Source organism: Pristiophorus japonicus, chromosome 11, assembly GCF_044704955.1.
Source record: "Pristiophorus japonicus isolate sPriJap1 chromosome 11, sPriJap1.hap1, whole genome shotgun sequence".
In the NCBI taxonomy this organism is placed as follows: domain Eukaryota; kingdom Metazoa; phylum Chordata; class Chondrichthyes; family Pristiophoridae; genus Pristiophorus; species Pristiophorus japonicus.
Window position 1 is genome coordinate 213582379 of NC_091987.1, and position 65000 is coordinate 213647378.

Consider the following 65000-nt stretch of genomic DNA (forward strand, 5'->3'; position numbering starts at 1 on the left):
CTCCTTCTCCTCCCACCCCAGCCGCCTCCCATCACACCTCTCTCCCCCCTCCCCCCCAGCTCCCTCTCCTCCCTCCCCTCCCACCCATCTCCCTCTCCTCCCTCCCCCCCCCATCTCCCTCTCCTCCCTCCCCTCCCCCCATCTCCCTCTCCTCCCTCCCCCCCCCCATCTCCCTCTCCTCCCTCCCCCTCTCCTCCATCTCCTCCTCCCCCCCCATCTCCCCTCTCCTCCCTTCCCCCCATCTCCCTCTCCTCCCCTCCCCCCCCCAATCTCCCTCTCCTCCCTCCCCCCCATCTCCCTCTCCTCCCCTCCCCCCCCCCATCTCCCTCTCCTCCCTCCCCCCCCCCATCTCCCTCTCCTCCCCTCCCCCCCCATCTCCCTCTCCTCCCTCCCTCCCCCATCTCCCTCTCCTCCCTCCCCATCTCCCTCTCCTCCCTCCCCCTCCATCTCCCTCTCCTCCCTCCCCCCCCATCTCCCTCTCCTCCCTCCCCCCCCATCTCCCTCTCCTCCCTCCCCCCCCATCTCCCTCTCCTCCCTCCCCCCCCATCTCCCTCTCCTCCCTCCCCCCCTATCTCCCTCTCCTCCCTCCCCCCCCCATCTCCCTCTCCTCCCTCCCCCCCATCTCCCTCTCCTCCCTCCCCCCACATCTCCCTCTCCTCCCTCCCCCCCATCTCCCTCTCCTCCCTCCCCCCCATCTCCCTCTCCTCCCTCCCCCCCCATCTCCCTCTCCTCCCTCCCCCCCATCTCCCTCTCCTCCCTCCCCCCCCATCTCCCTCTCCTCCCTCCCCCCCCATCTCCCTCTCCTCCCTCCCCCCCCATCTCCCTCTCCTCCCTCCCCCCCCCATCTCCCTCTCCTCCCTCCCCCCCCATCTCCCTCTCCTCCCTACCCCCATCTCCCTCTCCTCCCTCCCCCGCATCTCCCTCTCCTCCCTCCCCCCCCATCTCCCTCTCCTCCCTCCCCCCCCCATCTCCCTCTCCTCCCTCCCTCCCCCCCCCCCATCTCCCTCTCCTCCCTCCCCATCTCCCTCTCCTCCCTCCCTCCCCCCCATCTCCCTCTCCTCCCTCCCCCCCATCTCCCTCTCCTCCTCCCCCCCATCTCCCTCTCCTCCCTCCCCCCCATCTCCCTCTCCTCCCCCCCCCCCATCTCCCTCTCCTCCCTCCCCCCCCCATCTCCCTCTCCTCCCTCCCCCCCATCTCCCTCTCCTCCCTCCCCCCCCATCTCCCTCTCCTCCCTCCCCCCATCTCCCTCTCCTCCCTCCCCCCCATCTCCCTCTCCTCCCTCCCCCCCCCCCCATCTTCCTCTCCTCCCTCCCCCCCCATCTCCCTCTCCTCCCTCCCCCCCCATCTCCCTCGCCTCCCTCCCCCCAAATCCCCCTCTCCGCCCCTCCCCCCCCACCGCCATCCCCTCTCCTCTCCTAATCCCATTGAAGTCAAATAGATAAGTATAGAGCTCACTCTACACTGCCCCACAAAACATTCCCGGGGCGCGTACAGCACAGGTTCGATACAGATGTCTGGATGAGTGCAGCTCCAACAACACTCAAGAAGCTCGACACCATCCAGGACAAAGCAGCCGCTTGATCAGCACCCCATCCACCACCTTCAACACTCACTCCCTCCACCACCGGCGCACCGTGGCTGCAGTGTGTACCATCTACAAGATGCACTGCAGCAACTCGCCAAGGCTTCTTCGGCAGCAACTTGCAAACGCACGACCTCTACCACCTAGAAGGACAAGGGCAGCAGGCGCATAGGAACACCACCACCTCCACATTCCCCTCCATCCTGACATAGAAGTATATCGGGCGTTCCTTCCTCGTTGCTGGGTCAAAAACCTGGAACTCCCTCCCTAACAGCACTGTGGGAGCACCATCACCTCACAGACTGCAGAGGTTCAAGAAGACAGCTCACCACCACCTTCTCCAGGGCAATGAGGGATGGGCAATAAATGCTGGCCTTGCCAGCGACGCCCACACCCTGTCAACGAATATAAATAAATAAATAAAGCTCCCTCTAAATTGTCCCATCAAACACTTCCAGGGCAGGTACAGAGTGAAAGACCTTTTTATTCTGTCTGACAATTTACATTAAGCTGAAAGTCGGAGACACCAGTACAGGAGGGGTACAGATGTGAATTGTGAAGGGTAAGTCAGATGCCAGGAAGTATGGTTGCCAGGCAGGGTGGTGATGTTGGGACACTCGACTCTGACACAGCTGGATGCTGTAGTGGGAAGAAGGCTGGTCTGGAATGGGAGGCTTCACCCCATTGGCATTTCCATTTGCATTATCGACCAATCCTGAGTGTCAATTAGGGTAGGTGTTTGACAGAACCAGGACTGAGCCGAAACCCACCAAGAGCTGGCCTGCGATTGGCTAAACCCGTTCAGTTGAGGAGCAAGAAAAATTTGGTTCTCATTCTAAATCTCTGCAAATCACTGGTTCTGGTCCATAGAATCCAAAACTTTTTGTCATCTCAGTCATCTATTTGGTTCAAAATTAAGTTCTAGTGTCGAATGGAAAATGAACCATCCCTCGCCATCACATTTGATTTAAAAATATCACGTGTGCTGCATATTCTATTTTTGTCAGGATCGAGTTCTGGACTTGGGGTTTCTGTTACCAGTTTAAGTGACAGCATCTCCAAACTCCATACTGACACTTCTCCAAATATCACAGGAAAATCATTTTCTGTAACCTGCTGGTGAGGCGATAGAGGCACTGATCGCTGACATATTTCACCGAGTCTCCCTCCTCTGTCTCAACGTGGAACACGCAATCCCCAACTGGGAGGATAAGCAGGCACACCCTGTACTGCTGGACATGCCAAGGTGGCTCTTCCTGTTCTTTCCCTTCCTGCCCCTCCCCTTCTCTCTGCGCCCCCCCCCCCCCCCCGCAATACAACTGAGATAGGGAACTCAGAAGTGCAGAGGATTGCAGGAAAGAGTCTTTGGGGACAGAATTGCCTTGTTCTGCACCTCCTGTTAACACCTCCAGGGGGGGCAAAGCTGTTTTTTGGCTGCAGGGGAATAACCATGATCAAGAAGGTGGTTTTGGCTAAGATCATGCGTAACTGACCTGACCCCAAAGTGGTTCTCCCTGGATCAGGAAGGTGGTTCTCCTATGCTTTTTGGAAATAGGAGGTGTGTGGGGTGGCCTGACCCATCCACCTCCATGGCACGAACCTGGTATTGCAGTACTTCCAGGAACGGTGCAGTGGCTCTAGGCCTTTTGGCTAAGAGCATTGGCGCAGTGATCCTTGATGTGTGCAAGGTGACCTCTGGCGTTTGTGATTTGACAAAGAATTGGAACGATTGGCTACGAATTTTTTTCAAAAACTGTTTTTTGGTGGGTGGGGGGCGGGTGCGGTGTGACTGGCTCTGCTAGTAGCACCCCGCGTCTCCGCCAATGACATCATCGCCATGCACGGTGACCCCTTCCCTCTGCATGGCGGAAATTACCTAGTACCCCGCGAGGCTGCCACATGCGATGCCCATGTCAGCCTCGTGGGTGGCGAACCTGGGCTGACCTCCACTCCCGGGGTCGAAGGTAAAGGGGGGCGCTGCGCCGCGCGCCTCCATGTTTTTTTTCTCTTCGGCCGACTCACCGGTCGGCCCGCGCTCCATCGCTGTCGTGTGGTCCAGGCCGCCGCCGGGCTGAGACCGCGGTGTCACGCAGCCCCGGAGGCCCAGTGGTGACCATCAAAGGGCCTGCAGAGTTCGCAGCAGCCCCTCCCCTTTAACAGAAGGGGAGGGGCATGGAAACGCATCAACGCTATCCGGAGAGCCGCGTAGCGCTGCCGATCCCTCCCGCGGAGCGCCCCAGACACCACCCCAACAGGAAGCGGAGCGCGCGGCATTGCACCCTGCTTCCTGTGAGGCGCGGTAATCCGAATTTCCTGGCCGGGGCAGAACTTCCGCGGCGGACACAGGAAGTCCTGCCCCGACTCGGTTACCACCCCAAAGGGGCGCAGCCCAATTTAGCTCCCTCTGCCTTTGGTTTTCAGTGCAATGCAGCACAGTGTGAGCGTACCTCCACCTTTACAGCACCAGCAATCTCTATGGTGTACTTTTAGTTAGTAAATTAAGGGTCAATTCATAATCTTTGTTAATTTGAGAAAATATGTCATCTTAAAAGAGCCACATTGGTCAATGGCATTCTTTTAAATTTGTTTTTCAATTGACTGGGCACCCTTATCCCACTGGAGTGTATTCTATGAGAAAAATGGTAACTATTATATATAAAGTTCTGCAGTTCCTTATATGGTGAAGGTTGTGTGTAACGGAGCGATACAGATTGACAAATTGCAACGATACTCGGCCGCCGTGAGTAAAGCGAATCAACTGATGGGATGTATGAAAAGGTCACTATTGAGCCGACGTGTGCAATACTCCTGTCCCTTTATAAATCATTGGTGTGACTGCACCTGGAATAGTGTGCACAGGTCTGGCCGCCCCAGCACTGAAAGGATATTGCATCTATTGAATGGATACAGAAGAGAGCAGCCAGAATGATTGAAGGCATGGAGGGACTGGATTCTGAGGAGAGAATCGCATCCACCTTGTATAATTCCAGCACAGGGATCCGGGATAGTGATCCGGTTCAGATAACTTTCTCTCTCCCAAACCAAGAGTGGCATCCCTACCACAACAGCAACTTGCATTTATATAGCACCTTTAACATAGTGAAACGTCCCAAGGTGCTTCATGGGAGTGCTGTCAACTTGACACCTAGCCACAGAAGGCAATATCAGGACAGGTGAACAAACACTTGGTCAAAGAGGTAGGTTTTAAGGGCTATCTAAAAGGAGAGAGGACTAGAAATGCAGAGAGGTTTAGGGAGGGAATTACAGAGTTTGAGGCCTAGACAGCTGAAGGCACGGCCAACAATAGAGGAGTGATGGGATCACCAAGAGAGCAGAATTGGAAGGTCGCAGATATCTCGGCGGGTTGTGGGGCTGGAGGAGGTTACAGAGATAGGGAGGAGGAAGAGACCATTGGGGGGGGATTTGAAAACAAGGATGGGAATTTAAAAATTGAGGTGTTGCCGGACTGGGAGCCATCGTGGGTCAGCGAGCACAGGGGTGATGGGTGAACGGGACTTGGTGCGAGTTAGGATAAGGGAAGAGTTTTGGATGTGCTGGGGTCTGTGGAGGGTGCAAGTTGGGAGGCCAGTCCTCCCTCCGTCCCAGCTGGAATGAGAAATACCCGAGATGTTCCTACTAGTCCTTGCTGCTCAGTATACAGTATCTGTACCAGTTAAGCACATTTTGAAGAAAGCTCCCACTACATCATCATCATCGTAGGCAGTCCCTCGAAATCAAGGAAGACTTTGCTTCCACTCTATAAAAATGAGTTCTTCGGTGACTGAACAGTCCAATACGGGAATTACAGTCCCTGTCACAGGTGGGACAGACAGTGGTTGAAGGAAAGGGTGGGTGGGACTGGTTTGCTGCACACTCCTTCTGCTTGCGCTTGTTTTCTGCATGCTCTCGGCGACGAGACTCGAGGTGCTCAGCACCCTCCTGGACGCACTTCCTCCACTTAGGGCGGTCTTGGGCCAGGGACTCCCAGGTGTCGGTGGGGATGTTGCATTTTATCGGGGTGGCTTTGAGGGTGTCCTTGAAACGTTTCCTCTGCCCACCTGGGGCTCGCCTGCCGTGCCGGAGTTCCCACTACATTACTTTGTCAACAGCTAAACTCCGATTGCATCTCAGTGCAGCATCATGGCTGTGTCCAATTGGACGAGCGTGGTGGTAAATAAATGCATTACGGGGCTGGCTATCAGCAATAGTGAAAACCCAATGGAAGTATGTTTCTGCGAGCTAGTAGAAAGATCCGAGACTTTTTAACAAGCTATCTCCTTTCCTCTTCACAACCCTGCTCATTAGACCAGAGTCCAGCAGCCAGAGTCTGCAGCGAGATAGATACAAAGCAAGGTGACTACAATGACACTGAAATGCACTCTCACAGATGCACTACAGTGACATGATCCAGTCATTCAAACAGTAATTCCTTTTTTCGTTTTGATCCTAATGTTTGTGAAGAGCAGTAATAATTAATACACGGTTCAGTGATGTCGCAAATTGTCTGGACAGTCCTGTTAAACCATGCAGACTCAACATAATATTTTATATCTGTGTAACCTCTTCCAGCCCTACAACCCTCTGAGATCTCTGCGCTCCTCCAATTCTGGCCTCTTACACTTTCCCGATTTTAATTGCTCAACCATCGGCGGCCGTGCCTTCAGCTGCCGAGGCCCCAAGCTCTGGAATTCCCTCCCTAAACCTCTCCGTCTCTCTACCACTTTCTCCTCCTTTAAGACGCTGCTTAAAACCTACCTCTTTGACTAAGCTTTTGATCACCTGTTCTAATATCTCCTTCAGTGGCTCGGTGTCAAATTGTATTAGATCCTGTGAAGCGCCTTGGGATGTTTTACTATGTTAAAGGCGCTATATAAGTGCAAGTTGTTGTTGAATCTTCTCTCCAATATCTCCCTCCTGCTCCTAAAAGCATTGGCTCTTTGGGTAGCACTCTCCCCTCCTGAGTCAGAAGACTATGGGTTCAAGTCCCACTCCAGAGATCTGAACACGAAATAAAAAGATCTATGCAATGTAATAAGATTATTTCCATTTTCATAATCAGATTAAAACATTCAGCTTATACCTTTGTTTAAAGATCAGGATCATGGACCCTTGTCAATGACTGAGAGTGTACAATCACCCAGCATCAGAGAATCATAGAAGCATAAAAACTTACAGCACGGAAGGAGGCCATTCGGCCCATCGTGTCTGCGCCGGCCGACAAAGAGCTACCCAGCCTAATCCCATTTTCCAGCTCTTGGTCCGTAGCCCTGTAGGTTACGGCACTTCAAGTGCATATCCAAGTACTTTTTAAAATGTGGTGAGGGTTTCTGCCTCTACCACCCTTTCAGGCAGTGAGTTCCAGACCCCCACCACCCTCTGGGTGAAGAAATTTCCCCTCAAATCCCTTCTAAACCACCCAATTACTTTAAATCTATAGCCCCTGGCTGTGATCCCTCTGCCAAGGAAAACAGGTCCTTCCTATCCACTCTATCCAAGCCCCTTATAATTTTATACACCTCAATAAGGTCTCCCCTCAGCCTCCTCTGTTCCAAAGAAAACAACCCCAGTCTATCCAATCTTTCCTCATCGCTAAAATTCTCCAATCCAGGCAACATCCTCCTAAATCTCCTCTGCACCCTCTCTAATGCAACCACATTTTTCCTGTAATGTGGTGACCAGAACTGCACGCAGTACTCTAGCTGTGGCCTAACTAGTGTTTAATACAGTTTAAGCATAACCTCCCCTGCTCTTGTATTCTATGCCTCGGCAAATAAAGGCAAGTATCCTGTATGCCTTCTTAACCACCTTCTCTACCTGGCCTGCTACCTTCAAGGATCTGTGGACATAAGATCATAAGAAGCAGGAGCAGAACTAGGCCATCTGGCCCCTCGAGCCTGCTCCATCCGCCATTCAATAAGATCATGGCTGATCTGATCCTGGCATCAACTCCAGTTCCCTGCCCTCTTCCCATAACTCTTGACTCCCTTATCCTCTCAAAAATCCGTCTATCTCCACCTTAAATATATTCAGTGACCCAGCTTCCAAGACATGCACTCCAAGATCCCTCTGTTCCTCTACACTTCAGTGTCCTACCATTTAATGTGCATTCCCTTACCCTGTTAGCCCTCCTCAAATGCATTACCTCACATTTCTCAGGCTTGAATTCCATTTGCCACTGTTCTGCCCACCTGACCAGTCTTATGCCCACAGCTTTCTTCTTCATTATCAGCCACAGAAACCCAAGATAATTAATAAATTCATCTTTACTTTTGTACATTCATTTCTTTCTCTCCTCTATCCCCCACACAACCTGAAAATGCACAACAGATACTGAAAGAGAAAGGCCAGTTGAATATTTTGGGCTGGACTCTTCGTCACTCCTCCTCAGGGTGGTCTGTTCCTCCTCTAGATCAGCCCGGGTGTTGCTAATTTTAATCTGCACTTGTTGATACACGAGACGAAAGGGCATCAGACCTAGCATGCGTGTGGAACAGCCAGTGTCTGGGCGTGCGGCACCATTTTCATTCTATTCATGTGTGAGTGTTTTTTAACTTCAAGACCTTTAGTGCAGACCAAGAAAGAATCTGTAATGGGATCGTCTGAAATAAGACAGCGTCATCGATCAGCCAGCTGTCAGGGCTGTCGGGGATTGTTGGACATATTCTAGCCGACTGCCCATTAAGCCGAGCGATATTGCAGAACTAATCAATAGCTTGCTCGAGGACTACTCTTGGGAATCCTACCAAACAGTGCACTGGGTGGGAGGGGGTGGGGTGCATAGGGGGACTCCATGACAAGCAATTCATCTTGTCCAAAACAGTAGAACAATAATGGCCAGCATTTATTAGAACATAATAAGAACATAAGAATTAGGAACAGGAGTAGGCCATCTAGCCCCTCGAGCCTGCTCCGCCATTCAACAAGATCATGGCTGATCTGGCCGTGGACTCAGCTCCACTTACCCGCCCGCTCCCCATAACCCTTAATTCCCTTATTGGTTAAAAATCTATCTATCTGTGACTTGAACACATTCAATGAGCTAGCCTCAACTGCTTCCTTGGGCAGAGAATTCCACATATTCTGGGAGAAGAAATTCCTTCTCAACTCGGTTTTAAATTGGCTCCCCCGTATTTTGAGGCTGTGCCCCCTAGTTCTAGTCTCCCCTACCAGTGGAAACAACCTCTCTGCCTCTATCTTGTCTATCCCTTTCATGATTTTAAATGTTTCTATAAGATCACCCCTCATCCTTCTGAACTCCAACTAGTAAAGACCCAGTCTACTCAATCTATCATCATAAGGTAACCCCCTCATTTCCGGAATCAGTCTAGTGAATCGTCTCTGTATCCCTTCCAAAGCTAGTATATCCTTCCTTAAGTAAGGTGACCAAAACTGCACGCAGTACTCCAGGTGCGGCCTTACCAATACCCTATACAGTTGCAGCAGGACCTCCCTGCTTTTGTACTCCATCCCTCTCGCAATGAAGGCCAACATTCCATTTGCCTTCCTGATTACCTGCTGCACCTGCAAACTAACCTTTTGGGATTCATGCACAAGGACCCCCAGGTCCCTCTGCACCTCAGCATGTTGTAATTTCTCCCCATTCAAATAATATTCCCTTTTACTGTTTTTTTTTCCCAAGGTGGATGACCTCACACTTTCCGACATTGTATTCCATCTGCCAAACCTTAGCCCATTTGCTTAACCTATCCAAATCTCCTTGCAGCCTCTCTCAGTCCTCTACACAACCCGCTTTCCCACTAATCTTTGTGTCATCTGCAAATTTTGTTGCACTACACTCTGTCCCCTCTTCCAGGTCATCTATGTATATTGTAAACAGTTGTGGTCCCAGCACCGATCCCTGTGGCACACCACTAACCACCGATTTCCAACCGGAAAAGGACCCATTTATCCCGACTCTCTGCTTTCTGTTCGCCAGCCAATTCTCTATCCATGCTAATACATTTCCTCTGACTCCGCGTACCTCTATCTTCTGCAGTAACCTTTTGTGTGGCACCTTATCGAATGCCTTTTGGAAATCTAAATACACCACATCCATCGGTACACCTCTATCCACCATGCTCGTTATATCCTCAAAGAATTCCAGTAAATTAGTTAAACATGATTTCCCCTTCATGAATCCATGTTGCATCTGCTTGATTGCACTATTCCTATCTAGATGTCCCGCTAATTTCTTCCTTAATGATAGCTTCAAGCATTTTCCCCACTACAGATGTTAAACTAACTGGCCTATAGTTACCTGCCTTTTGCCTGCCCTCTTTTTTAAACAGAGGCGTTACATTAGCTGCTTTCCAATCCGCTGGTACCTCCCCAGAGTCCAGACACTTTTGGTAGATTATAACGAATGCATCTGCTATAACTTCTGCCATCTCTTTTAATACCCTGGGATGCATTTCATCAGGACCAGGGGACTTGTCTACCTTGAGTCCCATTAGCCTGTCCAGCACTACCCCACTAGTGATAGTGATTGTCTCAAGGTCCTCCCTTCCCACATTCCTGTGGCCTGCAATTTTTGGCATGGTTTTTGTGTCTTCCACTGTGAAGACCGAAGCAAAATAGTTGTTTAAGGTCTCAGCCATTTCCGCATTTCCCATTATTAAATCCCCCTTCTCATCTTCTAAGGGACCAACATTTACTTTAGTCACTCTTTTCCGTTTTATATATCTGTAAAAGCTTTTACTATCCGTTTTTATGTTTTGCGCAAGTTTACCTTCGTAATCTATCTTCCCTTTCTTTATTGCTTTTTTAGTCATTCTTTGCTGTTGCTTAAAATTTTCCCAATCCTCTAGTTTCCCACTAAACTTGGCCACCTTATACGCATTGGTCTTTGATTTGATACTCTCCTTTATTTCCTTGGTTATCCACGGCTGGTTATCCCTTCTCTTGCCACCCTTCTTTTTCACTGGAATATATTTTTGTTGCGCACTATGAAAGAGCTCCTTAAAAGTCCTCCACTGTTCCTCAATTGTGCCACCGTTTAGTCTTTGTTTCCAGTCTACTTTAGCCAACTCTGCCCTCATCCCACTGTAGTCCCCTTTGTTTAAGCATAGTATGCTCGTTTCTGACACAACTTCCTCACCCTCAATCTGTATTACAAATTCAACCATACTGTGATCACTCATTCCGAGAGGATCTTTTACTAGGAGATCGTTTATCTTTCCTGTCTCATTACGCAGAACCAGATCTAAGATGGCTTGCTCCCTTGTAGGTTCTGTTACATATTGTTCTAAGAAACAATCCCGTATGCATTCTATGAATTCCTCCTCCAGGCTACCCCGTGCGATTTGATTTGACCAATCGATATGTAGGTTAAAATCCCCCATGACTACTGCCGTTTCTTTGTCACATGCCTCCATTATTCCCTTGATTATTGCCCGCCCCACCGTGAAGTTATTATTTGGGGGCCTATAAACTACGCCGACCAGTGACTTTTTCCCCTTACTATCTCTAATCTCCACCCACAATGATTCAACATTTTGTTCATTAGAGCCAATATCATCCCTCACAACTGCCCTGATATCATCCTTCACTAACAGAGCTACCCCACCTCCTTTCCCCTCTCGTCTATCCTTCTGAATCATCAGATACCCCTGTATGTTTAATTCCCAGTCTTGGCCACCCTGCAACCATGTTTCTGTAATGGCCACCAAATCATACCCATTTGTAATGATTTGTGCCGACAACTCATTTACTTTATTTCGAATGCTGCATGCATTTAGGTAGAGTGTTTTAATACTAGTTTTTAAACCATGATTTTTAGTTTTGACCCCTCCTGTAGCCCCTTTATATTCAGTGGCCCTTTTTGTTTCTTGCCTTGGGTTTCTCTGCCCTCCACTTTTACTCATCTCCTTTCTGTCTTTAGCTTTGCCTCCTTTTTGTTTCCCTCTGTCTCCCTGCATTGGTTCCCATCCCCCTGCCATATTAGTTTAACTCCTCCCCAACAGCACTAGCAAACACTCCCCCTAGGACATTGGTTCCAGTCCTGCCCAGGTGCAGACCGTCCGGTTTGTACTGGTCCCACCTCCCCCAGCACCGGTTCCAATGCCCCAGGAATTTGAATCCCTCCCTGTTGCACCACTGCTCAAGCCATGTATTCATCTGAGCTATCCTGCGATTCCTACTCTGACGAGCACGTGGCACTGGTAGCAATCCCGAGATTACTACTTTTGAGGTCCTACTTTTTAATTTAGCTCCTAGCTCCTTAAAATCGTCCGTAGGACATCATCCCTTTTTTTACCTATGTCGTTGGTACCAATGTGCACCACGACAACTGGCTGTTCTCCCTCCATTTTTAGAATGTCCTGCACCCGCTCCGAGACATCCTTGACCCTTGCACCAGGGAGGCAACATACCATCCTGGAGTCTCGGTTGCGGCCGCAGAAATGCCTATCTATTCCCCTTACGATTGAATCCCCTATCACTATTGCTCTCCCACTCTTTTTCCTGCCCTCCTGTGCAACAGAGCCAGCCACAATGCCATGAACTTGGCTGCTGCTGCCCTCCCCTGATGAGTCATCCCCCTCAACAGTACCCAAAGCAGTGTATCTGTTTTGCAGCGGAATGACCGCAGGGGACCCCTGCCCTACCTTCCTTGCACTGCTCTTCCTGCTGGTCTTCCATTCCCTAGCTGGCTGTGGACCCTTCTCCTGTGGTAAGACCAACTCTCTACACGTCATTCTCAGCATCGTGGATGCTCCAGAGTGAATCCACCCTCAGCTCCAATTCCGCAACACGGTCCATCAGGAGCTGGAGGCGGATGCACTTCCCACACACGTAGTCGTCAGGGACACCGGAAGTGTCCCTGAGTTCCCACATGGTACAGGAGGAGCATAACACGTGACCGAGCTCTCCTGCCATGACTTAACCCTTAGATACACTTAAATTGGCAATAACAATGTTACAGTTTACTTACTGATATAAAAAAGAAAAAGAAAAGCTACTTAACAATCACCAGCCAATCACTTACCCCCTTGGCTGTGACGTCACCTTTTGATTCCTTTCTACTTCTTTTTTGCCTTCTCTCCCCGCTGTAGCTGCACCGGTACGCCTATTATAGGCCGCTCCGACACTGCTCCCGCCTCTCGCCAACTGCCGCTTATTGCCCATCCCAAATTGCCCCGTGAGAAGGTGGTGGTGAGCCGCCTTCTTGAACCGCTGCAGTCCGTGTGGTGAAGGTGCTCCCACAGTGCTGTAGGGGAGGGAGTTCCAGGATTTTGATCCAACGACGATGAAGGAACGGCCGATATACTTGCAAGTCAGGATGGTGTGTGACTTGGAGGGGAACGTGGAGGTGGTGGTGTTCCCATGTGCCTGCTGCCCTTGTCCTTCTCGGTGGCAGAGGGCTTGGGAGGATTTGCATACCTCCATTATATCTATATATGTGAACTGGATTGTGACTGTCACAAACGCTCACCGTTTATAACCCTCGCCACTGGCACACAGGAGACTCTTGTGGCTGGATTCAGACACCAGATCTGGAAATGCAAAAAAAAACCAAACAAAAAACGAAAGACTTGCATTTATATAGCACCTTTCACGACCACCGGACGTCCCAAAGCGTTTTATAGCCAATGAAGTACTTCTGGAGTGTAGTCACTATTGTAATGCAGCAAGCTTCCACAAACAGAAATGTGATAATGAACCAGATAGAAACAAGGTGCAGCAGTAGGCCATTCGGCCCTTCGAGCCTGCACCACCATTCAATAAGATTATGGCTGATCATTCACCTCAGTACCCCTTTCCTGCTTTCTCTCCATACCCCTTGATCCCTTTAGCCATAAGGGCCATATCTAACTCCCTCTTGAATATATCTAACAAACTGGTATCAACAACTCTCTGCGGTAGAGAATTCCACAGGTTCACAACTCTCTGAGTGAAGAAGTTTCTCCTCATCTCGGTCCTAAATGGCTTACCCCTTATCCTTAGACTATGTCTCCTGGTTCTGGACTTCCCCAACATTGGGAACATTCTTCCTGCATCTAACCTGTCCAGTCCCGTCAGAATTTTATATGTTTCTATGAGATCCCCCCTCATTCTTCTAAACTCCAGGGAATACAGGCCCAATTGATCCAGTCTCTCCTCGTATGTCAGTCCTGCCATCCCGGGAATCAGTCTGGTGAACCTTCGCTGCACTCCCTCAGTAGCAAGAATGTCCTTCCTCAGATTAGGAGACCAAAACTGAACACAATATTCCAGGTGAGGCCTCACCAAGGCCCTGTACAACTGCAGTAAGGCCTCCCTGCTCTTATATTCAAATCCCCTAGCTATGAAGGCCAACATACCATTTGCCTTCTTCACCGCCTGCTGTACCTGCATGCCAACTTTCAATGATTGATGAACCATGACACCCAGGTCTCGTTGCACCTCCCCTTTTCCTAATCTGCCGCCATTCAGATAATATTCTGCCTTCATGTTTTTGCCACCAAAGTGGATAACCTCACATTTATCCACATTATACCGCATCTGCCATGCATTTGCCCACTCACCTAACCTGTCCAAGTCATCCTGCAGCCTCTTAGCGTCTTCCTCATAGCTCACACTGCCACCCAGTTTAGTGTCATCTGCAAACTTGGAGATATTGCATTCAATTCCTTTGTCTAAATCATTAATGTATATTGTAAATAGCTGGGGTCCCAGCACTGAGCCCTGCGGCACCCCACTAGTCACTGCCTGCCATTCTGAAAAGGACCACTTTATCCCGACTCTCTGCTTCCTGTCTGCCAACCAGTTCTCTATCCACGTCAGTACATTACCCCCAATACCATGTGCTTTAATTTTGCACACCAATCTCTTGTGTGAGACCTTGTCAAAAGCCTTTTGAAAGTCCAAATACACCACATCCACTGGTTCTCCCTTGTCCACTCTACTAATTACACTAGATAAACTGTTTTTTTCTTATGTTGATTGAGGGTTAAATATTGGCCCCAGGACACCCTTGTAACTCCCATGCTCTTCAAAATAGTGCCTTTGGATCTTTTACATCCACCTGAGAGAGCAGACGGGGCCTCGGTTCAACGCCTCATCCCAAAGACAGCACCTCCGACAATGCAGCGATCCCTCAGTACTGCACTGAGTGCCAGCCTAGATTTATGTGCTGAGGTTCCTAGAGTGGGACTTGGACCCACGACCTTCTGACTCCGAGGCGAGTGTGCCACCCACTGAGCCACGGCTGACCGTGTATGTTAGCACCATTGGCCAGTTTCCAATGGAGGTTTGCTCGCTGCTCACGAACAGCAACAATTAAGATTTGCGACAGGGATCTGCAGGTGATTGACACCGTGTGGAAATTGGCAATGCAACAGCGGGAAATACCATATTCTGCTGACCATTGCTTTACATTGTATCTGAAAGTTAAGCTGTTGGTGTTTTGAAATCCGCTTCTAATTATTCAGAGTTGAATCTGGTGGATATCACATTGCCACAGAATTCTTCCAAAGGCAGATATAATCCAACCCCTGTCAGTGCTCTCAAAAATTCACATAAAACATGTGCACAGAATATAAATTTATACTTCAAAATCTGGAGTATTTTTAAAAATTAACTTGTTCTTGGGATGTGGCTGGTACGTCCCAAGAACATTTATTGTCTCGTCTCTGGTTGCCCTGAGAAATGAGCTTTCGACCACATATCTGCAGCATAACTAAGACTGTCTATTTCCACCTCCGTACATCACCTGTCTCCGCCCTTGCCTCAGCTCATCCGCTGCTGAAGCCCTCATCCATGCCTTCGTTATTGCTAGACTTGATTATTCCAACGCATTCCTGGCCTCCCACATTCTACCCTACATGAACTAGAGGTGATCCAAAACTCGGCTGCCCATGTCCTAACTCGCACCAAGTCCTGCTCGCCCTTCACCCCTGTGCTCGCTGACCTACATTGGCTCCTGGTGAAACAACGCCTCGATTTTCAAAATTCTCATCCTTGTTTTCAAATCCCTCCATGACCTCGCCCCTCCCTATCTCTGTAATCTCCTCCAGCCCCACAACCCCCCGAGATGTCTGCGCTCCTCTAATTCTGCCCTCTTGAGCATCCCTGATTATTATTGCTCCACCATTGGTGGCCGTGCCTTCTGTTGCCTCGGCTCCAAGCTCTGGAACTCCCTCCCTAAAACTCTCTGCCTCTCTTTCCTCCTTCAACATGCTCCTTAAAATCTATCTCTTTGACCAAGCTTTTGGTCACCTGCCCTAACATGACCAATTAGGTTTGTCACTCAAGGGATAATTGAGTTGTGGAATAAAACACAAAGGAAGAAGATTGAAGTGGTAATGTCAATAGGTTCAAGAGCCACGCTCACCAAGGGTATAAGGGGATACGGAGCCAATGTGGGTGGGTGGAGTTAAGATGCAGATCAGTCATGATCACGTTGAGTGGCGGAACAGGCACGAGGGGCTGAATGGCCTCCTCCTGTTCAATGATTGGGAGATGTGGCATGAAGGTTGGATGGAGATCTATCAGAAAGGGAAGGCTCATATGGCCTAAGGGCCTTTCCTGTTTCAGTTCTCGCCCACTCATCCCAGCTCCCCAGATTTGTTCAAAATGGAATAAACTAATTTTCATTCTATAGCCAGTTGTGAGAGTAGGTTTTCATCAGTTTCAGCCCGGCTGTGGCAGAGGATATCATTTTAATCCTGGCTCCCAGATCGTTTGCAGTTTTACCTAAATCCGAGTTGTTTGTTATCGTTTTCTGCTGTCTGAGCAACGACAACCAGTTAGCATCTGGTGTGAAAACCAACGTTAACAGCTGGTATATAACAGATGCGGAAATAATTCTTGTTAAGGTGCTGTCATTCAGTGCTAGGGTATGGGGAGCATTATACAGTGTCAGCTGTGGCTCAGTGGGAGTACTCTCGCCTCTGAGTCAGAATATTGTGGATTCAAGCCCCACTCCAAGGACTTGAGCACAAAATCTAGGCTAACGCTCCCAGTGCAGGACTGAGGGAGAGCCGCACTGTCGGAGGGGCAGGACTGAGGGAGAGCCGCATTGTCGGAGGGGCAGGACTGAGGGAGAGCCGCACTGTCGGAGGGGCAGGACTGAGGGAGAGCCGCACTGTCGGAGGGGCAGGACTGAGGGAGAGCCGCACTGTCGGAGGAGCAGGACTGAGGGAGTGCCGCACTGTCGGAGGAGCAGGACTGAGGGAGTGCCGCACTGTCGGAGGGGCAGGACTGAGGGAGAGCCGCACTGTCGGAGGGGCAGGACTGAGGGAGTGCCGCACTGTCGGAGGGGCAGGACTGAGGGAGTGCCGCACTGTCGGAGGGGCAGGACTGAGGGAGAGCCGCACTGTCGGAGGGGCAGGACTGAGGGAGTGCCGCACTGTCGGAGGGGCAGTACTGAGGTTGTGCTACATTGTCCGAGAGCCCGTCTTTTGGATGAGACATTACGTCAGATAAACAGTTTCTTAACCGATAAGGGAATAAGGGGTTTTGGGAGTGGGCAGGGAAGTGGACCTGAGTCCATGATCGTATTAAATGGTGGAGCAGGCCCGAGGGCCCGTATGGCCTACTCCTGCTCCTATTTCTTATGTTCTTAAACCGAGGCCCCATCTGCACTCTCAGGTGAACGTAAAAGATCCCATGGCACTATTTGGAACAAAATCAGGGGAGTTCTTCCTGGTGTCGTTGGGCCAATATTTATTCCTCGGCCAACATCACTTTTTAAAAAGAAACAGTTTATCTGGTCATTATCACATTGCTGTTTGTGGGAACTTGCTGTGTGCAAATTGGCTGCCGTGTTTGCTACATTACAACAGTGACTACACTTCAAAAGTACTTCATTGGCTGTAAAGCAGCGCTCCCTCAGTACTGCCCCTCCGACAGTGCAGCGCTCCGCTCCCTCAGTACAAGCTGTGAAAGGCGCTATAGAAAAACCCTGTGCTGCCCTTCCCCAATGTGCACCCACTCCCATTTTCCAGCCGGGTTTAGTGAATCATGATCAGGAGTGGGGATCCTGGAATTTTCCCTTCCGCATCCCAGTGACCCAAAGCCAAATTGCAACCCCACTCCAACAACAAGAAGTTGCATTTATATAGTGCCTCAATCGTCCCATGGTGCTTCGCAGGAGTGCACTGGGACAAAATTTGACACTGAGGCCTATAGGGAGATATTAGGGCAGGTGGCCAAAAGTTTTAAGGAGCGCCTTAAAGAGGGAAAGAGAGGTAGAGGGGTTTAGGGAGGGAATTCCAGAACTTGGGACCCAGGCAGCTGAAGACACAGCCGCCAATGGTTGAGTGAAGGAAATCAGGAACTACTATTGTTCCGGCTAAGGTGAGCTAACTCGGCAGTGCATAGGCGAATACATTTACCAACTAAGGAGGGCAGTGGAGGGCGATGGTCCCTCGGAGGATTCCAGTGTCCGAAAATAGTGTTTAATGTAATAGATTCTTGAGGGCTCGTGGAAGCTGAGTAACTAGGCTTGCCAACACTGGTTCACCGAATTCCTGGAGGTTTCATCACATGACTCCCTGCCTCCAACCTCCCCAGCCCCACACTCCCACCATTGTTTGTCTGACAAGTCCATCCTCGCGGGGACCCGCCCCCACACTCCCGCCATTGGTCGCCCAACACGTCCATCCTCGTGGGGCCTGCCTTGCCTTCCCCACGGCCAATCGGAAAGCGAACAGACTCTTTGAGAGCCAAGAATCATCAATCGGGTAACAAACAGCCTTCCCTCTCCTCCACACACCTCCAGCCCCTCCTTGTAATGTATTTGCTTCATGGGTTCTTTGCGTAAGAATTCATAGCAACACATTGCTATTAAGAACTCGTTTATTAGCAAAGGTTTAACAATCACGCTGCACATTACCAGTTCATCCACCAGGCTCTCAACTGCATACCTCATCGTGGATCCCCCGAACCCAACTGACTGGGGTTTTATTGAGTCTTGTGAACATCACGTGACTGTCTAAGCCACCCCCAACTCAACGGCTCCACCAAACAGTGAACATACTCACAGGTGCGTACCTTACATCCCCAATCTCCAATATCTTTATCACTAATAAACGAAAAAGTGTTGAGAGAAATAATTAATTTTTTAACTCCCCTTTGAGTTTTCTCTAGGATTCTGCTCACTGCAATGTGCTGGAGATCAATCTTCGATACCTAAAGACTCCTGGGCAATCCCACCGGGTTGGCAGCCCTCTCAATATGCCACAGATGAAGGCTGTTTATAATGGAAGGCACTGAACTGAAGCACCTTTAATCATTGAGTTGAGACTGGGCAGAAAGCCAAGTCATTATTCTTTCTTAACAAAATAAAATTGAAGGCTTCTTGGGAATATGTTGAAAAGACTGTTCCATCGCACAAGAACCATGTGGCATTCGAATAAAGCACGTCGAGCCCAGTCAAGTGATGATACAATGGCCTCACCGCTTAATCAGACTTTTCATGAACACAAACTGATCCTCTCTGTAATTTCCTGCTGGGCTCCTGATCCTTCTCTACAATGTCCTCTCGTAAATGCAAGAAAACGCACCCAGAACATTCTAGAAAGCAATAATGTTTTGCTAAACTGTAAGAGAAAGCACAATAGCGGAAGCTGTGCAGCTGCTTGTCTTTAACCAGCTCATGACTGTGATATCCTCAACTTGTGGCAACATTTTAGGTTGTCAACCACAAAGTATCCAGTTTCACATTTACTTCCCTCCCTCTACACTGTCCCATCAAACACTCCCAGGGCAGGTACAGCATGGGTTAGATACAGAGTAAAGCTCCCTCTACACTGTCCCATCAAACACTCCCAGGGCAGGTACAGCACGGGGTTAGATACAGAGTAAAGCTCCCTCTACACTGTCCCATCAAACACTCCCGGGGCAGGTACAGCACGGGTTAGATACAGAGTAAAGCTCCCTCTACACTGTCCCATCAAACACTCCCGGGGCAGGTACAGCACGGAGTTAGATACAGAGTAAAGCTCCCTCTATACTCCCTCATCAAACACTCCTATAGAAGATTAAGGGGCGATCTAACTGAGGTGTTTCAGATGATTAAAGGATTTAATTGGGTAGATAGAGAAACTATTTCCTCAGGTGGGGCATTCCAGAACAAGGGGCATAATCGTAAAAACAGAGCCCGGCCGTTCAGGGGTGATGTCGGGAAGTATTTCTTTACACAAAGGGCAGTGGGAATCTGGAACTCTCTCCCCGATAATGTTGTTGAGGCTGGCGGGGTGGGGGTCAATTGAAAATTTCAAAACTGAGATTGCTACATTTATGTTTTTCAAGGGTTACAGAACCAAAGCAGGTTGACGGAGTTAAATACAGGTCAGCCATGATCTAATTGAATGGAGGAACAGGATCGAGGGGCTGAATGGCCACCTCCTGTTCCTATGTTCCTAACGTGGTTAGCCAATCAATATATCTGATCTTCTCTCATGGTGTGACTGGTCGATCAAAACTAAGGTTGGAGATTGAGCGAAATTTAATTATCAAAGGACAAAAATCTTCCCTTTGATTTACAGAGTCAATTTAATTATATAAAGAGATCACTGATAGTGTATGAGACAGCATGGTGTATTGAACTATATGTTGGGATACAGACATACTATAATTATATTCTGCGTGTCCGTCACAGTAATGCGTTTTGTATTTTGCGCACGGAGCATTGAGACCTGCATCAAGCTGCATAATTAACAATCGTTTTCTGCGTCTGTATAAATTCTGTATAATGGGAGCAATTGGAAAGGAATTTAGTTCATTTTGGGTTCTATGCAATGGGAGTGAATGGGAATGGGTTGCGTCCATTGGGATTTTTTACAATAGTGAGAAAGAAAGGAGAAAAATAAATACTTGCATTTATATAGCGCCTTTCACGATCACCAGATGCCCCAAAGCACTTTACAGCCAATGAAGTACTTTTGGAGTGTAGTCACAGTTGTAATGTGAGAAACGCGGCAACGAATTTGCGCACAGCAAGCTCCCACACACAGCAATGTGATAATGAGCAGATAATCTGTTTTTTGTTATGTTTGATTGAGGGGTAAATATTGGTCCCCTACTGAAAATAGAGCCATGGGATCTTTTACACCCACCTGAGAGAGCAGACAGGGCCTCGGTTTAACGTCTCATCCGAAAGGCTGCCCCTCTGACAGTGCGGCGTTCCCTTTGTACTGCCCCCTGACAGTGCGGCGCTCCCTCAGCACCGCCCCTCCGACAGTGCGGCGCTCCCTCAGTACTGCCCCTCCGACAGTGCGGCGCTCCCTCAGCACTGCCCCTCCGACAGTGCGGCGCTCCCTCAGCACTGCCCCTCCGACAGTGCGGCGCTCCCTCAGCACTGCCCCTCCGACAGTGCGGCGCTCCCTCAGTACTGCCCCTCCGACAGTGCGGCGCTCCCTCAGCACTGCCCCTCCGACAGTGCGGCGCTCCCTCAGCACTGCCCCTCCGACAGTGCGGCGCTCCCTCAGTACTGCCCCTCCGACGGTGCGGCGCTCCCTCAGTACTGCCCCTCCGACAGTGTGGCGCTCCCTCAGTACTGCCCCTCCGACAGTGCGGCGCTCCCTCAGCACTACAAGTCAGTAAGTGAATGCAGTGAAGAGTGATATGTTTCCAAGTTTTTGCCCCAATTGTTCATTTAAGAAAAAAAACAATAAATTATTTATAAAGGTGTTGGACTTTTTTCCGAGGCACTCAATCTAATTTCCACCAAACCATCTCTCTCTTCTGTATCAAGACAGGGAAATCCACAAAGTGAGATGATTACTATGAGGTATAATACTCTGCCTACTGCATCTATATCATAGCACACGGCAGTCATCCTGCTAAACCTCAGAGTATCATTGACACACTGAGGCACTTCCCTCTCCCGTTACCTGATCCTCCACATGTCCCGCCTCCCTGTTTCCGCACTGTTTTGAAGACAAGTCATTTTCCCTTGCTCTTACCCATTCTTCGCCAGGACCTAAAGACAGTGGACCACCTTATTCCCTAGGTTATAGAGGCTAAGGGGTGATTTGATTGAGGAATTTAGGATTTTGAAAGTAATTGATAGGGTAGTTGGAGAGAAACATTATTCTGCTGGTTGGGGAAGTCTAGGATAAGGACTGATCACAGCCAGGTCATTCAGGAGAGAATTTATTAAAACTTCTTCACACAAAGGGTGGTAGAAGTGTTCAACTCTCTCCGGCCAGAAAGCAGTAGGCTCGATTAATAATAGGGTGTTCAGGGATAGAAACATAGACATAGAAACATAGAAATTTACAGCGCAGAAGGAGGCCATTTTGGTCCATCATGTCCGCGCCGGCCGACAAAGAGCCACACGGCCCTCGGTCAGCAGCCCTAAAGGATTTGGAGTCAAGGCGAGTGGATGGAGTTAGGATACAGATTAGCCATGATCTCATTGAATGGTGGAACAGCCTCGAGGGGCTGAATGGCCGCCTCCTGTTCCTATGTTCCTACTTTCCTTCATCCTGCAGCTTTCGAGGCTTTGAAAATCCACGTTTGGTGTCTCCGATTCCATTTCTTCAGCCTTTGCTGTGTTTATACTCTGGCAACTCCCTTCATGTGCTTTTCGACATTTTTATAAAGCTTTACTTGCTCGCTCTCTCGTGTGTTACACAGACACAGCAGTCCATTGGTATGTCATCCAAGTGGCCATTCATCATTGTGTGAGACTGGACAGAGCAGGATATTTGGTCTTGGGAGGCATGAGCCTGATCCTATCCTCGCCTGCTGTGCTGAAAGAAACATCATAGACTGATACAGCACAGAAGGAGGCCATTCGGCCCATCATACCTGTGCAGGCTCATCAATAGAGCTCTCCAATTAGTCCCACACCCCCTGCTTCCCCCCCCCCCCCACCCTGTTGTCCTATAAATGTTTCCCCTTCAGGTATTTATCCAATTCCAGTGAGTTACCCGGAGTGCTTGCTCCAGTCGGGCGCTGGTTAGTGTCGTCCTGTGTTCTCTTCACTCTCCCATCAAGTTTGGGCTCCTTGCCAGCTCCACTGAACCTCCAGCTACCTTGCCACGGAGAGAGAGCCTTTTGTCTGTCGGAGGAGGCTGCTGAAACTGGGATGTATTCCAAGAAACCTGCCTGCGAGCCGTCCTTCCACTGACGGAGGTGACAATCGCCCTCTTGTGCTGACAGGCGGGAGAGCTGAGGATTCTGATGTTGCCGGGTTCGAGAGGATGTTCCCTCCATCTTCAAATACAGTGGAGTCTCCGTCACCCACCGTAATGAGCAATGGGAATCGGCAGCTAAGCGTCCCCAAACCTTGGTCTGGCATGTACAGTACAACCACTGGGAGGAAGATGAGTATAGCACAGATGAGAGAGAAAAAAAGTATTTTGTTTCAAATTTGGGCTAGACTTTCCATCAGTTTCGCCTCACTACTGCCCATTTAACCGCTGAGATGAAGTAGAACACCCATTTATCGCCTATTTTCGCTAAAAATGGAAACTAGCGCCCATTTATCGCCAGCGATAGTTTTGGCATTAAGTTAACACCGAGAATTAGTTAAACCACCCGCCCATATATTTTTTTAAATTATGGCGTCCACATTAGTGCACCGCCCAGAATACTGTTTAGGAAGGAAACGAGCGCCCAGAATATCGCCGACATTACTCTCGGCATCTCGCCCATATATCACCGAAAACATCGCTCGCCCAAAAAAACGCTGAAAAAAAGCTGCGCTCACTTGGCCTTAACCCAGCGGTATGGAAGCCATTTTGTAAATAGGAGGACTTTTCATATAAAAGGCTGCTTCAAGTTCTGGGTGTTTTGATTTAATCTGTGAGTGCGTTTGAGATGGTTTTAAAATCTGAACAACCATCTAGTCATCTTGTGGTCGATTTGAATTTTTGCCTCACGTGAAAAATAAAATTGAGAGAATTGTGCCCGTGACAGTGTCTTCAGGCGTTTGAATTACTTGGAGGTTCAGTCACCGTTCTGCAGACACATGCAGCAACTAATGCACTCAGTAATCATCATCATCGGCAGTCCCTCGGAATCGAGGAAGACTTGCTTCCACTCTAAAAATGAGTCCTTAGGTGGCTGAACAGTCCAATACGAGAACCACAGTCTCTGTCACAGGTGGGACAGATAGTCGCTGAGGGAAAGGGTGGGGAGTCTGGTTTGCCGCACGCTCCTTCTGCTGCCTGCACTTGATTTCTGCATGCTCTCGGCGACAAGACTCGAGGTGCTCAGCGCCCTCCCGGATGCACTTCCACCACTTAGGGTGGTCTCGTGTCTGGCATGTGAACAATGTGACCTGCCCAGCGGAGCTGATCGAGTGTGGTCAGTGCTTCAACGCTGGGAATGTTGGCCTGGTCGAGGACGCTAACGTTGGTGCGTCTGTCCTCCCAGGGGATTTGTAGGATCTTGTGGAGACATCGTTGTTAGTATTTCCATGTACCATGCACTCTGTGTAAATTAGATGATTCTTCAATCAATCTGGTGTTGGTGTTGATTGAGGAATGGATGTTGGCCAAGACATCGCCCTTACTGTTCAAATATTCCCTGGGATATTTAAGGTCTAACTGAACAGGCAGACAGGGGGCCTCAGTTTAGTATCTTGTGCGAAGGATAGCACCGACAATAATGTAGCACCTCCCTCAGTCCTGCACTCAAAGGGGTAGATCTTGGCTCTTTTTACAGTACTCATACAAAGTCCAGATCTAGCCCCAAAGCATCAGCTTGGATCAAGGTCGAGAATGTCCTCCGTGTTGCTCCCATTCTAATGCCAGAACTTCACTGGAACTGCAGCAGAAACCCTCGTTTACACCATTTCTATCACACTTCCAGCAATGGAGCAGGAGGAACAGAAAGCTCTCGGGGGGGGGGGTGTAACCTATAACCTTCTGACCTCGGGACAAACGTGCCACCCACTGAGCCAAGCTGACGCACTTCACTCTGCCAGACTATCCGGCAAGTGGATAATGGAGGTGCTATTGTATGTCAGATCTCCACACTACATCCTTGTGGAGACGGGTAACTGATTTCCTTACCTTGAAGTAAACAGGCTGTTTGCCTGTCCCTGCTGTATGTCAGATATCTCTTTCCCCCCCTCCCCTCCCCCCAGTCCACGATACGGACATGAGTAAAAAATGGAAAGAAAGATCCCACGGCACTAATTCGAAGAAGAGCAGGGGAGTTCTCCCTGGTGTCATGGGGCCAATATTTATCCCTCAATCAGCATAACAGAAGCAGATTATCTGGCCATTATCACATTTGCTTGTTGTGGGAGCTTGCTGTGCGCTAATTGTTGTTTCCCACATTACAACAGTGATTGCACTTCTAAAAGTACTTCATTGGCTGTAAAGCGCTTTGGAACATCCTGAGGTGGTGAAAGGCACTATATAAATGTAAGTCTTCCTTCATTCCTTCACCCATCTCATGCACTTTGAGAAGGGGTTCACTAGATTGCAGACAGGAGTGGGGACCTTGTCTCAATTTATTCCCCATCCTTAACATGATTGTAGCACCACACTGGCTGAGATCCACTGCCACCTCAGGGAATCAAACTTTGAACCTTCCAGGTTTGTCGGGACCAGCGACTCTCTGCAGGTTCCCACTGAGCCACGGTGGGGAGCTACAAGCCGTCTCTCTCTGTTGAATCCCTCACTTGTGCCCTGTTTTATGTGTCTGCCGTGGCTCAGTGGGTAGCACTCTCACCTCAGTCCGAAGGTTGAGGAGTGTCAGCCTAGATATTGTGCTCAGGTCCCTGGAGCGGGACTTGAACCCACGACCTTCTGACTCAGGGGCAAGAGTGCTGCCCACTGAGCCACGGCTGACACCTGTGGGTAGCAAGCGCAGGCAGCGGAAGGAGCGTGCGGCAAACCAGCCTCCCAACCCACCCTTTCCTTCAACCACTGTCTGTCCCACCTGTGACAGACACTGTAATTCCTGTATTGGACTGTTCAGTCACCTGAGATCTCACTTTTAGAGTGGAAGCAAGTCTTCCTCGATTTCGAGGGACTGCCTGTGATGATAAGTCCGAATCAGACACTTGAGCACAAAAATCTACGCTTGTTACTGCAGTACAGTGCTGAGGGAGCGTCGCAATGTTGGAGGGGCAGTACTGAGGGAGTGCCGCACTGTTGGAGGGGCAGTACTGAGAGAGCAACGCACTGTCGGAGGTGCAGTACTGAGGGAGTGCCGCACTGTCGGAGGGGCAGTGCTGAGGGAGCGCCGAACTGTCGGAGGGGCAGTACTGAGGGAGCACCGCACTGTCGGAGGGGCAGTACTGAGGGAGCACCGCACTGTCGGAGGGGCAGTACTGAGGAGTGCCGCACTGTCGGAGGGGCAGTACTGAGGGAGCACCGCACTGTCGGAGGTGGCATCTTTCAAATGAGACGTTAAACCAAAGCCCCGTCTGCCCTCTCAGGTGGATGTAAAAGAGCCAATTGCACTATTTCGAAGAAGAGCACGGGAGTTCTCCCCGGTGTCCTGGCCAATATTTATTCCTCAATCAACATCGCTATAACAGATTATTTGGTCATCATCACTTTGTGGGAGCTTGCTGTGCGCATATTGGCTGCCGCGTTTCCTACATTACAACAGTGACTACACTCCAAAAAGTACTTCATTGGCTGTTAAGCGCTTTTGGACATCCTGAAGTTGTGAAAGATGCTATATAAATGCAGGTCTTTTTGTTTTGTTCCCACTCACTATCCTTTGAGTCTTGACTGTCATTATGTTCAGGTTTGTACTGGCTGTGTGCCCACAGGTTGGGAGGGTTGTGTGATGTTCTCGATATAATACGTGAAATGATTGGCTGAACAGGTTGGGTCGAGCCAGTCTGATCTAGTTTAGCAATCGCCCAACAGGCAGAAGTTTGAGCTGTTGGCAAAGCAGATGCAGAGTTTCGTTTATCATTTACATTTCAAGGATTAATCTTTAATTTTAGCAGTTTTAAGCGCTTCACATTTCAAAAAAATATATATAAATATAATTTTTCCAGGATATTTTAGCAGCCTCACGGCTGAACAGTCTCCGTTGTAATGTCGGAAAACGCGGCAGTCAATATGCGCACAGCAAGCTCCCACAAACAGCAATGAGATCAATATTTTTGGACGCTTAAGGAAATTGATGGATAGGGCAGGAAAGTGGAGTTGAGGTCGAAAATCAGCCGTGATCTTATTGAATGGCGGAGCAGACTCGAGGGGCCGAATGGCCGACTCTTGCTCTTGTTTTCTTATGTTCTTAAATGACCAGATCACGTGGGGTTGATTTGAGGAAAGCATTGTGGCCAGGACACAGGGGAGAACTCGCCGAGCTTCTTCAAATACTGCCAGGTGAGCAGGCGGGCGAGGGCTCGGTTTAAGGTCCAATTCCAAAGCCGAATCCTCGACTGCCCCGGACTCCCTCGGTGCTGCACTGGAGTTGTCAGCCCAGATTGTGGGATAGCTTTCGTTCACTGTCTGCCAGTGCTCTTCCCTCCTCTCATTGTTGCAAGACACTTCGATGGGCTTCAGTACTGCCTTCTGCTACCTCCCCCAATGGGCCATTCTTGATCTGTCAGCTTAAAGAAAGAAAAATTTGTATTTATATAGTGCCTTTCACGACCACTGGATGTCCCAACGCGCTTTACAGCCAATTAAGTACTTTTTGAAGGGTAATTCCTGTTCTAATGTTGGAAACATGCCAGCCAACTTGCGCACAGCAAGCTCCCACAAATAGCAATATGATAAATGACCAGATAATCAGTTTTAGTGATGTTGATTGAGGGATAAATATTGGCCTCAGGACACTGGGGAGAACTCCCCTGCTCTTCTTTGAATACTGCCATGGGATCTTTTACATCCACCTGAGAGAGCTGATGGGGCCTCGGTTTAACATCTCATCCAAAAGACGGCACCTCCGACAGTGCAGCACTCCCTCAGTACTGTCCCGCCGACAGTGCGCCGCTCCTTCAGCACTGCACTGGGAGAGTCAGCCTAGATTTATGTGCTCAAGTCCTGCAAATCCCCTGGGAGGACAGACGCACCAACATCAGCGTCCTCGATCAGGCCAACATCCCCAGCATCGAAGCAATGACCACACTCGGCCAGCTCCGTTGGGCGGGTCACATTGTTCGCATGCCTGACACAAGACTCCCAAAGCAGGCGCTCTACTCGGAACTCCTACACGGCAGGCGAGCCCCAGGTGGTTAGAGGAAACATTTCAAGGACACCCTCAAAGCCTCCTTGATAAAATGCAACATCCCACCGACGCCTGGGAGTCCCTGGCCAAAGATTGCCCTACGTGGAGGAAGAGCATCTGGGAGGGCGCTGAGCACCTCGAGTCTCGTCGCCGAGAGCATGCAGAAAACAAGCGCAGGCAGCGGAAGGAGCGTGCGGCAAACCAGACTCCCCACCCACCCCTTCCCTCCAACCACTGTCTGTCCCACCTGTGACAGAGACTGTAATTCCTGTATTGGACTGTTCAGTCACCTAGGAACTCACTTTTGGGGTGGAAGCAAGTCTTCCTCGATTCCGAGGGACTGTCTATGATGATAATGTGCTCAAGTCTCTGGAGGGGGACTTGAGCCCACAACCTTCTGAATCCGCGGCGAGAGAGAGTTCTATGTGGGGCACTGCTCTCGATCCCTGCCCTGTCCTCAACCCAACGGCCATTGTCTGCAGGAGTGGGTGACCAGGAGCAAGAGCGCTGCCTCAGGTTGCCCATTGCAGAGCCCTCCAGTGCCACTGCAGGTGATATCAGCCCACTCAACACCAGCTGGAGATTGAGCCTGGGGTCTTCCTGACTCCACATTCGGTCACCACACAGTCAGTGCTGTGAGCCATTGGGGAGAATCCTTCTATACAGCAATATTATCAGAAGGTATATTTTAAGTGGATGGCCGTGCCTTCAGCTGCCTAGGCCCCAAGCTCTGGAACTCCCTCCCTAAACCTCTCCGCCTCTCTCTCCTCCTTCAAGACGCTCCTTATAACCTATCTCTTTACCAAGCTTTTTGGTCATCTGATGCAGATTTATTTTTATCTGGCTCGGTGTCAAATTTATTTTTTTGTCTTGTAACACTCCTGTGAAGCCCCTTGGGAGGTTTCACTACGTTAAAAGGCGCTGTATAAATACAAGTTGTTGTTGTAAAATTGAAGGATTATCAGCCCATCAGAATTCAAGTGGTATTTGGGGTTGCCAGCTTCAGCTGGCTAATTCCTGGGGGATCTGTCACATGACCTCCGGCCGCCCTGCCCCCCCTCCCCCCACTCCATCATTGGTCACCTGACACGCCCTCCCTTACGGGGCCCCGCCTTCCAACGGCCAATCCCCGATTGGATGAAAGCGCCAGAACACCAGCCCGTTCTCCAGCCTTGGCCGGTGACTTGAGCGAGGCAGATTTACCTGTTCGAGAAGTTCTTTACATTTAAAACTCCAATGTTTTATTTATTTTTCAGACACCATGGAAGCGTGCATGGTTTTTCTGTGCTGTGGGCTTGTCCATCTGGCTGGTAAGTGATGTCTCCGGGTAACGGCGGTCCAGTCTCTGGGTAACGGCGGGCCGTAGAGTTTCCAGTTCGATTGGGCATCACGACTGTGACTCGCAACACTTGCCCCGTCCATAACCAGGTGGGGTGGCCCTGAGCAAAAAGCAGTCCACAAATCCAGAGGGCGTCTCCGAGCACATGATATACTGCTACCCCCCGCACATGCAGACACCTCAATAGTTACTGTCCGGGGTTCATTCCACAAAATTACTACAGGTCCAACTGTGTACACTGAACCGTCACCTTCTGAATCAGATGGTGGATGGCCAAACTTTGGATTACAGTGATGGGTGTGCGGTATAACAGTGTGTTACAGTGATGGGTGTGGGGTATATCATTGTTACAGTGATGGGTGTGGGGTATATCATTGTTACAGTGATGGGTGTGGGGTATATCATTGTTACAGTGATGGGTGTGGGGTATATCATTGTTATAGTGAGGGTGTGAGGTATAACAGTGTGTTACAGTGATGGGTGTGGGGTATATCATTGTTACAGTGATGGGTGTGGGGTATATCAGTGTTATAGTGAGGGTGTGAGGTATAACAGTGTGTTACAGTGATGGGTGTGGGGTATATCATTGTTATAGTGAGGGTGTGAGGTATAACAGTGTGTTACAGTGATGGGTGTGGGGTATATCATTGTTACAGTGATGGGTGTGGGGTATATCAGTGTGTTATAATGCAGAGAACAGCGACAGCCCTTACATGGCTGCCTTCGACCTTACAAAGGCCTTTGACACTGTCAACCGCGAGGGTCTATGGAGTGTCCTCCTCCGTTTCGGATGCTCCCAAAAGTTGGTCACCATCCTCCACCTGCTCCACGACGACATGCAGGCCGTGATCCTTACTAACGGATCCATCACAGACCCAATTCACGTCTGGACCAGGGTCAAACAGGGCTGCATCATCGCCCCAACCCTCTTCTCAATCTTTCTTGCCACCATGATCCACCTCACAGTCAACAAGCTCCCCGCTGGAGTGGAACTAAACTACAGAACCAGTGGGAACCTGTTCAACCTGCGCTGTCTCCAGGCCAGGTCCAAGACCACCCCAACCTCTGTCGTCGAGCTACAGTACGCGGACAACGCCTGCGTCTGCACACATACAGAGGCTGCACTCCAGGACATAGTCAACGTATTTACTGAGGTGTACGAAAGCATGGACCTTACGCTAAACATCCGTAAGACAAAGGTCCTCCACCAGCCTGTCCTCACCGCACAGCACTGTCCCCCAGTCATCAAGATCCACGGCGCGGCCCTGGACACCGTGGACCATTTCCCATATCTCGGGAGCCTCCAATCAACAAGAGCAGGCATCGACGATGAGATCCAACACTGCCTCCAGTGCGCCAGTGCAGCCTTCGGCCGCCTGAGGAAAAGAGTGTTTGAAGACCAGGCCTGCAAAACTGCCACCAAGCTCATGGTCTATAGGGCTGTAGTAATACCTGCCCTCCTGTATGGCTCAGAGACATGGACCATGTACAGTAGACACCTCAAGTTGCTGGAGAAATATCACCAACGATGTCTCCGCAGGATCCAACAAATCCTCTGGGAGGACAGACGCACCAACATCAGCGTCCTCATTAAGGCCAACATGCCCAGCATTGAAGCACTGACCACACTCGATCAGCTCTGCTGGGCAGGCCACATAGTCTGCATGCCAGACATGAGACTCCCAAAGCAAATGCTCTACTTGGAGCTCCTCCATGGCAAATGAGCCAAAGGTGAGCAGCAGAAACACTACAAGGACATCCTCAAAGCCTCCCTGATAAAGTGCAACATCCCCACTGACACCTGGGAGTCCCTGGCCCAAGACCGCCCTAAGTGGAGGAAGTGCATCCGAGAGGGCGCTGAGCACCTCGAGTCACAACGGCGAGAGCATGCAGAAATCAAGCGCAGGCAGCAGAAAGAGCGTGCGGCAAACCAGTCCCACCCTCCCTTCCCTCAACGACTATCTGCCCCACCTGTGACAGAGTCTGTGGCTCTTGTATTGGACTGTTCAGCCACCAAAGAACTCACTTCAGGAGTGGAAGCAAGTTTTCCTCGATTCTGAGGGACTGCCTATGATGATGATGGGAGTATATCAGTGTTACAGTGAGGGGTATGGGATATATCGGAGTGTTACAGTGAGGGGTGTAGGGTATATCGGAGTGTTACAGTGAGCGTTGTAGGGTATATCAGTGTTACAGTGAGGGGTGTAAGGTATATCAGTGTTACAGTGAGGGGTGTAGGGTATATCAGTGTTACAGTGAGGGGTGTGGGGTATATCAGTGTTACAGTGAAGGGTGTGGGGTATATCAGTGTTACAGTGAGGGGTGTGGGGTATATCGGAGTGTCGCTCTGTGTCTCTATCTATATTTTTCCATCTCCAACTCTCTTTCGCTCTCTGCCTTTGGGCTCCGTGTCTGCAATCTGAGCCACGATCCACGGCTGAGTTTCTGCCGTTGGTAATGTGCTCGGCTCAACAATAATTTTAGATATAGTTGTGAGTATTGTGTGTCCATTATATAGTGTATCATGCGTATGAGTGAATGTGTGTCTTCTCTTTGTCTCCTCTATCACTCTATGTCTCTGCCTCCCTTTGTCTCTCTGCCTCAATATTGCTTCTGTTGAGTTACATGGTGCAGTGATGGGAAAATTCCTGCTGTGCTCTGCTCACGATATGTAAGTATTCCGTGTGCTTTATATAGTAACACGCCTAGAGATGGCGTTTACCTGTCCGTGCAGTCCTGTCTCTCTGTCTGTGTCTCTATCGTGCAATATCAGGAGGTACAGTCATGGGCTTCTTCAGAAAAGGACACGGCTCTGCAACCTATTCCATCTCAATGTAAGTATTCTGTGTACGTTGTGGAGGATGCTGCTTATAGATTCTGTCTGTTTTTGTTGAATTTCTATTGGGGATTCTGTTTGAAACTTTATTGTACTGTACTCTATGGTGCAGTGATGGAAAAGTTCTCGCTCAGCTCTGCTCATGATATGTAAGTATTCCAACGATGTCTCCGCAAGATCCTGCAAATCCCCTGGGAGGACAGGCGCACCAACATTAGCGTCCTCGACCAGGCCAACATCCCCAGCATTAAAGCACTGACCCCACTTGATCAGCTCCGCTGGGCAGGCCACATGGTTTGCATGCCAGACATGAGACTCCCAAAGCAAATGCTTTATGCGGAGCTCCTTCACAGTAAACGAGCCCCAGGTGGGCAGAGGAAACGTTACAGGGACACCCTCAAAGCCTCCCTGATAAAGTGCGACATCCCCACTGACACCTGGGAGTCCCTGGCCAAAGACCGTCATAAGCGGAGAAAGTGCATCCGGGAGGGCGCTGAGCACCTCGAGTCTCGTCGCCGAGAGCGTGAAGAGGTCAGGCGCAGGCAGCGGAACCAGTCCCACTGACCCCTTCCCTCAACGACTATCTGTCCCACCTGTGACAGGGACTGTGGCTCTCGTATCGGACTACTTAGCCACCAAAGAACTCACTTCAGGAGTGGAAACAAGTCTTCCTCGATTCCGAGGGACTGTCTATGATGATGATTGTAGTGCATTTGGGAATGTGTGTAGAATTCGATCACTGATCACTGATAATTATGTCCTTTCCTTTACAGTTGCTGGAAACTCTACAAACATGGGTAAGCTTCATCCATTAACCTCTGTCAAGTTTTTCGCTCCTCTCTCACCATCATATGTTAAACTTGCAGAGGGCGGGGGGATGTGGGGGGACACGTTACTGCGTAACTTCCATATTTATGAAAGGATATACTTGCTTTGGAGGCAGTTCAGAGAAGGTTCACTCGGTTGATTCCGGAGATGAGGGAGTTGACTTATGAGGAAAGGTTGAGTAGGTTGGGCTTCTACTCATTAGAGTTCAGAAGAATGAGAGTTGATCGTATCGAAACGCATAAGATTATGAGGGGGCTTGACAAGGTGGATGCAGAGCGGATGTTTCCACTGATGGGGGAGACTAGAACTAGGGGGCATAATCTTAGAATAAGGGGCCGCCCATTTAAAACTGAGATGAGGAGGAATTTCTTCTCAGAGGGTTGTACATCTGTGGAATTTGCTGCCTCAGAGAGCTGTGAATAAATTTAAGACAGAGATAAGAACATAAGAATTAGGAACAGGAGTAGGCCATCTAGCCCCTCGAGCCTGCTCCGCCATTCAACAAGATCATGGCTGATCTGGCTGTGGACTCAGCTCCACTTACCCGCCCGCTCCCCGTAACCCTTAATTCCCTTATTGGTTAAAAATCTATCTATCTGTGATTTGAATACATTTAATGAGCTAACCTCAACTGTTTCCTTGGGCAGAGAATTCCACAGATTCACAACCCTTTGGGAGAAGAAATTCCTTCTCAACTCGGTTTTAAATTGGTTCCCCCGTATTTGGAGGCTGTGCCCCCTAGTTCTAGTCTCCCCGACCAGTGGAAACAACCTCTCTGCCTCTATCTTGTCTATCCCTTTCATTATTTTAAATGTTTCTATAAGATCACTCCTCATCCTTCTGAACTCCAACGAGTAAAGACCCAGTCTACTCAATCTATCATCATAAGGTAACTCCCTCATCTCCGGAATCTCCGGATAGACAGTCCATGGTCAGATGAGCCATGATTATATTGAATGGCGGAGAAGACTCGAGGGGTCGGATGGCCGACTACTGCTCCTATTTCTTATGTTCTAACTGGTTGCTATGATGACCTGTGTCTGTTTAAATGTGCAGTAATAGGGTAGTATCCTGTTCAGCATCTCATGGTGAGCAATGTTCCCTGTCACTTTTTTTCCCGTGCACGGGACCATTAACTGGCTGCGCTGCGCAGGGCCATTCCACGTGCGCGGTTATTTCCGTTGAAAAACCTGCGTGGGACCTCCAAAGCACTGCGCAAAGCAGGAACGTTGGGGGTGAGGTAATATCCTGTTCAGCATCTAGTTGTGAAGTAATATCCTGTACGGTCTATAGTCTCCCACATTCTTCCCGACATAAACTTGAGGTGATCCAAAACTCGGCTGCCCGTGTCCTAACTCGCACCAAATCCCACTCACACATCACCCCCTGTGCTCGCCGACCTACATTGGCTCCCGGTTAAGCAACGCCTCGATTTCAAAATTCTCATCTTTGTTTATAAATCCCTCCATGACCCTCGCCTCCTCCCTATCTCTGTAATCACCTTCAGCCCCACAACCTTCCCTCCCCCCCCCCCCCCCACCCCCACCGAGATGTCTGCACTCCTCTAATTCTGCCCTCCTGAGCATCCCTAATTCTAATCACTCCACCATCGGTGGCCGTGCCTTCAGCTGCCTGGGCCCCAATCTCTGGAACTCCCTCCCTAAACCTCTCCGCCTCTCTTTCTTCCTTTAAGACGCTCCTTAAAACCGACCTCTTTGACCAGGCTTTTGGTCACCTGCTGTAATAGCTCCTTATGTACCTCAGTGTCAATTTTGTTTTATCTCTAATAACTCTCCTGTGAAGCGCCTTGGGACTTTTACTACGTAAAGGCGCTATATAAATACACGTCGTAGTCTCCTCCCACTTCAATGCCGATTTGTTGATTGTAACTCTGTCTCTCGGAGGCCAGCCAATGGAAATATCATACACACAGAAGCATCTATGTCACTATTGCCCTGAAAATCTTACATCCGCACCTCTTGTCAGGAGGGTGTAATTGTGTGTGACACGTTCACACGGGCAGGTTTCATTATAAACGTGGGCACAGGAATTTATAATAGAATATAAAAATGAGGGTAGAACGGATGATAAAATGGGGACTGAATAATGACTGAGCACCTTTGTTCCAATGATCACCCATCCTCCGAACCGCTTGGTCTCAACTTCCTGTGGGAGATTGGCTACTACTACATTAAGTGTTGACCAGTTTGGTTTAACGGAGTTATTGGCGACATCATCCAGGGCAAACCAAGATTGGAGAAGGAACTGTGTTCAATCACATGTCCTGGGCTCATATTGATAAGTTGTCCCCTTTTAAACTTTGGGCTCACTGACGCCTCACGGACTGATGTCCTGTAATAAAAATACGCAAGTTTTGGTTTTGGCTTGGCTGCAGCCTATAAAAACACACATGAGGTAGCCGACTCCAATAATGGAAACGGGGCGGATCCGAAAATGCTGTAGCCTTGCTGTATGTGTCAGCCGTGGGCAGCCCACTCGCCTCTGAGTCAGAAGGTTGTGGGTTCAAAGTCCCACTCCAGGGACTTGAGCACATAAATCCAGGCTGACATTCCCAGTGCAGTGCTGAGGTGAGTGCTGCACTGTCGGAGGTGCCGTCTTTTGGATGAGACGTTAAACTGAGGCTCTGTCTGCCCCTCTCAAGTGGGCATTAAAAGATCCCACGGCACTATTTCGAAGGAAGAGCAGGGGAGTTATCCCCGGTGTCCTGGGGCCAATATTTATCCCTCAATCAACATCACTAAAACAGGTTACCTGGTCATTATCACATTGCTGTTTGTGGGAGCTTGCTGTGCGCAAGATAGGCTGCTGCGTTTCCCACATTACAACAGTGACTACACTCCAAAAGTACTTCATTGGCTGTAAAGTGCTTTGAGATGTCCGGTGGTTGTGAAAGACGCTATATAAATGCAAGACTGTCTTTTTATGACGTATTGGTCAGAGTCCAGTTGGAATCCCGTATTAAGTCCCATTTAGTTAAGTGCTCCAGGCACTTAACTATTAAGAAGAATATTAACGTCCCTGAGAGGAGACAGAGAAGATTCTGGATATTGGAAGATTTTGAATAAAGGTTCAGGAAGTTGGCCTTGAGGCAACCTCCAACTGATCTATTCAATGTTTAAGATTATGCAGGGAATCAGCAAACTTGATTCAGGCAAATTGTTCCCTGTGGGGAAGGCATTCAATCACATGTAACAGACGCAAGTTCAAAACCAGTAAGTTAGGGTCAGCAGGGGCTGGGGGGGAAGCAAGTGAGCGAGCTTTTTTTACCCAAACTGTAATCGGGTTCTGGAATAGTCAGCAGCCATTGCTGGCTGCAGCGCTGGAGAGGGTTCGAACTGAGGGATTAGATGAAGAGGTGGTGTCTGGGGTTATGGTGGGCTAGCGGGATTAGGTTGTGATTGATATCCATCAAAGGGCATAAGGCGGGGGGGGGGTGGGGGGAGTGCGTGTTGGGTGGGGGAGAGGGATGGCTGGGTGTTGGGACTGTAGACGTGGGAATGGGTGAGGGGTAGGGGTATTGGGGCGGTTGGGATGGGCCTGTGGAGGTGGGGTGTGGGCATGTTGGGGATGGGATGGGGGTGTCTGGCATGGTATGGGGGATTGATGTGTTTGGGGGGGGGGTTGGAGGGTTGATAGTGGGAGGGTTTGTCAGTTGTGGAGCGGGAGGGTTGACGGTGGGTGTTTTGGGGGGTGGGAGGGTTTGGGGTGGGTGTGTTGGGGGATTGATCTGTTTGGGTTGGGGTGGGTGTTTTGGGGGATGGGAGGGGTTGTGGGTAGGAGGGTTTGGGTGGGAGGGTTGATGGTGGGTGTTTTGGGGGTTGGGAGGGTTTGGGGTGGGTGTGTTGGGGGATTGATGTGTTGGGGGGGGGGGGTTGTTGGGGTGGATAGTTGGGGGTAGTATTCGCCACTTTCTAAAAGTGCTTCTTTTGGTGAGCACAAGATCTGTCGCAGCTGTAAACACACAAACTGACATTTTCTTGTTCTGTTCCCCACACGCTGCACCTGAAGAGAAAGATCAGTTTTATTACGGTGAGTGACTCATTTATTTGTTCCTCGGTCTTCCATTTAACGAGAATCATTAGTTTGATTGTTTTTACATTCTGTCCCCTGGGTTTCTGCACCTGTCAAGTGCCCAGTCACTCGGCCTGTGATAACTTCCCCACCATTGACGTTAGACTGACAGACCTGAAGATAGAAACATAGAAACATAGAAAATAGGTGCAGGAGTAGGCCATTCGGCCCTTCTAGCCTGCACCGCCATTCAATGAGTTCATGGCTGAACATTCAACTTCAGTACCCCATTCCTGCTTTCTCGCCATACCCCTTGATCCCCCTAGTAGTAAGGACCTCATCTAACTCCTTTTTGAATATATTTAGTGAATTGGCCTCAACAACTTTCTGTGGTAGAGAATTCCACAGGTTCACCACTCTCTGGGTGAAGAAGTTCTTCCGCATCTCGGTCCTAAATGGCTTACCCCTTATCCTTAGACTGTGACCTCTGGTTCTGGACTTCCCCAACATTGGGAACATTCTTCCTGCATCTAACCTGTCTAACCCCGTCAGAATTTTAAATGTTTCTATGAGGTCCCCTCTCATTCTTCTGAACTCCAGTGAATACAAGCCCAGTTGATCCAGTCTTTCTTGATAGGTCAGTCCCGCCATCCCGGGAATCAGTCTGGTGAACCTTCGCTGCATTCCCTCAATAGCAAGAATGTCCTTCCTCAGGTTAGGAGACCAAAACTGTACACAATACTCCAGGTGTGGCCTCACCAATGCCCTGTACAACTGTAGCAACACCTCCCTGCCCCTGTACTCAAATCCCCTCGCTATGAAGGCCAACATGCCATTTGCTTTCTTAACCGCCTGCTGCACCTGCATGCCAACCTTCAATGACTGATGTACCATGACACCCAGGTCTCTTTGCACTTCCCCTTTTCCTAATCTGTCACCATTCAGATAATAGTCTGTCTCTCTGTTTTTACCACCAAAGTGGATAACCTCACATTTATCCACATTATACTTCATCTGCCATGCATTTGCCCACTCACCTAACCTATCCAAGTCGCTCTGCAGCCTCACAGCATCCTCCTCGCAGCTCACACTGCCACCCAACTTAGTGTCATCCGCAAATTTGGAGATACTACATTTAATCCCCTCATCTAAATCATTAATGTACAGTGTAAACAGCTGGGGCCCCAGCACAGAACCTTGCGGTACCCCACCAGTCACTGCCTGCCATTCTGAAAAGTACCCATTTACTCCTACTCTTTGCTTCCTGTCTGACAACCAGTTCTCAATCCATGTCAGTACACTACCCCCAATCCCATGTGCTCTAACTTTGCACATCAATCTCTTGTGTGGGACCTTGTCGAACGCCTTCTGAAAGTCCAAATATACCATATCAACTGGTTCTCCCTTATCCACTCTACTGGAAACATCCTCAAAAAATTCCAGAAGATTTGTCAAGCATGATTTCCCTTTCACAAATCCATGCTGACTTGGACCTATCATGTCACCTCTTTCCAAATGCACTGCTATGACATCCTTAATAATTGATTCCATCATTTTACCCACTACCGATGTCAAGCTGACCGGTCTATAATTCCCTGTTTTCTCTCTCCCTCCTTTTTTAAAAAGTGGGGTTACATTGGCTACCCTCCACTCCATAGGAACTGATCCAGAGTCAATGGAATGTTGGAAAATGACTGTCAACGCATCCACTATTTCCAAGGCCACCTCCTTAAGTACTCTGGGATGCAGTCCATCAGGCCCTGGGGATTTATCGGCCTTCAATCCCATCAATTTCCCCAACACAATTTCCCGGCTAATAAGGATTTCCCTCAGTTCCTCCTCCTTACTAGACCCCCCGACCCCTTTTATAACCGGAAGGTTGTTCGTGTCCTCCTTCGTGAATACCGAACCAAAGTACTTGTTCAATTGGTCCGCCATTTCTTTGTTCCCAGTTATGACTTCCCCTGATTCTGACTGCAGGGGACCTACGTTTGTCTTTACTAACCTTTTTCTCTTTACATATCTATAGAAACTTTTGCAGTCCATCTTAATGTTCCCTGCAAGCTTCTTCTCATACTCCATTTTCCCTGCCCTAATCAAACCCTTTGTCCTCTTCTGCTGAGTTCTAAATTTCTCCCAGTCCCCAGGTTCGCTGCTATTTCTGGCCAATTTGTATGCCACTTCCTTGGCTTTAATACTATCCCTGATTTCCCTTGATAGCCACGGTTGAGCCACCTTCCCTTTTTTATTTTTATGCCAGACAGGAATGTACAATTGTTGTAGTTCATCCATGCGGTCTCTAAATGTCTGCCATTGCCCATCCACAGTCAACCCCTTCAGTATCATTCGCCAATCCATCCCAGCCAATTCACGCCTCATACCTTCAAAGTTAGCCTTCTTTAAGTTCTGGACCATGGTCTCTGAATTAACTGTTTCATTCTCCATCCCAATGCAGAATTCCACCATATTATGGTCACTCTTCCCCAAGGGGCCTCGCACAACGAGATTGCTAATTAATCCTCTCTCATTACACAACACCCAGTCTAAGATGGCCTCCCCCCTAGTTGGTTCCTCGACATATTGGTCTAAAAAACCATCCCTTATGCACTCCAGAAAATCCTCCTCCACCGCATTGCTTCCAGTTTGGTTAGCCCAATCTATGTGCATATTAAAGTCTCCCATTATAACTGCTGCACCTTTATTGCACGCACCCCTAATTTCATGTTTGATGCCCTCCCCAACATCACTACTACTGTTTGGAGGTCTGTACACAACTCCCACTAACGTTTTTTGCCCTTTGGTGTTCTGCAGCTCTACCCATATAGATTCCACATCATCCAAGCTAATGTCCTTCCGAACTATTGCCTTAATCTCCTCCTTAACCAGCAATGCTACCCCACCTCCTTTTCCTTTTATTCTATCCTTCCTGAATGTTGAATACCCCTGGATGTTGAGTTCCCAGCCCTGATCATCCTGGAGCCACGTCTCCGTAATCCCAATCATATCATATTTGTTAACATCTATTTGCACAGTTAATTCATCCACCTTATTGCGGATACTCCTTGCATTAAGACACAAAGCCTTTAGGCTTGTTTTTTTAACACCCTCTGTCCTTTTAGAATTTTGCTGTACAATGGCCCTTTTTGTTCTTTGCCTTGCGTTTCTCTGCCCTCCACTTTTCCTCATCTCCTTTCTGTCTTTTGTTTTTGCCTCCTTTTTGTTTCCCTCTATCTCCCTGCATTGGTTCCCATCCCCCTGCCATATTAGTTTAACTCCTCCCCAACAGCACTAGCAAACACTCCCCCGAGGACATTGGTTCCGATTCTGCCCAGGTGCAGACCGTCCGGATTGTACTAGTCCCACCTCCCCCAGAACCGGTTCCAATGCCCCAGGAATTTGAATCCCTCCCTGCTGCACCATTGCTCAAGCCACGTATTCATCTGAGCTATCCTGCGATTCCTACTCTGACTAGCACGTGGCACTGGTAGCAATCCCGAGATTACTACTTTTGAGGTCCTACTTTTTAATTTAGCTCCTAGCTCCTTAAATTCATTTCGTAGGAACTCATCCCTTTTTTTTACCTATGTCATTGGTACCAACGTGCACCACGACAACTGGCTGTTCTCCCTCCCTTTTTAGAATGTCCTGCACCCGCTCCGAGACATCCTTGACCCTTGCACCAGGGAGGCAACATACCATCCTGGAGTCTCGGTTGCGGCCGCAGAAACGCCTATCTATTCCCCTTACAATTGAATCCCCTATCACTATCGCTCGCCCACTCTTTTTCCTGCCCTCCTGTGCAACAGAGCCAGCCATGGTGCCATGAACTTGGCTGCTGCTGCCCGCTCCTGATGAGTCGTCCCCTTCAACAGCACTCAAAGCAGTGTATCTGTTTTGCAGTGGGATGACCACAGGGGACCCCTGCACTACCTTCCTTGCACTACTCTTCCTGCTGGTCTTCCATTCCCTCGCTGGCTGTGGACCCTTCTCCTGCGGTAAGACCAACTCGCTACACGTGATACTCACGTCATTCTCAGCATCGTGGATGCTCCAGAGTGAATCCACCTTCAGCTCCAACTCCGCAACGCGGACCGTCAGTAGCCGGAGGTGGACACACTTCCCGCACATGTAGTCGTCAGGGACACTGGTGTTGTCCCCGTGTTCCCACATGGTACAGGAGGAGCATATCACGTGACCGAGCTGTCCTGCCATGACTTAACCCTTAGATACACTTAAATTGCCGACAACAATGTTAAAAGTTACTGACTAATAAAGAAAAAGAAAAACTACTCACCAATCAGCAGCCAATCACTTACCACGTTGGCTGTGACGTCACCTTTTGATTTCTTTCTACTTCTTTTTTGACTTCTCTCAGCTGGAGCTGCACAAGTACGCCTCTCTCGACGCTCCCCGGATTGCTGAGCCTTTTATAGGCCGCTGCCTCTCTCGACTCCCGCCTCTCTCTTTTGATACTTGGCTTCACTCTCCCTCTACTCACATAACGGAAAGGTATTTGCAATTTTCCAACCCAAGAGCATAATTCCTCAATCTGGAGGTTTTTGGAAAATTTTGACTTGCATCTAACATGTCCCCATCTGTCTCTGGACAGTGACCACCAGATTTGCACACACTCCAATACTGAATTCATCAGGAATAGAAATCCTGACACCCAGTGCAGTGCTGAGGGAGTGCCGCACTGTCGGAGGGGCAGTGCTGAGGGAGTGCCGCACTGTCGGAGGGGCAGTGCTGAGGGAGTGCCGCACTGTCGGAGGGGCAGTGCTGAGGGAGTGCCGCACTGTCGGAGGGGCAGTGCTGAGGGAGCGCCGCACTGTCGGAGGGGCAGTGCTGAGGGAACGCCGCACTGTTGGAGGGGCAGTACTGAGGGAGCGCCGCACTGTCGGAGGTGCCGTCTTTCGGATGAGACGTTAAACCGAGGCCCTCTCTGTCCTCTCAGGTGGATGTAAATGAACCCATGACACTATTTTGAAGAAGAGCAGGGGAGTTCTCCCCGGTGTCCTGGGGCCAATATTTATCCCTCGTCAACATCACTAAAATAGATTATCTGGTCATTATCACATTGCTGTGTGTGGGAGCTTGCTGTGTGCAAATTAGCTGTCCCGTTTCCACATTACAGCAGTGACTACACTTCAAAAGTACTTCATTGGCTGTAAAGCGCTTTGAGATGTCCGGTAGTCGTGAAAGGCGCTATATAAATCCAAGTCTTTTTCTTTTTGATGATCCCCCTGGGTCAATGTTCCCGCATTGTACCACCCCTGCCGCTGTCTCACTCGAGGATAGTTAACTCTAGCGATTCAACACCTCTAGCCTGTGAGGCTCAGTACTACACAGGGCAGTGAACTCATTGAATGGCGGTGCAGGTTAGAAGGGCTGAATGGCCTACTCCTGCACCTATTTTCTATGTTTCTATGTGAAGTTAGCCCAATACTATTGGGGGGAAATGTTTTATCCTCTTTGTACGTTCTCAGTGCACCAACACACTTGAGTTGTTGTGATCTGGAATGGGCTGCCTGAAAGGAACGTATGAGATTATGAGGGGACTTGACAAGGTGGATGCAGAGAGAATATTTCCACTGATGGGGGAGACTAGAACTAGAGGGCACGATCTTAGAATAAGGGGCCGCCCATTTAAAACTGAGATGAGGAGGAATTTCTTCTCTGAGGGTAGTAAATCTGTGGAATTCGCTGCTTCAGGGAGCTGTGGAAGCCGGGACATTGAATAAATTTAAGACAGAGATAGACAGTTTCTTAAACGACAAGGGGTTATGGGGAGCGGGCAGGGAAGTGGAGCTGAGTCCATGATCGGATCAGCTATGATTGTATTAAATGGTGGAGAAGGCTCGAGGGGCCGTATGGACTACTCCTGCTCCTATTTCTTATGTTCTTATACATTCAATAGTAACTTTCAAAAGAGAATTGGATAAATATTTTGGATGGGGTAATTTTTTGCAGGGTTATGGGGAAAGAGCAAAGGGAGTGGGACTAATCGGACCACTCTTTCAAAGAAACAGCACAGGCATGATGGGCCAAATGGCCTCCTTCTGTGCCGTGTGATTCTATGATTCTACAAACACGCACTGTCCGAGAGCAACATGCACCCCCCCGCAGTTTGATCCAATCCCACCAGGATTCTCTGGTTATGGAGCCGAGCAGTAAATGTGACGGTCTGTTTGCAGATTACGAGACACTACGGATCGGAGGTCTGGTGTTTGCCGTCGTACTCTTTACCCTCGGCATCCTGCTGATCTTGAGTGAGTAGACCCGATGGATGTTTTACGCTGTCCCTGTGCCGCATTTATCCTTGGTCTTCGTCCCGTTGTCCGAGAGTGTCTCATTCCTGTCGTCTCTTGCAGGTCGGAAGTGTCGCTGCACCCTCAACCAGAAGGCCAGGTAATGGCAGGGAGCGGGCGGGGAGGGCCGAGAGATGAGAAAAGGAGGACCGACAGAGCTTGGCCGTCTGTGCAGAGTCTGTCGATCACACTGCTGCCTCCAGGAACGGCCATCTGCCTGCCCGCCTGTTCCTTGTGTCCGATTGTTTCTGTACAATCTGAGTGTTAACTATTTCCTCCAATTGGGGGAGTCCAGAACAAGAGGGCATGCCCTTAAAATTAGACCCAAGCTATTGGGGAGTGAAAGCAAGAAGCACATTTCCACACACAGGGCAGGGGAGATCTGTAACTCTCTCCCCCAAAATGTTGCAGATAATGCGGCAATTTTCAACACCGACATCGATCTGTAGGAAAGGGTAGCGAGGGACATAAAGCTGTGGCGGGAAATGGAGTTGAGGTACATGCAGTCACGATTTAATTCAATGATGAACAGGTTTGAAGGGCTGAGTGGCTGACTCCTGTTCCTATGCAACTGCCTTTTCACTTTTAGTTACAGACAATGAAAGTAAACACTATTATCCCTCAGATATAATTATGTCTGACGTGCAATTAATGGGTCAAATACATTTAAACAAAGCATTCGATTTGTTTCTGCATTGTAACCAAGTCCTGCATGCAATGCAGGCTCATCTTGCTCCAGATGGGACAGTGTAGAGAGAGCTTTACTCTGTATCTAACCCCCTTGTACCTGCCCTGGGAGTGTTTGAAGGGACAGTGTAGAGGGAGCTTTACTCTGTATCTAACCCCCTGTACCTACCCTGGGAGTGTTTGATGGGACAGTGTAGAGGGAGCTTTACTCTGTATCTAACCCTCTGTACCTGCTCTGGGAGTGTTTGATGGGACATTGTAGAGAGAGCTTTACTCTGTATCTAACCCTGTGCTATTACCTGCCCTGGGAGTGTTTGATGGGACAGTGTAGAGGGAGCTTTACTCTGTATCTAACTCCGTGCTGTACCTGCCCTGGGGGTGTTTGATGGGACAGTGTAGAGGGAGCTTTACTCTGTATCTAACCCCCTGTACCTGCCCTGGGAGTGTTTGATGGGACAGTGTAGAGGGAGCTTTACTCTCTATCTAACCCCGTGCTGTACCTGCCCTGGGAATGTTGGATGGGACAGTGTAGAGGGAGCTTTACTCTGTATCTAACCCCGTGCTGTACCTGCCCTGGGAGTGTTGGATGGGATAGTGTAGAGGGAGCTTTACTCTGTATCTAACCCCGTGCTATACCTGCCCTGGGAGTGTTTGTTGGGACAGTGTAAAGGGAGCTTTACTTTGTGTCTAACCCCCTGTACCTGCCCTGGGAGTGTTTGATGGGACAGTGTAGAAGGAGCTTTACTTTGTATCTAACCCCCTGTACCTGCCCTGGGAGTGTTTGATGGGACAGTGTAGAGGGAGCTTTACTCTGTATTTAACCTCGTGCTGTACCTGCCCTGGGAGTGTTTGAAATAGTGTAGAGGGAATTTTATTTATGCTATACCAGCCCTGGGAGTGCTAACACTGACAACCTTCATAAATGCAACAAGTAATTACATTTTGAATGACAAGATAAATCCGGAGTGATGCTCGTATGTTCTGATACATTTGCATTTCTATTTTTTACTTCAGAACTCCCAGTGATGAGGAGGCCCAGGCAGAAACCTTGATCACCAACAAAGGTGAGGTAGACATATCTGGGTCTTGTAGAGAAAGACACAGTGGGATGAGGGGGCTGTATGTTCCTCCTGGATGGAGGAACTCCGATCGGCCAAATTACCGTTCCCATCGGGAAGGCCATTTGTTGACAGTGTTTCAGGCATGCGTATGAACAATGTCGCTCAGGAAATGCCCCTTCGGTCCATTCAGCCGGTCCGACACAATTGTGGTACCTTGTGCATCACAGTATATGCAACCTCCTCACCCCACCCAAAAAAAAACGTGTGATCTCCAGGGAGAGGCAAAATCCCGGGCCAATTTGCGGGGTCTGGGGAATTCCTCAGCGACCCCCTTGGGTGATCGAAAGTGGTCCAGGAGATCACTTTACGCTGTGGGACACCTCCCTCTTGTCCGAGGTGCTTTCCGCCCCAGCTCTTGCTCGAAGGCACTGAGTGAATCGGTGTCCCTGACATGCCTACGAATCTCTGGGAGAACAGCTTGCACAGATACATGTTCTGCACCCGCCCTCGGAATCCTCACGGCGCACTGAGAGTCCCGTCCGCCTGCAATGTCACTTAGAACTGGCACCCTGGACCCAAAATCTCGCTGCTCTTGCTGCATGAACCATTATTTGCCAGTACTGGCCAGGTAGCAGCAGAGCTATACTGCTGGCTCTGCACTGCTCTGGACTTTGGCAACAACACAGCTCTGAGCACAGGTGCGCCAGAGTTTCACTCACCAGGTTTTAATCTTTGAGAAGGGTCAACTGTGTTACATATTTGCTTCATGGGTTCTTTGCGTAAGAAAGCAGGAATGGGGTACTGAAGTTGCATGTTCAGCCATGAACTCATTGAATGGCGGTGCAGGCTAGAAGGGCCGAATGGCCTACTCCTGCACCTATTTTCTATGTTTCTATGTTTCTATGAATTCACGGCAACACGTTGCTCTTAAGAACTAGTTGGATATTAGCAAAGGTTTAACAATCACACTACACGTTACCGGTTCATCCACCAGGGTCACAACCACCTGAGTGTCTTAAAAGAGGTGGAGAGGTTCAGGGAGGGAATTCCAGAGCTTGGGGCCTAAGCAGCTGAAGGCAAGGCCACCGATGGTGGAGTGAAGAGGCCAGAATTGGAGGTATGCAAAGATCTCGGAGGGTTGTAGGGCTGGAGGAGGTTACAGAGATCTGGGATATACTGCATGTTGTGCACCTCCAATTGAGACTGGCAGTGAAGGAACATTCTCCCACACCTGCCCGTAAACTCGCCTTGAATATTCACTTGGATTGAACAGTCCATATTGAACATGGGGAGGAATGCTGGCTCGGGGCCTGGGGGGGGATGGGGAGGGGAGGTCGGTAGTATTCGTTTCAAAGCTTCAACTGCTCCTCATTCAGCATCTGACTGCGTTGTCATGGCGCCACGGTAAACATTGTTGTTTCTCTCTCTCTCGTCACAGCAACGGAAGCAGCAGCAGCAGCTAAGGCGGGGAACTGATGAGGACCAATCATGTAAGACCCATACTCCACCCATCTTCCTGTTCCATTCTCCACCCAACTTCCTGTTCCATTCTCCACCCAACTTCCTGTCCCATTCTCCACCCAACTTCCTGTCCCATTCTCCACCCAACTTCCTGTCCCATTCTCCACCCAACTTCCTGTCCCATTCTCCACCCGTCAGCCTGTCCCATACTCCACCCAACTTCCTGTTCCATTCTCCACCCAACTTCCTGTTCCATTCTCCACCCAACTTCCTGTCCCATTCTCCACCCGTCGGCCTGTCCCATACTCCACCCATCTTCCTGTTCCATTCTCCACCCAACTTCCTGTCCCATTCTCCACCCGTCGGCCTGTCCATTCCCCACCCAACTTCCTGTCCCATTCTCCACCCGTCAGCCTGTCCCATACTCCACCCAACTTCCTGTTCCATTCTCCACCCAACTTCCTGTTCCATTCTCCACCCAACTTCCTGTCCCATTCTCCACCCGTCGGCCTGTCCCATACTCCACCCATCTTCCTGTTCCATTCTCCACCCAACTTCCTGTTCCATTCCCCACCCAACTTCCTGTCCCATTCTCCACCCGTCGGCCTGTCCCATACTCCACCCAACTTCCTGTTCCATTCTCCACCCAACTTCCTGTTCCATTCTCCACCCATCTTCCTGTCCCATACTCCATCATCATCCTGTTCATCTGTTGTCACCTTACACCGTTTGATGCCACCTTGTCCCTCAGAAGGACTTTTGTTCAGCTGGCGGAGTCTAACATGGCACGGTTCAGCATAGAGCCAAGAGGTTGGCATGCCCATGATTTGCCACACAATCGCCAAGCCAGGCGAAGTGGGAAGCAGATGCAAAGAAAGACTTGCATTGATAAAGCGCCGTTCACAACCTCCTCCGGACGCCGCAAAGTGCTTCACAGCCAATGAAGGACTTTTCAAGTGCAGTCACTGTTGCAATGTCGAGCTGTTCCGACACACTAACACAAAAAGCAAAGTACTGCGGACGCTGGAATCTGAAATAAAAACAGAGCATGCTGGAAATCTCAGCGGGTCAGGCAGCATCTGTGGAGAGAAAGAAACAGAGTTGACGTTTCAGGTCGATGATCCTTCGTCAGAACCGGCGAATGTTCAAAAAGAATAAATTCTTAAGGCGCACTCAAAGGGGGAGGGGAAGAAAGAACAAAATGGAAGGTCTGATTGGGTGGAAGACAGGAGAGATTAGAGACAAAAAGTGATGATGGACTGAATTGAAATGGTAATGACAGAAGTTAGAAAAAGGTTAGTCTAGATAGGGTGTGAATAACAATCTCAGTCGCTTGAGTCAAAAGGTCATGGGTTCAAGTCCCATTCCAGAGACTCGAGCATGTAATCCAGGCTTAAACTGGAGTGCAGTGCTGAGGGAGTGCCGCACTGTCGGAGGTGCCGTCTTTCTGATGGGTCGTTAAACCGAGGCCCCGTCTGCTCTCTCAGGTGGACACAAAAGATCCCAAGGTACTATCATGAAGACTTAAGAAAGCGGGGTCTGAGTTGGCCACCTTAGACCATCCTCCGCTTTAGTGCAATGCATGAATTTATATTTATACGCCAAGCTAATTCTGTCTGCACCTACCTCTATACAGTGACCGTATTTTGTGGCATTTAACATAAGAACATAAGAACATGGAACATCTAGCCCCTCGAGCCTGCTCCGCCACTCAACAAGATCATGGCTGATCTGGCCGTGGACTCAGCTCCACTTACCCGCCTGCTCCCCATAACCCTTAATTCCCTTATTGGTTAAAATTCTATCTATCTGTGATTTTAATACATTCAATGAGCTAGCCTCAACTGCTTCCTTGGGCAGAGAATTTCACAGATTCACAACCCTCTGGGAGAAGAAATTCCTTTTCAACTCGGGTTTTAAATTGGCTCCCCCGTATTTTGAGGCTGTGCCCCCTAGTTCTAGTCTCCCCGACCAGTGGAAACAACCTCTCTGCCTCTATCTTGTCTATCCCTTTCATTACTTTAAATGTTTCTATAAGATCACCCCTCATCCTTCTGAACTCCAACGAGTAAAGACCCAGTCTACTCAATCTATCATCATAAGGTAACCCCCTCATCTCCGGAATCAGCCTAGTGAATCGTCTCTGTACCCCCTCCAAAGCCAGTATATCCTTCCTTAAGTAAGGTGACCAAAACTGCACGCAGTACTCCAGGTGCGGCCTCACCAATACCCTGTACAGTTGCAGCAGGACCTCCCTGCTTTTGTACTCCATCCCTCTCGCAATGAAGGCCAACATTCCATTCGCCTTCCTGATTACCTGCTGCACCTGCAAACTAACTTTTTGGGATTCATGCACAAGGACCCCCAGGTCCCTCTGCACCGCAGCATGTTGTAATTTCTCCCCATTCAAATAATATTCCCTTTTACTGTTTTTTTTCCCCAAGGTGGATGACCTCACATTTTCCGACATTGTATTCCATCTGCCAAACCTTAGCCCATTCGCTTAACCTATCTAAATCTCTTTGCAGCCTCTCTGTGTCCTCTACACAACCCGCTTTCCCACTAATCTTTGTGTTATCTGCAAAACACAGTTGAATTATATACATTTGCTGGTTAGATTTCCTGGGAAATTTACTAACCATCAGGAGTATTTTCATAAAGAAATTCCAAAACGATCAGATAGTTGATAATAAATGCATTAGGGAATTCAGGAGAAACTTCTTTACCCAGAGAGTGATGAGAATGTGGAACTCGCTGCCACAGGGAGTGGTTGAGGTGAATGACAAAGGTGCCTTAAGGGGAAGCAAGATAGACACACGAGGGAGAAAGGGATAGAGGGATATGCAGTTAGGGTGGGACCAATGTTCCCTGTAAGCTGGGTGACCGCACAGCGCTCCAGGGATCCCACGTACCCAGCTCTTTAACAGAAAAATTAAAAATTGGTGTCTCTGCTTTGTCCTGACAGGAAGAGGTCAGTGAGAGACCTGAAGCCATTGAAATCGTTGGCCTCTTTGACGGGTTTCTGAAGACTCACGCCATCGCTCCCGACAACGTCCGCTGCTCGGAGACTCGAAGCTCCGTTCAGTTTGCTTCACGGTTCTTGAATTAAAATATATAAATACTGAAATCAGTAAACGATGTGCGATTCTTGTGCTGTGTCGTTGGATTGTCGTACTCCGCCTCGTGTTGGTCGTCCCAAAAGATGTGTAGTTTTGTCGGGTAGTAAGTGGCGTTTGTGTTAGTTTGATATATTCCCAGTCTTGCCAGATTGTGCTTCCGTAACAGTGGGTGAGTGTTCATGTATCCGTGTGTGTGAGCGTGCGTGTTCACGTGTGTGTGTGTGCATGTGTTCACATATGTGAGCGTGTATGTGTTCACACGTGTGACCGTGTGTGTGTACGTGTTCACATGTGTGATCGTGTCTAGGAAAACATGTGTGAGCAGCTGAGGATGAGTGCAGCTCTCTCGTTGGTCTCAGCCCTTCACAGTCTGACATTGCTACAGTGCTGTCTCTGTGTGTGATAGTGTATTCAATATTGATATTTAACACTTTGAACCAGTCAGTGTGTGTGCTTGTTATAAAGTCGTTTCCACTCACAGTCGAGGTGCTGGTTTGAGAAAGGACTACTGTATATAAAAAAACAATCAATAAATGAGACTATTAGTGATACCCAGAAAAATAAAGGAAGGAGTTACGAAACTGGGATGAGTTGATGGTTATTTGACTTGGTATTGGTGTGAGCAGGATTTGTCTTCGTTATGTTTGGAAATGAGTTTCCCAGAGCAAACAAAGGTCTAATTTTCCAAATAGTAATTTCACAACAGGTTTGAATAGAAAAATTAATCTAACAATTCAAATTAAGCAAATGACAGTCTGGTCAGACAAAAACACTATTACGTGCAATCCAGGCACTGGGTATGGTCACTGTAATGTATTTGCTTCATGGGTTCTTTGCTTAAGAATTCATAGCAACACATTACCATTAAGAACTAGTTGGTTTATTAGCAAAAGGTTTAACAATCACACTACACATTACCAGTTTATCCACCAGGCTCACAACCACCTGTCCCATCGTGGATTCCCCCGAACCCAACTGTCTGGGGTTTTATTGAGTCTTGTGAACATCACATGACTGGCTAAGCCACTCCCAACTCAACAGCTCCACCAACCTGTGAGCATACTCACACGTGCACACATTAGTCACTAGTCGATCAATAACTATTCACTGTAATATCCCGCTGAGCATTTAGAAGTGGGAGCCCAGCGAATATGTTGTCACTGGTTGAAGTGTGAGACTGACCACCTCTGGAAGAACATTCATTATTTTGGTCAAGTGGTCTAAGGAGCGTTCTTTCGAAAGAAGAAGTAGTCCGATTAAACAAATCGCAGAAAATTAAGGAAGTGTTTGAACATCCTGAACAAAAACCTTTTGCCACTTGTATCAGAGAACTCAAATATGCTCAATTTGATCTTCTATTCGCTCCCCATCGACCATCTCCTGTTCCTATTGCCAGAAGCTCACCTCCAGCTGCCCTGTCTCCCCCTTCCCCCCCATGTTAACGCCTCTCACTACCTGGATTCTATCTCTTCAGGCGCCTAACTCTATTTATTGACTTCGGTGCCCTTCCGTGTCATTTCTCCAAACCAGCCGACATTGTCGCAGTCTAGCCTAGCCTGATTGGTTCTGTGCAGGCGGAGTAATGCACTGACCAGGGCTTCATAATACGGGCGTGTGGCCTCCTACACCCCTTTGTGCAAAGCCCAGGGACCCGGCGTTACCCTCAGTCATTGATGAGTTTAGCGGTTGTTTGCGCCTTGTGATTCATGCTGCCAACACGCGGAATATCCTCATGGCCCTCCGCCCCCATAACTTTGACGAAAGCTGATGCAGCTTAATACGGATGGGCATTACTAGAAGCAAAAATGGACAAAGCCAGTGAATGGTGTCAAAATATCGAAGGGTGAAGTTTGGAGTTCTGGGGACGTTTAGTAGGTTCAACCTAAGATAGTCACCAAGAAATCCAATAGGGAATTCAGGAGAAACTTCTTTACCCAGAGAGCGGTGAGAATGTGGAACTTGCTGCCACAGGGAGGGGTTGAGGCGAATAGAATCGAAAGGAGAGGCTGGACAGGCCAATGGGGGACAAGGGACTAGAGGGTTATGCTGATAGATTTAGATGAGGAAAGACAGGAGGAGGCTCGAGTGGAGCATAAACGCCGGCACAGACTGGTTGGGCCGAATGGCCTGTTTCTGTGCAGTATATCCGATGTAATTCTGTGTAAGCATGTCCAATCACTGAAGAGCAGTCAATAATGCCAATAGAAGGTGGCTCTGTATGAAGTGCTGGGGACAATATATGAAGGCGTTCCCCGGTTGGGTTCCGGTCAAAATTTGCCCCAAGCGGTGGGCAATCCACAATCAACTAATTTATAGAAAGCACTTGTTACAGACTCATTAATAAGTCACCCCAACAACAGTACAGAGCAGGTCCATCGGACTGAGATTGAGCCTTTTCTGCCGATGGGAGGTGCTCGATGTGAAACATTAACCTGTCTGTTCCCTCTCTTGATGTTGACTGACCTGATTCCAGCACCTCCTGTTTTTATTTTTAAGTTGCCAGCCGTTTCTCTGTTTAACCCTCTCCCCCTGATAAAGTCAGCGCTTGTCCGCAGGGTATTAAAGCAGCGCTGGCTCTAGCGATGGGAGTTTCCTCGGTGGTACGCACGATCATTCGACGTAACTTCGGAGGAAACCTCACGTATCCTCCGCCGAGGGAACTCCCGGTGTAGGAGTTAAAGTCGAGGGGTGAGGAGGGGGGGTAGGTAAGGGACCTGAGAGATGGACGTGACAGTGCTCTGTGACTAGAGTGGAACCTTCATATACTTGCTTTGGAGGCAGTTCAGAGAAGGTTCACTCGGTTGATTCCGGGGATGAGGGGGTTAACTTATGAGGAAAGGTTGAGTAGGTTGGGCCTCTACTCATTGGAGTTCAGAAGAATGAGAGGAGATCTTATCGAAACGTATAAGATTATGAGGGGGCTTGACAAGGTGGATGCAGAGAGGATGTTTGCACTGATAGGGAGACTAGAACTAGGGGGCATGATCTTAGAATAAGGCGCCGCCCGTTTAAAACAGCTGAGGAGGAATTTCTTCTCAGAGGGTTGTAAATCTGTGGAATTCGCTGCCTCACAGAGCTGTGGAAGCTGGGACATTGAATAAATTTAAGACAGAGATAGACAGTTTCTTAACCAATAAGGGGTATGGGGAGCAGGCAGGGAAGAGGACCAGAGTCCATGATCAGATCAGCCATGATCGTGTTAAATAGCGGAGCAGGCTCGAGGGGCCGTATGGCCTACTCCTGCTCCTATTTCTTATGTTCATCATCTGCCAGAACACAGGGTTAAAGGCGCTATATATATACAAATTGTTATTGTTGAGTGTTTCTGGTGGGCAAGTATTTCTTTCTCTTCCACGGCATTTATTTCCCGTCCCTACTTGCCCTCAGACGGTGGCCTTCCTGAACTGTTTCAGTTATTCTTTCAGAAAATAATATTTTGGGGATCCAGTATTAGAGATGTGACGTGCGGTGAGGGCAGCGAGCTCGGGCAGAACAGATAACTTTGAACCTGTGGGCCCCAAAGCTCTCCCTCCACTGGGGGTTTTCCTCACCTCGTGTCTGGATCTGACGTAGACTCATTGATAAAGAGTGATCGCTGTGATTGGTCAACAACTCCATTATCGCTGTATTGCGACTACTGGGATGGTAGGAGGCAAACCAGATGGACCTGGGTCTTTTATCATCAAACAATATCTACGTGTCTGTTCCTTGTAGTGGTTTGTTACATCGGAATGGCACACGGGGCCACATCAGAGGGCCGTTAATTAATGCCAAGCTGGAGTCACGTATAGGCCAGACCGGGTAAGGGCGGCAGATTTCCTTCTCAAAGGGACATGAGTGAACCAGTTGGGTTTTTACGACAATCTGACAGTTTCATGGTCACTTTTACTGATTCCGCCGTTTTAACTTTCAGATTCTTTTAAAATTCAAAATTCTCAAACTGCTATGGGGGGGGATTCGAACTCACCTTCTCTAGATTACACATCCGGTAACATAACCACTGCACTACTTTTGTCTTATGCAGACCTTAGGGCTGTGAATGCAGACAAGGACACTGCAAATAATGGGGGCTGGTCTGGGTGGTGGTTTCCTGTCGGGCAGGAGGGGCCTGGTGTCAGACGAGCTGTGCACTGACACAGTGTCTTGTGCAAGGCTGGTCAAGGTGGTCACTCCATGGACCCTCGCGGTTGACAGTTTCAAAGGCCTTTGTAAGGTCAAAGAAGGCCATGTTTAAGGGCTGGTGCTGTTCCCTGCATTTTTCCTCAATGGAACGTCCTCCTCCATTTCGGATGCCCCCAAAAGTAGGTCACCATCCTCCACCTGCTCCACGACAACATGCAGGCCGTGATCCTTACCAACGGATCCATCACAGACCCAATTCACATCCGGACCGGGGTCAAACAGGGCTGCGTCATCGCCCCAGCCCTCTTCTCAATCTTCCTCGCCGCCATGCTCCACCTCACAGTCAACAAGCTCCCCGCTGGAGTGGAACTAAACTACAGAACCAGTGGGAACCTGTTCAACCTTCGCCGTCTCCAGGCCAGGTCCAAGACCACCCCAACCTCTGTTGTCAAGCTACAGTACACGGACAACGCCTGCGTCTGTGCACATACAGAGGCTGAACTCCAGGCCATAGTCGAAGTATTTATCGAGGCGTATGAAAGCATAGACCTTACGCTAAACATCAGTAAGACAAAGGTCCTCCACCAGCCTGTCCTCGCTGCACAGCACTGCCCCCCAAACATCAAGATCCACGGCGCGGCCCTGGACAACGTGGACCACTTCCCATACCTTGGGAGCCTCCTATCAACAAGAGCAGGCATTGACAACGCGATCCAACACCGCCTCCCGTGTGCCAGGAAAAGAGTGTTTGAAGGCCAGGCCCTCAAAACTGTCACCAAGCTCATGGTCTACAGGGCTGTAGTGATACCTGCCCTCCTGTATGGCTCAGAGACATGGACCATGTACAGTAGACACCTCAAATCGCTGGAGAAATACCACCAACGATGTCTCTGCAAGATCCTACAAATCCCCTGGGAGGACAGACGCATCAATGTTAGCGTCCTCAACCAGGCCAACATCCCCAGCTTTGAAGCACTGAACACACTCAATCAGCTCCGCTGGGCAGGCCACATCGTTCTCATGCCAGATACGAGACTCCCAAAGCAAGCACGCTATTCGGAACTCGTCCACAGCAAACGAGCCAAAAGTGGGCAGAGAAAACGTTACAAGGACACCCTCAAAGCCTCCCTGATAAAATGCAACATCCCCACCGACACCTGTGAGTCCCTGGCCCAAGACCGCCCTAAGTGGAGGAAGTACATTCGGGAGGGCGCTGAGCACCTCGAGTCTCGTCGCCGAGAGCATGCAGAAATCAAGCGCAGGCAGCGGAAGGAGCGTGCGGCAAACCAGTCCCACCCTCCCTTTCCCTCAACCACTGTCTGTCCCACCTGTGACAGGGACTGTGGTTCTCATATTGGACTGTTCAGCCACCTAAGAACTCATGCTAAGAGTGGAAGCAAGTCTTCCTCGATTCTGAGGGACTGCCTATGATGATGATGATGGTCAAGGTGCATAATAGGGAGGCGGATAATTAGAGCTTGGTTAACACAACTCAATTTAGCACCAGAAATGTAGAAAGGCACGCTAAAGCAGAATAGGTGCGCAGGTGATGGAGAAAGAAAGGCCTTTCACGGTCACTGGACGTCCCAAAGCGCTTTACAGCCAATGAAGTACTTTTGGAGTGTAGTCACTGTTGTAATGTGGGAAACGCAGCAGCCAATTTGCACACAGCAAGCTCCCACAAACAGCAATGTGATAATGACCAGATAATCTCTTTTTTGTTATGTGGATTAAGGGATAAATATTGGCCCCAGGACACCGGGGAGAACTCCTAAAGCAGGGTGGTAGACAGATGTAGCTTAATCGAGCACTTGAATGTGCAGCACTGACTTGAACTCGATGTGACGTGTGCAACATTCGTCAATGGAAACTTCAATTAACACAGCCTCACTATTAATGCCACATGTGATCGACAGAACGGTAAATCAGTTACGCGGAGTGTTAAGCCATTAACTTGGAGAACAATGTGCACATCACAGGAAAACAACAGAGGAGGGTGCGAGCGAAAGAAAGACTTGCATTTATATAGCGCCTTTCACAACCACCGGACGTCTCAAAGTGCTTTCCAGCCAATGAAGTACTTTTGGGGTGTAGTCACTGTTGTAATGTGGGAAATGCGGCAGCCAAATTGGGCACAGCAAGCTCCCACAAACAGCAACATGTTAATGATCAGATAATCTGTTTTTTGCTGATGTTGATTGAGGGATCAACATTGGCTCCAGGACACAGGGGATAACTTGCTACTCATCTTTGTAATAGTGGCCGTGGGATATTTTAGATCCCCCTGAGAGAGCACACGGTGCTTCGGTTTAATGCCTCATCCGAAAGATGACACCTCTGGCAGTGCAGCACTCCCTCAGTACTGCCCCTCCGACAGTGCAGCACTCCCTCAGTACTGCCCCTCCGACAGTGAAGCACTCCCTCAGTACTGCCCCTCCGACAGTGCTGCGCTCCCTTAGTACTGTCCCTCTGACAGTGCGGCACTCCCTCAGTACTGCCCCTCCGACAGTGCAGCACTCCCTCAGTACTGCCCCTCCGACAGTGCGGCACTCCCTCAGTACTGCCCCTCCGACAGTGCGGCACTCCCTCAGTATTGCCCCATCAACAGTACGGCATTCCCTCAGTACTGCCCCTCCGACAGTGAAGCACTCCCTCAGTACTGCCCCTCTGACAGTGAAGCACTCCCTCAGTACTGCCCCTCCAACAGTGAAGCACTCCCTCAGTACTGCCCCTCCGACAGTGAAGCACTCCCTCAGTACTGCCCCTCCGACAATGCTGCACTCCCTCAGTATTGCCCCTCCGATAGTGCGGCACTCCCTCAGTATTGCCCCTTCAACAATGCGGCATTCCCTCAGTATTGCCCCTCCGACAGTGCAGCACTCCCTCAGTACTGCACTGGAGAGTCAGCCTAGTTATTTGTTCCCAAGTCCCTGGAATGGGACTTGAACCCACAACCTTCTGACTCAGAGGCAAGATTTGTTACCAATTACCTGCCACGTTTACCACATTCCAACACTTCAAAAATACTTCATTGCCTGTGAAGCGCTTTGAGACGTCTGGTGGTCGTGAAAGGCGCTATATAAATGCAAGGCTCGCTTTTATCTTCACCACACGGACTGTAGTGGTTCAAGAAGGCAGCTCACCATACCTTCTCGAGGGCAATTAGGGACAGGGAATAAATGCCGCGACCCCCACATCCCAGGAATGATTTTTGTTTTAAAGTGGGAGTGGGGAAAATCGAACAAATAATTAAAATGGGGAGCAGGAGTATTTCTGGAGTTGCAGCCTCCTCGGTCCCTGGTTAGACACGTGCTCGATACTCCAGGCTACAGGTTAATGATTTAGCTGCTGTGATTTCTGTTCTGGCAGAAACAGAGGAACTCGGGCAGATTTTTCATGTGACCGGAGTCTCCAACACGGACATCTCGCTAACAGCCGCCGTGTGACTGGGAGGAACATTACCCAGCCCATTAATATTTCATTTATTCTTGTCTGACATAGTCTTACACCCGCCCGGGGTTCGAGCCAGAACACCCACTGCCACGCTTGCTCGCTGAACTCGCTCTCTCTCTCTCGTGCATCCTTCCAGCACCATGTCTGATGGTGAGTACACACACCTTCTTGTGTCGGCCAGCAGGGTTTCCAAGGTAAATGCCAAAACCCATCCGTTAGCAGTCAGGATTTCGCTTAATAAGAGGGACATTGTTCGGCTGAGCTAGGACGCAGGAGGATGGGGTGTGCCCAGGGCAGGGGTGGGAGTGGGAGGGTGAGGGTCAGCCCAGGGCAGGGGTGGGAGTGGGAGGGTGAGGGTCAGCCCAGGGCAGGGGTGGGAGTGGGAGGATGAGGTGCACCCAGGAGTTGGGGGGGGGGGGGGGGGGTCAGCCCAGGGGTGGGGTGGGAGCGGGGAGCAGTTACGAGCCAAATTTCAAATCCATGGCAGCCTGGACACCACCTAAAAGGAAAAGACGGATTGAGGTGGGTATCCTGCAATCAAAGAATGACTTAAAACGACTTGTATTTATATAGCGCCTTTCACGAACACCAGATGCCTCAAAGATCTTTGCAGCCAATGAAGTACTTTTGGAGTGTAGTCACTGTTGTAATGTAGGAAACACGGCAACCAATTTGCACACAGCAAGCTCCCACAAACAACAATATCAAGAGATAGATATTCTGTAATCAAGGGTTAGGTATCAAAAGAACAGGTCATCCTTGACCAACCTTATTGGATTAATTGAAGAAGTAACAGAAAGAGTAGACCAGGGTAATGTAGTTGATGTCATATATTTGGATTTGCAAAAGGCCTTCAATAAGGCACCACACAGTAGGCTCACGACAGAGGTGCCTGGAATAAGTCAGGGTGGATATGGTCTCCTGGACTAGTTTCGATCATCTGAAAGGAACGGAGAGGAATTGTTCAGATTTTTTCCTCCTAATCGGCAAGGGTTTCTCATCTGGTTTGTTCGCCTCTCCGAGGAGATTACGTGGCTCCGGGTGGGTGGTATGGGACAGGCTGAATGGGCCAAGCTGGTTTTTCCTGTCCGACACATTCATACGTATCTGGTGTGATCCTTCACCAGAGCAGGGAGTCACCAACTGAGACATTAAGCTGTTGTTTAGACACAGACACACGGGGTCTCCTACAATTCCTTTCCCCCACTCTCTCTTTCAGTTCCTAACTATCTCTGTCACCCTCTCCCTCACTCTACCTCTGACATTCTGTTTTTCACTCACTCTATCTCTCACTCCACATGTCTCTTACTGTCACTCACTCACTGCGCCTCTCTACCTTTCCTACATACAACACTGACTACACTTCAAAAGGGCTTCATTGGCTGTAAAGCTCTTTGCGACGTCCTGAGGTCGTGAAAGGCGCTATAGAAATGCAAGTCTTTCTTTCTCCCCTCTTTTAAGACATTCCGTAAAACCTAACGTTTTCACCAAGCTTTTGGTCACCTGTCCTAATATCTCCTTATGTGGCTCGGTGTCAATTTTTGTCTGATAACGCTCCTGTGAAGCACCTTGGGACATGTTACTATGGTAACCGCACTATGTTGGTGGTGATACTGGGTTTGCTGCTCAACATATGGAACCATTTTCTTGGACTAATAAAGCCAGAAAGCTGGGTCTAGTTTGGACCAATTGACATACATATCCACTCTGTGATCTCCTATTTTGAGAAGCTACTGACATAAACCTACCAGAGCCCATGGATCTCAGAAAGACTTATCCACAAACCAAAGCTATAAATGAGTTATTTTTAAATGTTCTTAAAAATAATTAAGAAGGAATGGAGTCGGCACCTAGTCCGAGCCCAGAGTCATAGGGTAGAGGTCAGAGGGCAGCCAGTGAGGGAGCGGGGTTGGGGTTGTTGATTAAAACCTCTAGCCCTGTGACTCCTGTCCATGACTCGGTGAGGAAATGTGTGTGGCACTAAGAGATGCAAACCAGGGAGCCTCCCAATTTCAAGGTCCAAATCCCGGTTCCACCACCAACACAGAAAGAAAGACTTGCATTTATATAGTGCCTTTCACGACCACCGGACGTCTCAAATGAAGTACTTATTTTGAAGTGTAGTCACTGTTGTAATGTGGGAAATGCAGCAGCCAACTTGCGCACAGCAAGCTCCCTCAAACAGCAATATGATAACGGCCAGATAACCATTTTCTTTGTTATGTTGCTTGAGGGATAAATATTGGCCAGGACACTGGGGATAACTCCCCTGCTCTTCTTCAAAATAGTCATGGGATCTTTTACCTCCACCTGAGAGAGCAGACGGGGCCTCGGTTTAACGTCTCATCCGAAAGACGGCACCTCCGACAGTGCAGCAGTCCCTCAGTACTGCCCCTCCGACAGTGCGGCACTCCCTCAACACTGCCCCTCCGACAGTGCAGCACTCCCTCAGTATCGCTCCTCCGACAGTGCGGCACTCCCTCAGTACCGCTTCTCTCACAGTGCGGCGCTCCCTCAGCACTGCCCCTCCGACAGTGCGGCGCTCCCTCAGCACTGCCCCTCCGACAGTGCGGCACTCCCTCAACACTGCCCCTCCGACAGTGCAGCACTCCCTCAGTACCGCTCCTCCGACAGTGCGGCACTCCCTCAGTACCGCTTCTCTCACAGTGCGGTGCTCCCTCAGCACTGCCCCTCCAACAGTGCGGCGCTCCCTCAGTACTGCCCCTTCGACAGTGCGGTACTCCCTCAGTACTACCTCTCTGACAGTGCAGCACTCCCTCAGTACTGCCCCTCCGACAGTGCAGCGCACCCTCAGTACCACCCCTCCGACAGTGCGGTGCTCCCTCAGTACTACCTCTCTGACAGTGCGGTACTCCCTCAGTACTACCTCTCCGACAGTGCAGCACTCCCTCAGCACGCCACTGGAGTGTCAGCCTGGATGATTTTTTTTTGTGCTCATGTCCCTGGAGTGGGACTTGAACCCACAACCTTTTGACTCAGAGGTTGAGGGTGCAGCCCACTGAGCCACGGTGACACTGAGATAGGGAAAGAAAGAGAAAAAACAGCCAGGGCTCCTGCTCTCGAACATTATCGTGCGGCCTGGCTGGAAGCTGTGCAGGCCTGGATGTCAGCTGAGGATAGGATTGGGCTAAGCTGTGGTTCCATCTCATGGTTGAATAGCCCGCTGGCACTCACTCTGTAAACTTACAGGTGATAGTCAGTGAGTTGGGCGGGGCACCCGTGCACAGTCTTGCCCTCGCGTGAGACAATGCCTTTGGAAGAAGCAGGGAGGAGTGAAGATAGATTGAGGCTGGTATCCTGTAATCAAGAGATGGGTCTCCAATATCAAGGTCATGTCTAACCAGGTCCTTCTTGTTCACCTTTGCAGCTGAATTATCCGACGCTCGCTTTACGTACGGTGAGTTCTTGATTGAGTGCGTCACGCAAGGACTCCTAGATCATACGGTGGAGGTGGGGGTGATCTCTTTGAAGTAGGGTTGCCAACTCTGGTTCGCCCTATTCCTGGACGTTCCATCACATGACCCTCCTGTCTCCAACTGTGCCACCCAGTCAAACAGCCTCTCGTATCCTTCTCCAGTATTCTCCAACGAAAAAATGCACACAGTTTTTTTGATGCCCCTTATGGCCGCAGTGACCTGGAGATTAATTCCTGGATACTCCAGGGCAATCCAGGAGGGTTGGCAACCCCTAGTCCAGTCTCTCTAATTTCCAAAATGGCTGCTTCGCGTTTTCTTAAAATGGTTCAACACGGTGCAGGGACCGATCAAGCAACATAGCAAGCCAAGTAAATGTCCGTGGTGCCCCGTAGCAGCTGATTATTTTATGTTTTATTCAGTAAGCTATCACGTGTGTGTATACTGTAACACATCACACAGCATGTATATTATAACACCACACGTGTGTATATTGTAACACATCACACAGCATGTATATTGTAACACGGTACACGTGTGTATACTGTAACACATCACTCGCGTGTATATTGTAACATATCACACATGAATATCGTAACACATCACACGGCATGTATACTGTAACACATCACACAGCATGTATATTATAACACCACACGTGTGTATATTGTAACACATCACACAGCATGTATATTGTAACACAGTACACGTGTGTATATTGTAACACATCACACAGCATGTATATTGTAACACAGTACATGTGTGTATACTGTAACACATTACTCGCGTGTATATTGTAACATATCACACATGAATATCGTAACACATCACACGGCGTGTATATTGTAACACAGCACACGTGTGTATACTGTAACACATTAGACAGCATGTATATTGTAACACCACGTGTGTCTATATTGCAACACATCACATACATGTATATTGTAGCACATCACACATCTGTGTATATTGTAACACATCACACATGTGTATATTGTAACACATCACATGCGTGTACATTCTCACACATCACACACTGCGCACATTGTCAGATATCACACCGCGCACATTGTCACACGTCACACGGTGCGCACATTGTCACACATCACACACCGGGCACATTGTCATACATCACACACCGCGCACTTTGTCACACATCACAATGTAACCCCACTTTTTTAAAAAGGAGGGAGAGAGAAAACAGGGAATTATAGACCGGTCAGCCTGACATCGATAGTGGGCAAAATGGTGGAATCAATTATTAAGGATGTCATAGCAGCGCATTTAGAAAGAAGTGACATGATAGGTACAAGTCAGCATGGATTTGTGAAAGGGAAAGCATGCTTGACAAATCTTCTAGAATTTTTTGAGGATGTTTCCAGTAGAGTGGACAAAGGAGAACCAGTTGATGTGGTATATTTGGACTTTCAGAAGGCTTTCGACAAGGTCCCACACAAGAGATTAATGTGCAAAGTTAAAGCACATGGGATTGGGGGTAGTGTGCTGACATGGATTGAGAACTGGTTGTCAGACAGGAAGCAAAGAGTAGGAGTAAATGGGTACTTTTCAGAATGGCAGGCAGTGACTAGTGGGGTACCGTAAGGTTCTGTGCTGGGGCCCCAGCTGTTTACACTGTACATTAATGATTTAGACGAGGGGATTAAATGTAGTATCTCCAAATTTGCGGATGATACTAAGTTGGGTGGCAGTGTGAGCTGCGAGGAGGATGCTATGAGGCTGCAGAGTGACTTGGATAGGTTAGGTGAGTGGGCAAATGCATGGTAAATGAAGTATAATGTGGATAAATGTGAGGTTATCCACTTTGGTGGTAAAAACAGAGAGACAGACAATTATCTGAATGGTGACAGATTAGGAAAAGGGGAGGTGCAACAAGACCTGGGTGTCATGGTACATCAGTCATTGAAGGTTGTCATGCAGGTACAGCAGGCGGTTAAGAAAGCAAAAGGCATGTTGGCCTTCATAGCGAGGGGATTTGAGTACAGGGGCAGGGAGGTGTTACTACAGTTGTACAGGGCCTTGGTGAGGCCACACCTGGAGTATTGTGTACAGTTTTGGTCTCCTAACTTGAGGAAGGACATTCTTGCTATTGAGGGAGTGCAGCGAAGGTTCACCAGACTGATTCCCGGGATGGCGGGACTGACATATCAAGAAAGACTGGATCAACTGGGCTTGTATTCACTGGAGTTCAGAAGAATGAGAGGCGATCTCATAGAAACGTTTAAAATTCTGACGGTTTAGACAGGTTGGATGCAGGAAGAATGTTCCCAATGTTGGGGAAGTCCAGAACCAGGGGTCACAGTCTAAGGATAAGGGGTAAGCCATTTAGGACCGAGATGAGGAGAAACTTCTTCACCCAGAGAGTGGTGAACCTGTGGAATTCTCTACCACAGAAAGTAGTTGAGGCCAATTCAAAAAGGAGTTGGATGTAGTCCTTACTACTAGGAGGATCAAGGGGTATGGCGAGAAAGCAGGAATGGGGTACTGAGGTTGCGTGTTCAGCCATGAACTCATTGAATGGCGGTGCAGGCTCGAAGGGCCGAATGGCCTACTCCTGCACCTACTTTCTATGTTTCTATGTTTCTATCCTCTGGCGATATTTGTCCCCTGTATTTGGGGAGGTGTGTGTGGAGCACGGCCACCAAGAGGCTCATGGGAAGTGAGGAAACTAGGCCGAACCAGGAGCTGGGACCGTAACCCAAAGCCTTGCATGCATTGAAATGTCTGCGCTCTGGAGGAGTCCATGTTCCACGTTTTTATGGAGTGTGCGAGGTTGCAGCCCCTGTTCCATTATTTGAAGGAGCTGCTCCTCAAATTTCTGGTTGCACTTCAGTCCCACACTCCTGATCTTTGGGCACCCTGTGCGGGAGGGGAGCGGGCAGGTCAGAGGGCCTCCTCGTAGGACTGCTGCTGGGCCTGGCCAAGGGGGCCATCAGCCGGTCCAGGCAGCGGGCGGTCGAGGGGGTCGTTCAGGCCGACTGCCTGCCTCTCTTCCGCGGTTACATCCGAGCCAGGGTATCCCTGGAGATGGAGCACGCGGTGTCCACCGGTACGCTCGCGGCCTTCCGCGAGAGGTGGGCGCCGGAGGGACTGGAGTGCATCGTCACCCCCGGCAACCAAATCTTAATTTCATTTGATTTGATTCGATACGGCTCCCTTTAGTGTTTAACTGTTAATTTGTGGTTGTTGGTGCCCTCAACAAAAAAAAAGTGGGGGGGTGCTTGGTTGAAAGTTACTTTTTAAATAGTTGAAACGTCTTGACAGGGGCTTACTCATTGACAAGTGCTGCCTGCTGTATAATCTTTCCGGCTGTAAGGAAGCAGAGGGAGCTTTCTCCGCAGGAGACAGAAGGCCATGTGGAACGTGGCTGCAGGTCTCCAACTCCCAGTAGGTCCCCCACCAGCAGTTGCCTGGCAACAGAGGAGCATTCTGGATGTACGGCACCTGAGGGATAAAATGGGGTCACGCCACGCGTCATCAAATTGCTCCACAGAGCGACTCTGCCTCCCAGTGACCTCCTTTCAGGCTCGGAGCAAAGGCAGTGTTGAAAACTGCTCTGTGTGTGTGCCCTTGCCGAGGATTGGTGACCTTGAAAACAAGATGGCCACCTCTCCCCTCCCCCATCCCCCCCACCAGCCGTTACCAAGCAACCATGAGTCAATGCCTTCAAAGGGAACATTGAGGGGGGGATTAAAATTTGACACCACGTCAAGGCAAGTAAGAGAGCAATATGTAAAAATGAATTGTGTGAGTAAATTATCCAGCTGAGAAGAAAAATGTGTTTTCCTTCTAAAAATGTGATTTAGGACAGTTCAAAATACAATTCGTTCAGCTAAATGAATCATGTTGTCACTTTAGATTAGGGAACTGATTTCAATGGAAGGGTCTCCTTCGCATGAACACATTGCCAAACCTCATCGAATCTCACAGCACAGGAGGAGGCCATTCGGCCCATCGTTCCTGTGCCGGCTCTGTGAAAGAGCGATCGATTAGTCCCACTCCCCCCTGCTCTTTCCCCATAGCCCTGCAAATTTTAACCTTTCCAATTCCCTTTTGGCTACTATTGCCCTTTCAGGCAGCGCGTTCCAAATCGTAACAACTACACGCTTCACTCCAGTCCGACAAACCACATCCACACACACAGCAATGTGGTGATGAACAGATCATCTGTTTTTGTAATGTTGATTGAGGGATAAATATTGGTCCCAGGACACCAGGGATAACTCCCCTGCTCTTCTTTGAAATAATGCCATGGGATCTTTTACATCCACCTGAGAGAGTAGACGGGGCCTCGGTTTAATGTCTCATCCGAAAGACGGCACCTCCGACAGTGCAGCATTCCCTCAGTACTGCCCTCTGACAGTGCGGCGCTCCCTCAGTACTGCCCCTCCGACAGTGCGGCACCCCCTCAGTACTGCCCCTCCGACAGTGCGGCACTCCGTCAGTACTGCCCCTCCGACAGTACGGCACTCCCTCAGTACTGCCCTCTGACAGTGCGACGCTCCCTCAGTACTGCCCCTCCGACAGTGCGGCACCCCCTCAGTACTGCCCCTCCGACAGTGCGGCACTCTGTCGGTACTGCCCCTCCGACAGTGCGGCACTCCCTCAGTACTGCCCCTCCGACAGTGCGGC

General features: G+C 49.3%; 1 protein-coding gene across 1 annotated transcript; it reads left to right on the forward strand.

The window, feature by feature from the left end:
• The first annotated feature begins 28928 nt into the window (after positions 1-28928).
• fxyd6 (FXYD domain containing ion transport regulator 6) lies at positions 28929-49922 on the forward strand. The gene is made up of 8 exons (XM_070893157.1): positions 28929-28980; positions 32619-32642; positions 36703-36723; positions 42900-42974; positions 43077-43113; positions 44715-44764; positions 46200-46251; positions 49188-49922. The coding sequence occupies exons 1-7, from the start codon at positions 28932-28934 to the stop codon at positions 46235-46237; spliced, it is 294 nt and encodes a 97-aa protein (XP_070749258.1). The 5' UTR covers positions 28929-28931; the 3' UTR covers positions 46238-46251; positions 49188-49922.
• The last annotated feature ends 15078 nt before the right edge of the window (positions 49923-65000 follow it).

What these genes read in the sequence shown, in the direction of transcription:
- fxyd6 (XM_070893157.1), top strand. Translation starts at nt 28,932, where the DNA reads ATGGAAGCGTGCATGGTTTTTCTGTGCTGTGGGCTTGTCCATCTGGCT. An exon ending in GAAAGATCAGTTTTATTACG is followed by an intron (nt 36,724 to 42,899) that starts GTGAGTGACTCA and finishes GTCTGTTTGCAG; the next exon opens with ATTACGAGACACTACGGATC. An exon ending in ACCCTCAACCAGAAGGCCAG is followed by an intron (nt 43,114 to 44,714) that starts GTAATGGCAGGG and finishes TTTTTACTTCAG; the next exon opens with AACTCCCAGTGATGAGGAGG.